The sequence below is a fragment of the Myodes glareolus genome, chromosome 8, assembly GCF_982192425.1.
Source record: "Myodes glareolus chromosome 8, mMyoGla1.1, whole genome shotgun sequence".
NCBI lineage: Eukaryota > Metazoa > Chordata > Mammalia > Rodentia > Cricetidae > Myodes > Myodes glareolus.
This window is the reverse complement of record NC_142033.1, coordinates 64,682,349-64,754,437: the sequence shown is the minus strand read 5'-3', so window position 1 is coordinate 64,754,437 and position 72,089 is coordinate 64,682,349.

Sequence of the window (72,089 nt, the reverse complement as noted above, 5' to 3'; positions counted from 1 at the left end):
GGAGGCAGGGCTGTAGAGCTCAGGGCCCACACTCAAAGTGACTCCCTCCCAAGGGAGTCACTATCTAGCCTGGTCTGAAGCAACAAGGAGCCATGAATGTGGTGAGAGCTGTATCATGAATATGTAGCTATTGCTTGCCCAATGAGGTTAGCTTTTATACCATGACACTTACAGGCTGTCTTTGTATCTGATATGTTTAACCAGAAAAGGCCAAAATCATTACATGGATTTCTACCTGTTCCCTTTTATTACTATTGCTTTGTCATAGTTAAAGATAGTCACGCTACGTAAATAGCACTCTGCTATCCTATGCCAGATCCTAGTTCAGAAGACAATTTCTCTCCCTCATCAGTGAAATCAAATAAAATTCAGGTCATAGTTTAGAAGATAAATTTGGTTAGAGTAAATAGAGGAGAGTATCCTAAAGGCACGAGAGATGAGACCAAAAGGCCACAGTGACCAGAGAGATCACTGTGTCTAGCTACATGCTTTCACAAGCTATATATTATTGATGAAAAACAGAGCTTTTATCCCCAAGGGAATAAGATATAGTTTATGATGGAGCATCCACATAAGTGTTATCATCTTTGTTTGGCACCTTCTGTGTCTGTGGCGTAATCTTTTATCTGTGTGGCTGCTGTACACCTAAAGTTGGTTGACACATATCACTGTGTCTCATGGTTCTCAGATGGTCATAACCCCACACACTCCTAGCCATAGTGGGGGTAAGGGGCTGAGTGTGCCTCCAAACTCCTGGCAAACTAAGATGAGGGAAATAACTGTGAGATTCAGTGTTGCTATAACACTATCATCACACCTCCTACAGACATTTGTCCACAATTTCTATGAAGCTATGAAGCTAAGAAAAGGAGGATGGGAGAGAAGGTGGAAAACATGGGACCCTCTGGGGCCTATGCTAAAGGAAGAAAGAACAAAAAGCATTTTGGGATCCTCTGACTTTAGAAAATGTCTCTCAGTCATCCTAAGAATTAGAGAAAAGTTTTTAAGAGTTTGAAAGCATATCTCTTACCTCCTCACTGTTTTACCAACCATTATAAACAGATATTAGAGATTAACAGATACTTGCCACAATTGCCATGGTTTTGTGTCCCAGAAATAAAAAGGACAAGGACATGTAAACAGTAGCGGAAGCAAAGAGCACTTCTGTAACACAGGCATCTCTGAGAGGGAAGGTGGAAGGTGGACCAGAGCTCGGAGAACTGGTTGGAAGCTCGGTGGCACTGTGGTCGGAGTTGGAGACCTTTAAGTGTCATGTGTGTCTGTCTTTTTCTGAGAATGCTATTACATGTTGGCCTTGAAGGGGAAGAGTTTCCAGTCTGCTTCCTTTTGTGTGGTGATTTTCTTCCCACTGTACTGCGACAGTGTTCCAATATGATAACAGGTTCATAAAGTTTTTATATTTATAAAAGAAAAAGTCATAAATTAAAGCGCTTTTCAAATACAGTAATGGAAGCATTAGGTAGGCAGATTATAGCAAAGCCAGGAACTCTCTGCTATCACATTCAGATGCTATTTGATGGCATTCCAAAAGAATTAGACTAATAGTCATGAGGATATTAGGTGAGACACAGACATGGGCAATGAATGGCCATTAAGGAGGCTGGAGATACCAGAAGATGATTTGGCTCTGGAGCTACAACATTCCAAGTCCCCATAATCATGGGAGTTCTAATCAGTAAACTAGTCTTACACAATTTGTAGGAAGATGTGGCATTTTCCTGAGGACTCTAGTTTATAATTCCATTTCATAAAGTTTCTGAGACACATGCCTTCCCTGGACAGCATTTCCCTGTTTAGATTAACTGTATGGGGAAAGGGCAGTAATGTACCTTTGTTTTTTTCCAAAATGTCATATTTCCATAGGGGGCCAAAGATACAACTAAGATTTCTTTTCCATCCTTAATCTTGAAACAGAGAAACCTAAAAATAATAAGAAAAACAATACTGTTGCTAGATAGATCTGTGGTAACTCAAGGAGGCTCTTACCACAGATGTAGCTAGCTAGAGTATTGTTTTCCTTCTTTAGTTGCCTTGACTGTGTGTCAGTGTGTTCTGTCAGTCACACTGCACTGTGACATCATGATGGTGATGGTCCTGTCAGTTCCAGAGGAAATGCCTTTGCTATATGGTGTTTTATATTAGTACAAAAAAACTGGATCATATGAATCCTCTTACTTCACTAAATAATCTTCCTATACATCTCAACTTTCTGTTTTATGCACTAAGCTTAATAACAGCCATAATACTTTTATCATTTACTTCTGTGTCTGTTACAATTGATTAGATTTCTATAAAAAGAAAATTAGTCTTTTTTTTAACCAACGAAGTCACCCGTCCCTCACCTGTTTATGTCCATTCGATAACTTACATCAATGCTTATTTTTCGATTAAGAATAGTAGAAACCAAGTCACCATAGGGTATCCAACCCCAATTGATATATTTCCACCACAATGTCCACACCTAAGGCTCAGAGAGCAATGAGGAAGGGGGACGAAAAGATTGTAAAAGCTAGAAGACCAGGACCTCTGCTGTGGGATGTGACAGGGCGCTGCACTCATTCACTTGCAACAGTCTGGCTGCCTAAAGCAAAACCTGCATAATGACAGTAGCCACCGAAACGCAAAGGTCAAAGGTGAGATCTTACAAAACCCTAGACTTAGATAGAGAACTACAGGCAACTGATACTGAACAAGAATGGAATCACAGAAAGGCAGTTCATCAGAGTAAAAGTAAGGTATATTGTCACTCAGGCTTACAGCCTCCTGCTAGATAATTTTTATTTAAAAAGTTGAAAATCAAATTGGCCAGGTCCTTTCATTTTATAATTTTTTTTATTTACCTAAATATGAAGACATGGTGAGTCCTACATTGCTAGCAATGTTGTTTCCCTGGTTGCAGGCACTTTCTACCATCTGGTTCTATACCAAGTAAGGAGTCCACATTCAATAGATGTTCACTGAATGAATGACAGTGATGGGCTGAACTCCGCTCTGCACAAAGCAACACATCCTAGTGCTGGCATCCTGGGTTACTAAGAGGGGGAAAGATACAGTTCCAAACATGCAGAGGGAAGAGATAGACTTAAAACAGCCTCCACTACAACATGGGAAGTGCAGCACAGGGGAGGCCTGGGAAACGAAAAGTTACAAAAGAGCCACCTGAGCCAGCCTGGTGTCAGAGGGGGCTTTTCATTTCAGAGAATGTTTACACATCTATAAGTAGTGTTTTTGGAGTCCTATTCAAGAAGTAGCTATTTAGGGATTACAAAATACTGGTCATGTGACATGCGTTCCCGTAAGCACCATAGGATAACGGTTCAAGAAACTTAAGAGAAGCAGGAGGACAATAAAACCCCAGCTTCCATAAATTAGAAATAATGGGAAAACCAGAACTCTTTAAACCTCTACTCCAGAGACATCCCAAGGGGTAGACATTTAAAACAAGAAACTATATTTTTTTTTCTAGTCAGGGTATAAAGCTTGATGATTATATACTAGATACAGAGTCAATATCGATTTTATAAGCTGTGCATGGCATTCTCTTACAGGGCACCATGGATGCTCCATTTCAACCACTTTCAGCCCTTTAATTTAGGAATACAGAATAGCTGAGATGAACACCAATTACTCTGCAGTCCACAGTAGCATTATTTGACCATTTTTTCTATTTAGAACCCATTCAAACTTATGGAGCATATTACTTTTAATTAATTGAGTGTTTATGCGCCAAGGAGTTATTTGCTTGTGACTATAGTGAAATTTCCAGGATTTATGGCAGGAACATTTGAGAACAGCAACACATATTTCCCTCTGATTTGTATAGCTTCATTCATTATGATTTTTCCTGATGTTTTTGCCTACCATATTATTAACTTCCCCAAAGCAATGAAATACCAGCTTGTCTTCTCACGGCAGAGAAATGAGAGGAATAATTATGAAAGTGGAAATCCCAGTGAAAACATGCTTCTTTTTCTACGGAAAGAGGCTAGTGGTCCAAGATGGGGTTCCCTGGATTTATGGAGACCATTAAAAACACACACACACAGACACAGGAAAACAGATACATGCTTTTATCCAGCATTTTAGATAGCCCATATTCGGGGAAAAATAAATTCCATATAAGCATGTATTTATATCTGTCTTTATATATTTTAATGTCACCCTGGGAAGTAATTTATATTTTGCTACATGCTATAGAGACCAAATAAATCATCAAGGTTGCAAGTATGTGCCATGCATAAATATTTAATCACTGCAAAGTGTGCTTCTCAAAACATGAGAGTTTGTAAGCACACTGTTTGATTTGTAACTGACTCCTGGGCCAATACCAGGGTGTGCTCTTCACGGCTCTCTGCTGCTGAGGACCTTGGCACCTTGGAAGGAAGGACAGCATAGGGCACACTTCCCTGCCTGCCAACGCAAAGATGTGGCGTAATCTGGGAAGTCCATTGTAATCCATGGCTGTAGGTCAGCAGTCCGTTTACAAAGAGCAGGGGGCTAACAGGACCACCAGAGTCATATGTGTTTATGGTTCAACTAGGTGTTTAGGGACCATCCAGGCTCAAACCCAGACCATGTGGAGACACCAGCAGAGAGAGAGATGGGAAGGAAAGGGAAAGTGATGAAACAGGCTGGGTGTGACCATTGGCTGAAACAGACAACCTCCCTCCCCTGACTGTTTGCATTATGACATCCTGCAATCTGCATTGTTGCTTCTCACAACATCAGGGCTGGGGTGGCATTCTGACCATCCGGGTGGCCTCTCATAAAAGGGGAGAAAGAAATCCCTTGATTTACAGCCCTCCTTCAGAACTGCTCCTGCCTCTTTGCTTCTTGTTGCCATGTTTCCTTTGCCTACCCTGATGTTTCGCTTTCGTTTACACAAAATCTCTACTAGCCACTGGTTCCAAGCTTGTATTCACTAAGAGGAAAGTTAGATTGGAAAATAATTCCAAGTCCTAATTCCTCCTCCCAGATCTGACTCAAAGTTACGCACTGTGTGAGGCTATTTCTAGCTCGGGAAATGCAGAAGTGGTGGGGAGTGTGAGAGAAAGGTAACTAGTCTGGGCGTGTTGCTTATACAGGGAGGTAGTATAGTGAAAATAAATTTCCTTAATAACTCACTTACCCTAAAGAGAAATGGTTTATTTAGTGTATGTCGGGGGGACCCTCTAAATATCTACTTAGGATGCAGAATTTGCACAGCAAGGCATTTGTGAAACCCTAAAACATCTCAGACAGAGGGAAACTGAGGCAGGAAATGAAGAACACTTCTAAACAGCAAGAACAGGAAGGATAGGCCTGTGGCTGCAACAGGAGGGTCTTACAGAAATACAGAGAGAAAGTTCTATTCATGGTGTAAAAAGAAAGGAAGGAGGGAAGGAAGGAAGGAAGGAAGGAAGGAAGGAAGGAAGGAAGGAAGGAAGGAAGGAAGGAAGGACAAGCTTAGGAGAAAAAATGTTGCATAAAACACCATTCATCTCATTTTCTCGGAGTCTCTTTCTCATCCCTTTCCTTTTTTCTTAGACAGAGACCCAAAATATTCGTTGTGCCTGCACTTCTAGATTCTCACAGCATTTCTCACTGAAGTCATGTGATCTGGTCTGCAACTCATGCAATGCAGAAGAAAGGGAGGACTCATTCAGTTTGAGGGAGGGATGAGCCTTGAGAGAGGCAAACATATAAGTCCTCAGTCAGAGGCCTTTTAGGGAGTCGGACAGAACAGTGGAGTGAGCGAAAGGCAGCCATCACTCGGAGACAGTGCAGAGCTCTTCATGACCCTTAAGATAGGAAAACGGGAGCCAGAGGTGTTTGTACAAGAAAACGGGTCAAAGATCAGCTGACCTCATTGAGTTAGACTTGAAGATTTTGTGTTTTCATATATTTCTGGCTGAAGCAGATATTTAAAAGTTTCCTTGAACACTCTTGAGTAAGAGGTGTCTGGAAGAACTATGGGTATCATGATAGTGAACCCAAGATAAGACTGTTCCATCTACAGTCCTTCTCTAGTTAGGAATTTTGTTAACTGGACAAGATAGGTCCCTGGGAGGATGCAGGTAGAATGCAGGGAGGAGATGGAGAACTTGGCTCTTTGAATGCTGTGAAGAGAGATAGATGACCAGAGTGTGTCTGGGACGGTGAGATTCTTCACAGCAGCTAGAGACTCTTGGATCTAACAGGACTCAGCTGTCTTTTCGCATGAAATAATGGTCAGCAAGAAACTTTAGTTTAGGACATAGGAATATATTGCAGAATAAATGATCCTCAGAGGTCTTTCTGGATTTAGACCACCATTTGTATAGTCCATCAAGAAGCTGCATAACCCTAAGAGAGGTGTTCATTAGTTTAAACAGTCCTTACCCAAGTGGCTACTAGTGTTCATGTTTTATTAACAATCTAGCAGCTTAAATCCTTTAGTTCAACATGTTAGAGCTATATGTGAAAACAGTCTCTGAAACAAGCATAATCATTTTCATATCACTGTTTGCTGTTCTTGCAAGTGACATCAATTACTTGAGCATAGGAATATTTTATAGACAATAGGAAATGATTGTGTCAGTATTCCAGGTTTCCAAAGAAAATGCTGGGACCTGGGACCCACAATTTCCAGAAAAACAATTTCCTTCTTCAAGCCCTTCCTTTATGTTACATTGTCTGGACTGTAGCAGTCATGTGCCACATACTGATACTTTGGTCAACAACAAAGGACATAAGGGCTAGAACCTCACAAAAGTGTAATGGAACTGCGGATTTTAGCACAAATATTAAAAACCCAGAGACAGATATCGGGGTTCAACCTGAAGATCAGAAAAGCAAAGTAGCCAAGCCACTAAAGAGCTCTTACCTCTAAGAAATCCTCAGACTGAAAGAGAATGAATTCCTGTCTCGTTCCAACAGGAATTTATATTCCCCTCTAGTGCTGGGATTAAAGGTGTGCACCACCTGGATATGGCTCTGCACTGATCTTGTATAGATAGCCCAGGGTGGTCTTGAACTCACAGAGATCCATCTGCCTCTCTCTCCAAAATCCTGGAATTAAGGGTATGTGACACCACTGCCTGGTCTCTAGTGGCTTAATTTTGCCTTCTGGTCTTCAGGCAAGCTTTATCTATAAAGCATAAATAAAATATCACCTGGCAAGATAGGATCGATGCTAACATTTTAGCATTATCCGTTTTTACACAATTTGCTGTAAACCCACTGTGAGATCCATCTCATAGACAGTTGGTGTGCATTGCTACATGAGGCGCATGAAACTTGATGGTAATGATGCCTCATTGCTGGATTTTGTATGTAATTATAATTTCCTTTCATTGATGTAGTTTATAATCTTGCTTAATTTTTTAAAGCCAAGTGCTGGACCAGCAAAATGTCTTAATGTATGTAGGCGCTTGCTGTGCAAGCCTGGTGACCTGAGTTCAATTCCAGAAACTGACATATAGGTGAAAGGTGAGAACTGACTCCAGGAAGTCATTCTGTAACCTCTACAAACATGCCTTCATATCATGAACATACATACACACACACACACACACACACACACAGAGAGAGAGAGAGAGAGAGAGAGAGAGAGAGAGAGAGAGAGAGCACAGAGACAGAACCTCTAAAAGCATGCTATATACTACACATGCCCTCATATCATGAACATTCACACAAACACACCCACAGAGAGAGAGAGAGAGAGAGAGAGAGACAGAGACACAGAGAGAGAGAGAGACAGAGAGGGGGGAGAGGGAGATGGAGGGAGAGAGCAGAGAAAAAGTTTTTAAGTTAACTGTAAAATAGCACTGGGGCGTTTCCTGGGGACTGTTCCAGAGGGGAAGATGTCATAGAAGATGATGGTTCCATGCCTGCTATGTCTCTGTAAACTCCCCAGTGGAATAAGACAGTGTGGTCAATGATTCGTACTTTGTATAGCTGAGGTTCACATGCATGCATCTGTCTAATATTTTCACACAAATTAAAAGTAAAAAAGAGGGAAAGTGTGTAGATTAGAGGTGGAAAGAAAATGACACTGTCACAGCTTGTGAGAATAGTAAACTGTAATTCCAACAGAGTAACTTTACAACTAAAAGTTTATATATTACCAAATCTAATTGTGGTTAATTTACAATTTTGAAAAACAGGAACCTAGTGTCACCTACGTGTACAGTGCTTTGCAGGCACACAACAGTGCACAGTGATGTCCTGAGTTTCCCTTCCACTCATCAGGTATTTACTGACTCACCCAGACCAGCTTCCTATCCTGAAAGCTCAATTCATGCTAGCTTCCTATAATGAATCTTCCTCTGCCCCAACAGTCTTCTCTCAAATAATGACAAAGAGACTTATTATTAATTCTGAAAATTCATCCTCAGCTTTGGTTTGTCCCAACCCAAACTAGTTTTTATAACTTAAATCAATCTGCTTCTATCTATTAACCTATGTTCTACCACGCGACTTTTGTACCTCTTCTCCATTGCTATAGAACAACTTATTCGGTATCTCCTAGTGTCTCCCTGGCCAAATCTATGCACCTAGATCCCTCCTCCTCTTCCTCTCTCTCCCTGGAAATCCTACCTATCTCTTCTGCTTAGCTATTGGCCATCCAGCTCTTTATTAAACATCTTAACACAGTGTAAACAACTATTCAGCAGCAGCTCGCTATAGAGGTATATTACTTTTTAACTTTCCTATCATAATTTTGCTCTACCTTTTCTAGGACTGGGTAAGCTTAGATACACAAGTATCTATGCCATGCAATAACCGACTATGATTCAGTGAAGCAATATACTGCATACTCCTGTAGCCTAAAGTCACAGGCCATTTCACACAGCCCAAGTGTATGTATGATGTGCATTTAAGCACATATGATTCTTTTTTCCATACACTTTAGTACTATGTGTAACATATATGTATCATGTATGCTGCTTTCTCATTTTTAATTAATTTTCATCCTCTTTCCTCAATTGTCAACTATATAAACATGCTTATTGCATATTTTTTTGCCTCACAGACTAGTGCAGATATTAGTCACATCAATGCTGGCTCTGGAGTACATCTCCATGAAATTGAGAGGTGGAGTTTCTCATATGCATCCTATATATTCATATACCCCTATTTTATGTGTGACATACTATACAGTGCTCAGGTTCACAGTACACACTAAGGGGATGTTTTTATAGTAACTGGTTTACATGATACAAAGTGGTTTCCTACCTATTATTTCACTTATCCTTCACAGATTACACAGGTACATTGTTTAGTAGTAACTTCTCCATTTCTAGAAACAAAGACCTACCAAGGCAACAAATTTCCCCTAGAATTCACTTACTAAGTAGACACTGAGTGGCACCTCAGAACTAAGGATTATTTTAATCCAATTTGTTCTCCCCAAGCAGTACTAGTCACTGAACAAGCTAGAGTATATATGAAGATCCAGTTCAATAGACAATCTTTTAACATGATTATTGAAAGGGGATTTACCCAAAAAAAGTCATAAAAAACACACAGTAATGGAATATACAAAGATTGCCTAAAGATAATCGTTAAGACCTTGATCCCATACAACATCACATAAAATCAATTAAAATATAATAATGATGTGTGGTTTGAAATGAGTCAGAGCAAAAGCATGTATTGGCTTGCTTATTGACATACATTCTTTACATAAAGTGACAGGGTTTATAACATTTTTGTTACGCAGTCATGCTTGTTTATTTGTACCCCCCTCTATACACCTCTTTTGTCCCCCTTCCCAAATGCTCCTGTCTTACTTCTAGATATTATTGCTTCTACTCAAAGACACATATGTATAAAATATATTAAGTACATATATTTATATTGAGTACATATATGTATATAATCTAGGATCTACATGATCTCTGTCTATCCAAGACTGGATTATTTTTGCTTAATATGATGACTTCCAGCCCATTCTGAAACAATTTACTAAGAAGAAACATTACTTTACTCTTTACTTCCTAATTTCCATATTTTGTCCAAAACTGAGACTGAGAATAAAAATGGGGAGTTCAGTGCTGGGGAGGCCGGTGACCATAACTTCCTGGCTGTAAAACATTTAAGCGGGTCAAGCAACCTGTGACCTGCTCAGACCTCCAGAAACCAGCTTTGTAAACTCGTCTCAAGCTGCCTGAGCCTGCTCTTCTCCAGACTGTGTCTCTTTGCCAAAACTCTTCACGGCGATTCCTCCCACCACTGCAACCTGCTGTTTTTCTTGTGATCTAACAGCTAGATACCATGGAGGGAAGCACGAAGACAAGCTCATTTGTGCTAATCTGGGAAGAACTGACAAGAAGCAATAGCGGGCACTTTCCATGACCCATCCCTGCCCTGTACTTAAGATACACTGTGAGACAAACCTTGGCCACTATTCCATTGTCTGAGAGCTTAGCCCAAGCACAGCAGATGGAAAACATAGGGATAATAGCCCCCAGGGTTAGCTTACGCCAATGGCACTTAATGGTTGGAAGATACAGAGCCTAGTTGTTCTAGCTGATGGGAAACATTTGACATTTCCTCCCAGGGTCCTGCAAAGTGATTGAGCTCTGGTGTTCAAGACAGTTAACTGCACAGGCATTCCTGGTTTCTGCATCACCCCACGTCCTCCCCATTCCTATACAAGCTCTCTCCATGTCACCCTCTAAAATACACTACATAACCTCAAATCCTTTCTCCAGGGTCTCATATAGGACCTAGTCTATTAAAGAGCATTTGCATATTTAAAGCAGATAACCAGACCAACAACGCAAGAGACAAACCAGAAATGGGAAATATGCAAACATAATATATCCAGTGGAGAAAGAAATCTCAACAAGAAGACTTTTGTCATTTTTTTCTTTTCTTTTTTCTTTCTTTTCTTTCTTTTTTTTTTTGGAGTGAGTCTACTTGACAGAATGGTCGACTAGAGACTGCTCGGGACAAGATGCTAGAAGCCACGATGCTAATTCTGGCAACCCCACCAATGCGCTGTTTAACACTTACATTTTTTTTTTTCTGGAAGGGTAACAGTATTGCATTATTTAATCTTTTGGCACAATCCCCGTGAGCCCATGCAACATGAAATCTCTTTAAAGGTGTGCTCCACAAGCAATTAATACAAACAAGCAAGGTTTACATAGCACTGGCCCTCTGAAGAAGGGCTGTTTAATTAGGCACATGACATGTTCCAACCAGTCTAGACAGGGTTCTATTTTTCCCTGGGATGCCTTTAGCCACATTTGCTCTGACACTCTGACAAGGTGGCCTTTGGCTGCGGATAGCAATTTTGTTGGGCAATTCTGGTGCTGTAGAGTCAGCCATGGAACTTTCTTTAGTTTTAGTGCTATTTGTCTTTCCAAAAAGAACCAAGATTTACCCAGGAAATAGCTAGAGAGGCAGTTGGTAAAATGATCACCAAAAACAGATTCTGGGGTTAGCCATCACTGATTGGATGTCCACCATTATTAGTGGGGATTTAAGTTGATACTCCTATTTTCCACCCCTTGCCTTGGGAAAAAGAGACTTCACACTGAAAGCACACTTAAAAGTCAATTAAATGAACATCTCAGCCACCAAGCCAACACAGTATTCCTTCCCTGGAACTCTGACCGCTGGTCTCTTAGCAGAGAAAGTTATTTTTTTTTATACCAGATTCCTCAATCAACTTCAGTCTGGGACCACCTTTGACAAGACAGTAAAATCCTTCCCTGTCCTCATGTGTTGGGCTTGTGGATCTGCAGACAGCGGAAGAAATCACAATAAGCGATTGGAGAGCATTTTCACACCACAGAGAATCAGATTATCACAATGCACAGAAAATGACGCAAAGAGCAGAATTGTCCTTTGTGTTCTTTTTCAAAATGGTTCAGCCAGGAAAAACCAGAAACAAAATCATCCGGAAATGTAACTTTACATTTTGTTTTGCCATCAGACAACAGCAAATAAAGTTTAATTCAGTTACTACCAATCCCGACTGATAACGGATTACACACCCGGTCAGTCCTCCAGTAGGGTAACACTTATCCTCCCATCCCCAATATCCACCTAGGAGCAGTGGGCAGCTGCTCTTGGAAATGTGTCAGTTTCATCCGCTTCTCACTTAGTAGTCGGTCTATGTCTAATAATGTCAAAGAGAGAATGCTTCCAAAGAGAAGGGAAGGCAACATGGCAGGTCCACATGGGTTAGTATCTTCATGCTCTCTGGGCCTGGGCAAATGATAGTTATTTTTTCCCATGGGTACTAGAAAGTTTCTTTGGAAACTTCCTCCTGAGACCTTCTAATTTGGGCTCCTCTGAAAGGATATCTTCCCCTTGCTAAATTCCACAAGAGTGACTTCCACATGCATTGTGTCATTTGAGTACCAGAGGACACTCAGGAAATACTCCATAGAAAGATTTGGAATGGCCAGAGGCTGACCATGTCACCATTTGACCTATAAAATTCTCTGTGTGACTATTGGTCACTTCCCACACACTGTCCTTAATTACATTTGATTTGTCATGAGTTGCCATGGCTTTTCTAAGATAAGACTGTCTCACTTTTTGGTATCTATCTACGAGGAGTATAGTTGAGCCTTGTGAATGATCTTGTGATAAATTTGGCAAGCATGTTTTAAATTATTAAAAAGATGTGATGCTGCAAACCTTTCTCCTGACAATGGAAAGAATTGTGGTTGAAATGTGAGAAAACTCTCTCCAAAGAAAAATGCTCATGCCTTTTTCTTAAAAAACATATCACAAAGGAAGCTCCAGAACCACATAGCACCACTAGTTTACTCTGCCAAATAAGAAATGGAGTCATCTTTATCAACAAGGGTCCTATTCCAAGCTCCTCAGTGGATGCCTGAAACCACAATATATCAAACTCTACATATATCAGGGTTGTTTCCTTTAAGCACACTCTAGCAATAAAGTTTAATTTGCAAATTTAACAGTAAGAAATTATCAACAGTGATGATAAGATAGAACAAATACTTAAGAATCCTATAGTAAAAGTCATATTGGTGGGTTGGGGAGAAGGCTCATTGGTAGAGTGTTTGCCACATAAGCATGAGGCTTGAGCATGGATTCCTTGCATTCACATAAAATGTCAAGTGTGCCAGTCTGCTCCTGTAATCTGAGCACTGAAGAAGCTGAGACAGGGGAGCCCTGGGGCTTGCTGGAAAGCTGGTCTTGCCAAATCAGTGGCGCCAACTTCCATGAAAGGTCTTGTCTCAAAAAGTAAAAAAAGAAAAAAAAAAGACAGTAATGACAGTAATTGAAGATCCAGACACTGAACCCCAGCCTCTACATGCATGCACACAGACATGTGCGCACACACATTCCACACATGCAGAAACAGTCATATGATTTGCTCTCCTCCTCCCTCACTCTCGCTCATCTCTATCTTTCTATTTCCCAAAATATCTTCCTGAACTTTCACTCTTTCTCTTAAAGGAAGAGTTTTACATTTCCCTTGCACATACCCCACTTGCCAGAATCATTATTCTTGACTTTTGGAACCATTATTGAGTAAAGTAGGGATAACTTGAGCACACTGATCTGCTTAACAAGTGGCTGCTGATGAACAGGCGGGTAGCTGTAACGTAGCACATTATGTAAAGGGAGGATCTGAGTCCTAGGTGGGATGGAGTGGGGCAGTGTGATGTCTTCTCACACTACTAAGCAAAACAGATGAAGTTCTTATTTCTTAAATTTTTACTTAAATTTTTGTAGAGCATTGATGTTTAAAACTTCAGAAATCTATAGATAAAGAGATACTCTCATTTCAATCTTGAGCAATTATTTTATAGGCCCACCACAGTGAAGACCTCAAGTCACTCATAGGTAACAAAGTAAAACTTACTAATATTGTACATAAATTAATTATTTTAAAGCATTAGCAAATAAAAACTAGTCAGATAATAAAAGATGATGAATTGTGATTGTGTATTGTTGGTGTCACATTCAGAAATCCTGTGGGAAACTTCTTGTCTAAGAATGAGAACAGGGAAAATAATATGCACCCATCTCTAACGTGAAATAATTTTGATTAAATATTTGAGGCAATTCAGTAGGAAAAATGTTTAATAAATTGTGGTAAACTAACAGAATATTCATAATATAGATATCTAAACCCTCATGCTCCATGGAAAAGTATTTCATATAAATTACATACTGAAGACAAAAGACAAACTGTGAAGCCCAAGAGTACATCCTCATGACATGGACATAGCCAAAGCTGTCTGAATATATCAGTAGTAAAATCAAATGTGTGTGTATGTGTGTATGTGGGTGTGTGGGTGTGTAAACTAGACTTCCATAAAATGCATATCAAAAGATATAATTTAAAATGACAAACTGAGGGTTGGAGAGAGAGCAATGTGGTTAAAAGCACGTATTGCTTTTCAAGAGGACCCATGTTCTATTCCCAGCACCCACACCAGGCAGCTCACAGCCACTTGGAGCTTCAGTTCTAGATTAACTGGTGCTCTCTTCTAGTCCCCTGAGTCCACGTGCATGTAACACAGAGAGACATGAAATAAAAATAATTTTGAGAAGAGAGAGAATACTTTCAAAAATAAAGGTGAAAAATCAAACCATGAAATCATAGAAAGCGAATTTCAGTGTAAGTATCTCAGAAGACCATCAGCAAAACAAACTTAACAGCTGTGGTTCAAAAGCATAAGTTAAAAAATAAACATGTAAAAATAGTTGAGGAAAAGAAAAGAGCAGAATTCATGGGCATCTCAAAGAGGAAGATCTGAGAGTGGTCAAAGGCACACATCAGTGTTCATCTCTTGCTCATTGCATGGGGAAGACAGAACTGAGGCTAAGAAGGTTTTATTTTTCATTTCTATCTCGCAAGCCCTAATTTTCTCTTCTGGTTGCCATTTCTCTGTAATAGATTGTGGGATTTCTTCCGAACCTTTTATACTTGAAGCTCAAACCTTCTCAAACAACCTGTGAACTGCCTTCCGCCTAAATAAAGGAAGTTCCATTTGAAGGTGATTTCCTTAAGGACAACGTCCTATTCTAAATCATTTCTTTCAAAATTTTCTTATCCAATTAACTAGAACATTCCTCCAGGAATCAACTCAGCCAAAATTGCCATTGCTGTGCCTGGCCTGGCCAACATACACACTTAATTTCAGAGAGAGGAAACTGTCCAAGGCTCCGTGAACCTAAAGGAGCTGGTACCAGGATGAATCAGACAGTGAGATTTACAACAGACTCAGGGCCTTTCCTGAGCTCAAGCCATTCAGCGCTGAGTGAGGTCGTTTCGCATTAGGGCTCCAGCAGAGAGGCTCACACAAAATTATTCCACTCTGTTCATCCCACCCTGAGAACACATCCACTTCTTAAACTTAAAATAGACTCCAGCTCCCTGGGTTAAACTTCTGGGGTTTGATGTATTCTCCAATCACATTCTCCTAGCTCTGCCAAACTGAGTGAAATATTTCCACTGCCGTCCCTGAGGCCATTACAGCCAATTAGGTGATCAGGGTGACATATGTGCATATAATTCTTTTAAATAAGATTGAATTTGGAAATGAGAAATCACTGCAAATGCAATGAAACGAAAACTGTTCATGGAAGTGCTCTGACTGGGAAAAGGGTTTTATCTCCATTCAGCCTGGTCCCTGAACCTCATTCACTTACTAGATTAGTATTTTCTATACCACTCTGCAAGTGCTGTATTTAGTGCACGAAAGATAATGTCCTTCCTCCAAATAGCACAAGGGTGTTAAAAACCAAGTGATTCAATGAACATATAATGTGACATCAGCAGCAGCAGCCCATAGCTCACTGAGTCTGTAAGAGCTCATGGTTAAGAGGAACACACTGTGCTTGAGCATGCAGTGCCAGCACTGCTGATCTCCGGGTGATAAGGAAACGACTTGGAAATGAAACATGCATTGACTGGACTGACCACCATACAGGACTGCTTCAAGGTTGGCCTGCCAGTCAGAAAAGGAAGGGAGTTTTCATACGAGAGAAGAGCATGTATGCACAGAGGCTTGGAGTCAGAAGACACGAAATGGAATTTGTGGAACCATGAGAAAATACCAGGCTCAGGCAGAACTGAAAATAGCAAACCCTTGGCCAGAGTGGACAGTTATTATGCTAAATGTCTTGGAAAGAAGGCAGTTTAGAAGGACACGGAAGAAAAAATCTAACGTCCTAAAAGACAACCCCATGGAGCTGAAGCATGACTATATGCAAAATAGTCACACGTCTTCCCTGGAGTCTCCTGAAGGGGGGCCACGTAGTTCTGTCATAACCAGTGTCCTATTACCAGGGGAGACACGTAGTTCTGTCATAACCAGTGTCCTATTACCAGAGCACTTTCTGAATGAGAGTGTGATATGAGCTGAGATTGTTCTAGTGACAAAACATACCATTAATTAACATATTTGAAAATCTTTCTTTAAATTGATATAACATTCTAATTTAAATACATAAAGAGCTTAAAAACAGTAAAGCTAGGTAGAAATAAACATTGCATAGCAGTCAAAGGAATAAAAGAGAATAGGGGAGGGATTGCTGATGGTGATGATGGCAGAATGAACAGTTAACAGTAGTGACAGCTATGGCAACATCATTATTAGTAGCAAAGCTGAGTGCGCCAAGCAGAACATAATTGTCATTTGTTAACTCTGGCTGATACAGTCCAGATTCAGACCTTTAGCTGAAAACAACCATTTCTCCTCATTGTCATGTAACTGAATGCTTTGGGGTGGGGGTTAACCAAATCAGAGATGTCCAAAGGTAAAGAAACATTGACACTCAGTATTTGATGTTTAGCTTTTGAACTATGTCTATCAGTTGAGGTCTCAGCTTCCCAAGTCCTCCCCACTACAGAGTATCCACCATGCCCTGCCAGGCTCACAAAGCATTTCTCAGTTCTGTATTAGGTATGTTCATCGAGATTTATGCTTTCTCTGACTGTTGCCTCTTTAAGACTTTGATTCATGTCTGACCTGTGAGGATATCTCCAGAACTCAACCGACTGTTTAAATCATAGAGAAAATTCAGTGCCCAACTGTTGCACAGTCTTCTGAACTTTCAGTCCCTCTCTAGAATTAAAATAAAGACAAAGTCTGCTGCTGTGTACCTTCAAATGATTTGTCTCTGGTCAAAGACTTTTTATTATCCTGGAGGAATAATGAAGAGATGAGCATCTAAGAAAATGTGGAAATCATTGTACTGTAGTGTTTAATCACATAATTTTTGTCACATAGATACATGGGAGACATGATACAGTTTGGAAATTTTCCCAGTGTTTTGAAAAATGCACAAGAAATTATTTTGAAAGAGATACACTCAAATTAAGTGAGGAAGACCCTAAGGGGGTTTGAGGGTATTCAGTCCTTTGTATTTACTCATCAAAAGACTCCTAGAGAAGTAAGAAGGACTTCAGAGATCAAATTTTTGCCAACAGGTATGACAAAGGAGGTGATTTCAATAGGAAAGAAGATACTGAGTAATCTCCAGGCCAGGAGGGGATGATATCAATCTTCCAGGCCTCTAGATTTATAAATGAGGCAGCAGGCATTCAAAAGAAGCTGTGATGTGGGTTGGGGAGATTTGTGCATCCACCCACACAATAAAACGACCACTCTTACATCATAGATGGGCAAGCAAGGCATGGGAGAGTCAACTCCTGGAGGGGCAAGAGGTGGGAGATACAAGCAAGTGGCAAAGAGAACACTGAGAGGAGAACAGCCATTGCCTTCTCATGAGCTGCTACAGTGGCGACACAGAAACTGATCAACGCAGGGCAGGCATTAACTCAAGGGGGAGATACATCAAATAAATGTACACTCACAGTTTCACATGAGAAATCAATTCCCTGGTCAAAGAAAATAACTAAAATGTGTTGAGTAGTTCCTATATGCCAATAACCATCTAAATAGCTGTGTGTATGAATCTGTTGTAGACTACTAAACCCTCTATCAGTGAGCAGAGGAGAAAACACTCTAGACAGTTCAATGGGAAGAAATGAACACACAAAGCTTGTGACAATGGTATTTAGAAATCTGAATAACCAGAGGGAGAGTTAAGGTCACTCAAAGTCCAACACAAATATAAGGACACCAAGGAGAGGTATTTTGGTGAGGACATAAGAACCAGCTGGGGTAATCAGGAACAAGAGATGGTCCAACCAGCAGAGCCAGATACACAGAGTATAGCACAGTAGGAGCTGGAATGGTAAGGAAGGGGTGGAAATTGCTTAATTTTTCCTGTCTCAAAGCTTTGAGTCTGCACCCAGCATCACACATACACAAAGCATATGGTACAGGAACTGTGATCCCTGATGTTTAGTAAAAAGAAACCGAGTCTCCTATAATTGGAACACTTTCCCAAAGTCAGTCAATATTCAGCAGAAAGAATATTTAAACCAGATTGTCTAATGCAGATTTTTTTCTACCCCTGTTCTTAATTGGCAAAAAATTTAAGCTGGACAAACACTGCAGAAAGGAACAGGAACGATGCTAGAGAAGCCATTTGTAGTGAGCTAGAGATGAAAGAGGAAAGGGAAACGGTTGTGTGCTGGCAGACACAGAGTGATTTTAAAACATGAAGTTACTGAGATGCCAACAAAAATCCTTTTCAAATTCTCCCTTTGCAATAGCAATTCCACTTGTACTTTGATCTTTGACCTGGACCCATACAATTAATTCCACATCATATTGCTGCATACTGCTCTCCAAGGAGAATCAAGTTTACACTTCCTCCCGATTCAAATCATAACAGTACTTAATTAGGTGATAATTTATGTAGTACTTAGCATGAACTTTTGGCACATGCTGGAGAAGGCTGTACAAGTGTTCGTGTGTTATCACCTGACTACATCAAGAAACAGGGCCTAGGCATTGGCTAGGTGTCTTGGGCTTTACAAGGTTTCAAATGACTTTTATAACCCTGTAGTACCTGGCTTTCTAGTAGGCAAGAGTGTCTCCAGTGTGTATTAATATACTGAATATTATGCCCATATGAACTTAAAACATTGATTCTGGGTATTCCAAACAACAAGGAGCCTGAAAAATCAGAGAAACAGATGTTGGATGAATAAAAGGCCTTCTTAGGGTCCATCACTCAACTTCAGAGAAATAGGTAACATGGAAGAGGATCATTCAAACTTACATGGTGAGAAATAAACAAAGTGTGGACAAAGGCTTGGAACCACCTCCACTCTCCAGCCTCACAGATACTAATCCAGGAAATGGTTCTTTTCCAGGTGCCACATGAGATCTGAAAAAAATCATGGTTCATATTCTCAAGGTACAAGATATTCTTATGTAAATAACATTCAAAGTCAAGAGGAGAGAGCAAATTACCCTGGGCTGCAAGGGGGTGACATGCAAGAGTTCCAGCCCTGGAGAAAGGACTGTAAGTGCTGTCTTGTCCTGCCTTATTCTAACATTCTTAATCAACAGAAGCAGAGAACATAGAACAAAAGCCCCTCCCTCTCTGAGCATCACCAATTCATTCTAGACTCACAGCACAAAACTGGCAAAACAAAGCGGTTCCTGGCTTAGAACTTAGAAGGAAAGAAAACCACTGAGGTGATCCCTACTGTATCTGTCTGATTGCCCATAATGCACAGCTCTCCTCAGCCAGTACAGCGTCCTTAGTCTGTTCACTTTCTGAATTAGGCTCCCTGGGTATCACCCTCGGACTGATCTAATTAGGATTTGTTCTGCCTTCATCATTAGGACACTTGATTTGTTTCGCGAGACTCCGACACCACGCAGGCCCTCAAGAACTACAGTTTGAGGGATGTTCCTGGCTGTCTCCATTCTTGGCAGTGTAAATAACCACATCTTCCAAAGGTAGCTCCGCTGCTCACCAGATGTGGCCTGAGACAGAGCCTCCAGAGATGGACAAACAAAATATTGTGTGGCAATATCCCTGAAGAAATGTGACCAAATCGCATGCCTAGTCACCCAAACACAGAGAACTGACCATTGTCTAGTACAGAAAGTACCAAAATCCTGGGCATACCAATGAGTTTTCCTGGGTGAGGGGTTTCTTACAGGAATAATGACTCAAAGACCTACTAAATCATCAAATCCCACTACAGCATGATTGACAGCACACCAGAGCTGGAAACCTGGAGCACACTGCACAGCCTGCAGGAAGCTCAGCTTGGGGCATGTGCTTCCCTGGTAGCTCAGTTTTCTGAGCTTCTAGGCAGACCAACTTGTCTGAGAATCTTCTAGGTGGAACTCCAGAGAACATTTGAGAAAAATTCCCTTGATTCTGGAAAAGAAATATTCAGGCTAGATGAACCCCCTTACACCCCTGATATAAGGTATCTCAGTAGTACTAATCCCAACACAAAGCTTAACCATTCTGTCTGGCTCCACCCTTGCTTCCTCCATAGTGGAAGCAAAACACTGTTGCCAGGAAGTTGATGCTAAAACCAAGTCAGGTTATCTACAACTCCTCAGAGGAGTCACTAATCACTTCCAGCACAGACAAAAAGCCAAAACCCTTCAGTGGCTGGACTGTACTGTTCAGTCCCTCTCCCTTCTCATCCCTGACATCTATCATGCCTATCTTCCAATACTCTGTTCGGCCAACCTACAGGTCTTGCTTTTCTTCACACATATCAAGCAAGCTCTATCCTTGGACCTTTCACATCTGTCCTTCTGTCTGGTTCTCTCACTAGACATCCCATGGATCTCCCCTATAACAGGTCAAGGCACTTGAGTGACACTTGCTGACAGTGGGCTGTCACCATCAACTGAGTAAAGACGTCTTCCTGCCAAGCCCACTTTGAGTTTCTTTACGATCTCCTCTGTCAGATCAATTTCATATGTCCTTTATGGTTCTTTAGTGTCTTGCCTAAAGTATAGAATGTTGAATTGAGCTCTTTAGTATCTCTCTCCCATGTCCTCTGGCACCTAACACTGTATGTATATTCAATGCCTGTTTATTTGATGAATGAATGGGCTTCTAGTCAGACTTACAGGTAAATCCATACTGATTGGCTTTGTTTTGCATTTATCAGGGAAAGGAAGATTCTACAACTGTATTCTAAAGAAAATTGAGGATGAAATGGGAATTTTACATAACTTTGAGGCATAGTATAGCTCCTATACAAATTTCCTCCTTCCTTTTATTTTTCTTGTATTTCCTTTCTTTTTTAGTAAAATCACCACAGTTACTGCATAACAAATAGACAGAAGTCTGACTTGAACATATTTCATCACTTGTATAGCTGATGTTATTTCCTCTGTCCTGACAGGATAGATAAGAGAAAGGGACTCAGGTCATCCTTAGGGTGTTTGGCAGCCAGATAAGCATTTTAAGTTACAGACAGTCAATGTTGAAGCCAATGATCGATCTTTGTTGTAAGTAGTATTTGATGTATTTTCTCCCTTTAAATAAATTAAATTGTCAAGAGCAGACTAATCAGCCCCTTTATCGGAAGCTAACAGACGCTTCTCTTATGTTAGGCTACCATGAGTAAGTAGCTATGAGCCAGAGTCAGGCAGTTTTTTTTTTTTTTTTTGGCAATGAGAAGGACTGCCCTCTGGCACTTTTTAATGCTTTATGATCACTATGAGGAAACTCCACTCAAGTGGCAACAAAACAGTGTAACTGTGGCAGCCACTGAAGTCATAACTTGTGTTTTAGGCAAGTTTGCTCCAGTCATGCATGCTACGGGCAAGTGGCCTCAACTTTGGAAGACTCTACTCCAGACAGTTCCAGCGAGATCCAATGAACTCTGTGTGTCCTTCCTCACCCTTGAGCTAGACTCTCAGAAAAAAAAAAGGGGGGCTGCATCCTCCCAGTCCTTCAGTAAAAAAGCCTGTGGTTGGTGTAATCTAGGTTTGTGATTGGCTCAGAAGTGAGGCTTCTAAGTGGCAAATATCACTAGTAAAACTGGAAGCTGTGTGCATGCAAGGCAATGACTGGTAAAATTACAATCAGACCAGACATTCCTATGCCACCAGGAGTTACAAAAGAAAGCTGTTTCACAGACATGTTGGCTCAGCCTTGAAAGTTGTGCCCTCTTTTCTCCCCCCATGCTATAACATTAAACAAAATAAAGACTTCTCTTGAATGGCCTTTTACCTATTTGTGGTCTTTATCATGGGTACAGCAGCCTGGGCTAGCTGCAGAACAGACAAGACCCATGTGCTTAGAGTGGCTATAGCAATAAGAAAATGGCTAAGAGTTCCAGAGAGCCACAGCAAGCTAAGTGCCCAGGTAACACTAGCAGGCAGTTATATAATACCAGAGAATGGCCAACAGGAGACTCTATAAGAACTTCAGACAGGGAAAACATAAAAGATGATGGAGAAGTTAGCACCACAGAGACAGGAGGCCATAGGGGGTCCATGTTGAGTCTATGAAGACTGCAAGCCCGGATCACCAGAAGAGTCCCAGAGAACAGTCCCAAGAATTAAAGGGCTGAGGTACAAAAGTTGTGACCTAACTGATAACCGTTGAGTCTGTTTGACATGCTGCTCATTGCTGTGACAAAACTCTAAACAAGAGCAAGTTAAAAGAGGAAGATTTATTTTGGGTCGCAGGTTAAAGTCCACCATGGTGAGGAACACGGGGAAGCAGGCAACATGACATCTTCATTCAGGAGTCAGAGGTGAATGATGGTACTCAGCTCACTTTCTTTTTTGTTCAGCCCAGCACCCCAGCTTCTTATATGTTTCCACTCATGTCCATAGTAGATGTCCCCTCTCCAGGGAAACCTCTCGGGAAAGGTCCTCACAGACAAGTCCAGAAGTTTGGCTATTAGGTGATTCTAAAAGTGTCAAGTTGAGAATGAAAATAAATCATTGTGCTCCAAGATCAGTGCCATAAGCACTAAACACCCAGAGCTCTACATCTGGAGCCACGAGATGCACAGGGACTCGCTTTTTATCACTGTTATGAGTTTCTTTTTTCCATAATCTCTGTTCTGCACAGCAAAGCAACCCCTGGCTGACCTTGTTTAACACTGCTGTTTTAAACATAAAGCAAAGAAAACCAGCCCACAAATCACAATCCCAGAGAACCTAAACAACAATGAGGACTCTAAAAGAGACATACATGGATCGAATCTACATGGGAAGTAGAAAAAGACAAGATCTCCTGAGTAAATTGGGAGCATGGGGACCTTAGGAGAGGGATGAAGGGGAGAGGAGAGGCAGGGAGGGGAGCGGAGAAAAATGTAGAGCTCAATAAAAATCAATTTTAAAAAGCCAAAAAAAGGATGTTTCTAATAATTTCCCTTCAAAAAGGAAAACAGACTTTCTCTCTCCGCCCACCCCCCGCTCTCATTCTGACTTTCACTCTCATCCTCCTTCTCATTCTCATGCACACACCTCACACACTTCATGCATATCACACAGTGTAAGTGCTACCCTTTCACTAACTCACGTAACTGCACTCTGATTTGGCCATTTGTGTCCATCTCTGATCAGAGGACATCAGGAAGGATCCACAGCTGATGTTTAGCTTCAGAACATCCATCAGCCGCCTCAAAATGGTAGAGTGATCCCCTCAAACAAGGAGATGATACTGACGTGATGAAATCTATTTTGTAAAAATGGTCCTTTTGCAGAGAATTAAACATATATGGGTTTCAATCTTCCTTAACTTGTTGACTTTATAAAGACAGAATGGCACCCTTCATCTAAGAACCAAGTTTTCTGATACACAAGAGGAAGTTAATATTGATTACTTACAATCCTCTGTGGTCCATGCTACTGATAAATGTGGAGTGGCCCTTTTTCCCTGTATTTACCTAGTCAGAGGCAGAAGAGGTGGGTATAAAACAGAGTGAGAACAGTTCTGACGGAGGGATTTAGAGGAGGCTGTGAACTAAGGAGACAGGAAGCTTCTAGGCCATGTTAAGACAAGAGACTGAGACAGATAATCATAGAACAACTTATACAGAGCTCTTTCTAGCTATAAAATGAAATTATGAAAAAAAGGGGAAGGGGAGGGAAGAAAATGACAGAGGAAAGAAGATAAATGAAGGAAGGAAGGGAATGGGAGGGAGGGAAAAGTCAAAGCATTTCCTCAGAGTCCAAATTGACTTCTTTTGGTAACCCATGCAAACAGCTCTCCCTTTACCACCTCGCTCATCTTGGCATTAAAGATCACCTTCAACTCCCACTTCAGATACAGATGTCCCTTATAACCTTTTACATTCCCTCAAATGCCACCTTAGCACCCCACCTTTGTTCAGTAACCTCATTAACTGATTAGCCTTATTTATTCATTAACTCATTAGTCATTAATCAGGCAGCACCTTGGAGGAAGCTAGGCAAGACCTCGGGCAAACTTGTCCTAGGTTTTCACTGAATTTTCATTTGTATACCAATTAAGCCATAGACCTAGAACTTCAAAAGAAACAATGGTGACTTATTTCCTATGCTTCCTAAGTTATTGTCAGTATAAGTTGTCAAATTGTCTACCTAAAAGATTTCAAGAAGCTGAAGATGCCCCCATAAGAGCCATTAACTGATTTGGAGTAAGGGTTGTAAGCAAGGGACCTGTAAGCAAAGGACACATCCAGAATTCGAGTTCCAGAACCATCACTCTCGAACTAGATGATGAAGTCATATGACGCAACCTCCCTTGGCTCAGATGTCACCAAATGAATAACACCTGATAGGTGACTGAAATGGTGTAGCCTTGCATAATGCCTGCGATTTATACATTTCTTGGTTTTGTATATGTGTGTGTGTATGTGTGGTATGAATATGAATATATCCATGTATGTGTGCCTGAATACAGGGGTCATAAGTTGACATCATCTTCCTTAATCATTTATTTACTAAGACAGGATCCCTTACTTGAACCCAGAGCTCGCCAATTTGTCTAGTCTACCTAGTAAGTTTGCCTCCAGGGATCCCTGTCTCCCCTTTATCTTCCTCCTAAACACTGAAATTACAGACACAAGTAGGCCATTATGCTGGCCTTGTTTTGAAATATCTTTATGGCTTTTCATCAACCATCTCACCTTCACAATAGAAATGATAACAAGTAGGTGTCTTTCCCAGCAATTCTCGGAAGTTGTGGCGGTTCTAATGAGACTATCTCCCTTAGGGTCACTGTGAGTCTTTGGTCACCAGCGAGTGGCACTATTTGAAAGGTTATTAGAGGGTGTGGCCATGGAGAAGGAAGTGCGTCACTGAAAGTGGGCTTTGAGATTTCAAAAGCCTGTGCCAACCCCAGAGTCTCTCTCTTTCCACTGTCCAGGGATCTGGAAATAGAACTCTCAGCTACTTCTCTCTTCCTGCTACCTTTGGATCCAAATGTAGAATTCTTAGCTATCATTTCATTCTTAGCATATCACTAGTACATTCCTATATGCCACCATGGTCCCTGACATGAGGATAATAGACTAATCTTCTGAAACTATATGCCAGGCCCAATTAAATGTCTTCTGTTTTAAGAGTTGATGTGGTCATTGTATCTCTTCACAGCAGTACAACACTAAGACACAAAGGGAAGTTGAGACCTAGTGGCCTCTTCAAGTTTTCACTGTGCTTGGCTTCTTGACTGAGTACTGTAGTAGAAAACAGCCACTGCTTATTGTGCTTCTTATTGTCCTTGCCTGTTTCACCCTCTGTGGAGGTGGAAACAGCCATAAAGCTATGTGTGAGCAGTAACGCATGAGTTTAAGTTATGTGGGTCATCAGGGTGAACAGTGTGAATCCTAAACTCTTTTATTCTCTGGGATATGGCTGAGGATTGTTCTGTCTAGACATGCAGAAGGTCCTTCTGCCTTGATTCCTAAGTGACTCTAGGAAAAGCACCTCCTATTACTACTAATGCCCAATTAACAAAGGTGAAAAATAGCCAGCTATAACATGTCACAGAAATTTAGGGGTTTTTGTTACCCAGAATACTTTATTGTCTCCTGACAAACATACATCTGAAAACTTTATACCGGACTCTTTGTGGGTACAAGAAGACAGTGATAAATAATGGTCCCATTTTGTGTTGGATTTTTCGTCAATAATAGATTAATAAAGATAATTGCATGCAACAGTGGATAAGCCACATGAAATTATTCTGTTGCAGGGAGGTGAAAGGAATCACTGACAAGATGTTTGATCTGTATTGAAGAATAGGTAGATATGATCAACAGGCAAAGGGGAGACATCTACTATCCTGGAAAGGAAATTACATTATTTGTGTGTGTGTGTGTGTGTATGTGTGTGTGTGTGTGTGTGTGTGTGTGTGTGCAGCATAGCTGCAGGTGTAAGCAGACAAATTAAACCATTACTGAAGAAACTCAAGAAACATTCCAAGAGTTTCTATGCTTGGGTCTAAGGTACCAAAAGGCAGTCCAAGTAGGGAATCGTTAAAATAGAAGACGTTCCCACAAAGTTGAATCAATGTCAAACTCTAAGAGAACACCCAGGATTCATGTATCAACTCAAGCGCGCAAGGGATCAAACTGAATTTGAATATGTTGAATTGTTCTGTACATAGATAGCCCTTAAGAATAAGAGAAGAGAAGACAAGTCAGAGGGCCTGCACGAGGACAGAAAATCCACAGAGAACGAGCTCACAACTGAGACAAAGCCTAGGTTATATTCTGCCCATGATCAACCCAACCAGCATTTAACCTGAGAAGAGCGCTGCTCTATAAACACAAGTTAGCATTATTGAATTGCTCCATTACCACCAGGGCGGTTTTCATTTTTACACATGTGTGTGGTCGCTTGCACATTGAGGGACCATTTACAGCCAGGGAAACACCCTAAGATCATTTCCCAGGGCAACTGTGCCCTGTGGGGCTGCCATGATGTTTTAATTGAGCTGGAGTGTTTCAACGGCAGGGGTAGATGTAGCATATTTTCAAGAACTAACAATTCTATAGTTTAGTATAAGTAGAGTAGCTTTTTGGCATAAATGGCCTGGAGGCATCTCTGCAGCAGGCGGTCTCATTTGGAGCAAGACCAGGACTGCCAAATGTGCTTGCCCTTTCTTTTTCTGATTTTTTTATTCAATGTTTCATTTTCTTTGTTTTTAATTAATTTTTTATACAATATATTTTGATCATGTTTTCCTCTTCATGCATTTCTTTCCAGATCCTCTTAACCTCTTTACCAACCAATTTTATTCTCCTCTCTCTCTCTCTTCTCCCTCTCCTCCTACCTCTTTTTCTGTTTCCCTCTTTATCTCTCCCTCCTTTCTGATTCTTTTAGAGGCCCCTAGAGGAAGTATGCCTACAAAGAATCAATCCTGGTGTGAAGGGCTCTAAATGTCTGTCCCCTCTTGAAGTCACGTAGAAATCCTTTGCCTTTCCTGAGGGATCTGCCATATGGGCTCTTCAAAAAAGGACAAGTAAGGCACCTTTCTGTTTTCCTCTTGGCTCTTCTTCACTTCCAGATTCAAAGGCCAAGTGATCCTTTAATCCCTTTCAATTTATTCCCTTCCCTCACTTCCTAATTTTGAGATGTCTAGAACATTCCCTCTTCATCTATAATTCTGCACTTTTCAGGCCCTAAAGCAAGTCATGAGTAGCTGAAGATCTAGAATCCTGGACCAGAGAAAGCTTGGTGTCCCCTACAGGGCACTGTAGTGCTGGGGGGGGGGGGCATTGATCCCCTTTGCTCTATTGTAAAAATGAGTCAGAAGAAAAGCAGCCATTGTGCTGAACTGTTTGGAGCAGATATTTGTAGTCAAGAAATCAGTGAGCCTCTATTGCTTTAGGCTAACAGCCAGGACTCTAAAATAGTTTTACTATACTAACATTTTTATAACTATATTTGCTATAATAAGACTTGACCTTAATTTGTTCTTTTGCCACAATTCAAATCAATAAGTTATAGGAATAGAAGGAGCCAATGAAAAAGAACTAGAGAAATGGAGAAAGCTTATTGTAGAAGAATATTTATAGGTGAAGTTGATGAATGCTACACATATACATTGAGTTACACATATGGAAAATCTAATAAACAAATGCTCTATTTGTTCACCCTTACGATTCATCATGGATGTTAACATATGAAAGACCTTGAAAATCCCAAAAAGAGACCTTAGTCACTCAGCATTAGGAGACTCATTAGTGAATCAGGTTGTTAATAGAACATAATGTATCTTGTTTGACAAAACACACTTAGAGTGGCAGAAATCTAAAGACAGCATGAGGTGTACAATAGTCTGTCTTTGGTGATGTCATGAAATGCACCAGATTCTAACTCTTCCATATAGGCATATGGTTTATAGAGAGCTTAATACATTTCTCCAAACTCTGATTTCCCTTAATAAAATTTCCAAGTTCTATGTGAAATTATCTTTTAATTTTTTAGGATGTACAAATATATGAAAAAGGAACAAAGTCACTATTACATAGTAGGAATTGAAGTGCCTGTGTCATGGCTATCCTAAGACCTAAATGGGGGGAGTTTTGAAGCACCTCTCAAGTTGCTACATTTTTATTTTAATATTTGCTACATTTATTTGTTTGTGTGTAAGAGAGTGTGAACATGTGACAAGGCTCATGTTTGGAGGAGAAAAGATAATATACTGAAGTTGGTTCTTTCCTTCCACCTTCCGGCTCCTGGAAATGGAACTCCAGAATCATGAAGCTGGAGAGCAAGTACCTTTACGTATGAACCATGTTTTCTGCCCAGGCTGTTAGTCCTGAGCAATTCAAAAACATGCTTCCATTTTTAAAGGCTGCCGTAAGCCTTTGAAGAGCAAAGATGTGCTAATACTGATGTTGTGGCTCTTGAGTTCTCCAAAGATACAGTAACTTCCAGACCTTTCTACCAAAACATGGAAATAACCATACCATCCCTCAATGAAAAAAAAATGCTAGGATACATATGTTGCATTTTGATGATCTAAGGAAAGGGTTTGGGGAAGAACTATCTTGATTCAAAGAATAAACTCTAACAGGAAAAGTCTAAGTGTAGGTGAGAGGAACTCAATGTAAAGAAGTGGAAATACAAATATGAATTCAAGAAACAATCAGAAGATAATGACCCTCCCAGACTTGACACTTGCCCTGACCCGAATCCCAATTCTGAATTTTCAACTCCCTCTACCACCCAAAAATAATCACCACTGGAGATTGCCAATCCCCCAGTTCTGACACCCCAAAGCAAGCATGGCACACATCCTTTGAAACAAGTTCTTTGATTGCATCAGTGAAACTAAGTAGAATGCAACCCTCTGTGCCAGATAACCCCGAACATCACTGAACAGAGGTAATAAGCAGTTTCTCTCTTTAGAAGTCAGAATGTGTGTCGTCTTTTGACCTTTGAAAAAGGGAGCTAACCCATGGCTCAGCAATTCTACTCCTGAATATTTACCCAAGAGACCTTAGAAACGTATGTCTACACAAAAATTTAAAAAGTAAGCATTCACAACAGTGTTACTCACAGCAGTCTAAAGCTTAGAGATGATCCAACTCCACAGAAACCGAAAACTGAGAGAAGAAAATGGGCTACATCCCTGCATCTGCAGTAGCAAAGACAGAGTTGCTGACACACAACGCAACATACCTGGGATTTGAAGACATTATGCTGAGACCACGGAACTTGATGCAAAAGATCACATACAATCTGAGTCTGTTCATATGGGATTCCCAAAACCCCTAGAAATAAATCCGTAAGCAAACACCTAGAAGTGGAAAATAGAGCAGTGCTTGCCAGAAGTTTGGGAACTCAGGGGGGAGGATGAGTAGTAACTGCTAAGAGGTACTAGGTTTCTTGGGGCGGGGGTTGGTGAACACATTTAGAAATTAGATGGCAGTGATGGTTGAATAACTCTGAAAATACTAAAAACCACTGAACGGTGCACATTAACCAGGAAAATTTTAGGGTATGTGGTTACGTCTAAATAAAGGCTTCATGTTTTAAAGTCTGTAGTATATAACAGTGCTTCCACAAAACCCATCATTCTCTTAAAGCTTTTATCAACTCTACATAAAACTACATGAAAGAAAATGCTTAATTTCCACTTGTCTTAAAAACAGAGCATTTAAATTAATCGTTAGTGGGCTTCACCACTGGAAGTCACATGTTTAGGGCAAAAAGCAAAAGATGTAGAATTTGTACTTAAAGTTAAATAATGGCATATGAATTTTGAGAAAAGAAAAAAAGTCAGTTTTAACCTGGGCCAATTTGTCAAGGAGGACAATTCTCAAGACTTTTCTAAAAATAGCCACTGACCTATTAGTGATGCTGAAGCATTGAAGATTAGTGTTAAAACGCTTGTGTGCAAAATTGCTGTAGACTTCAAATTAATTCCACAGTGTTAATATCCAAGTGCCCTGAACCACACTGGCTCTAAGAGACAGACTTGTTGGCAGTTGAACCATCTGGACTCAATTACTGGTTTCATTTTTTTTTAAGTCACCAATATTTTTTTAAAGTGTGTGTGTGTGTGTGTGTGTGTGTGTGTGTGTGTGTGTGTGTGTGTTAGGGAGGGTGGCATTTGTAATCTGCTGTCTTGAGACACATTTGCTTCACCTAAGGTGCTTGGTGATATCTACTTTTAGGTGCAAGAGGGCTCCATTCTCTCTGGCAGGATTTTTCCCAGCATTGAAGGAGGCAGGAAAAAGTGAACCATAGCCCAACAAGCTCCAACAATCAGAATAATGAGGAAAATTCTGGGGAATTATGATGGAGTAAGTCCACAAGTTCCCTCTATTCCAAGCTTACTGACAATCTAGAAACGGAAAATAAGAATTAAAATATACATCACAAAAGAAAAAATAGGATGGCTTCACTTTGCTAAATAATAGGAACAACACTAAAGTAATGCAGTCAGTAAACCATGTGGTGTTTTTTGTGTATGCAATTATAGTAATTATTGTAATAAGATGAAGCTATATAGTAACAGAGACCGACATTTGCTGACAGCAGGCTATGCAGTGGGCCCTGTTCCAAGATCTTTTCGAGTATTAGTTCATTTAGCCTGCAAAGCAGGTATTTTTCCCAAAGCCTGCAGATAGAGGAATCAAGATCTAGCCATGTCACTGGCCAAGGTCATGAAATTAGGAAGTATTTTCCTAATATTTGCAGCAGTCGCCAGACCTCATTTCCTTACACCGAGCGTGAGTTGATAGTTAATGGCCGTGGGTTTGAAGGGGAAGTTCAAACAAGCAGCCAACAATTTACACTTCAGAAGAATCTCTTGGTAGTGTCATTTAATCAGAAATCTCTGAGATCCTAGGAGCTGTCAATAGTTAAAAAGACTGTCAGGAGATCAATGAGTCAGATATTTATTAGGTGGCCTGAGGAGGCAACACACCCACACTCCCTTCTCACATTTATCCATTATCAAGATTCATGATGGACAGAAATACCATCACTTAAAGCACAGTGCAATGGGGGGACAGGACACATACTTTCTACAAGATGACCCCAAAACTGTATAAAAATTAAATTTTCTCAAAAAAAAATAATTAAAATAAATTTCCTCTTACGCATGTTATATATGGAAAGCGTTTTAAATAAAACACTTTTAACTGAGGCAGAAAATCTATGTATGCCTTCCATATTTGCGTAATAAATCCAAAATACATTGAAATTTTTTAGAGTGAAGAGTACATGTCAAGTATTGAGGTATCAGATTGCCGGGGCTTGCTCTAAGTACATACATTGCACATTATTATTAATTATGTTCTTCCATAGGGCCTATAGCTTCCCAAACCATGGGGTTTTAATCAGGTCTACACCATCAAACACAAATCCTCTCTCATAGAGTGGGACTCAGATCCAATAAGGAAGTGATTGGAGGCCCTTGGAATATCCATATCACTATTTCACGCGTCAGAATGACTTAGGTGACAGCTAGGCATTGTATCACGTAAGGTCTGAAGCTTGGTTAGTTAGTTGATGGCTTTTCTTCTCCAATAGCCTGTATAATAATTCTGTCACTATGAGTCCCGGTCATCAGCAGGAAGTTTCTGTCTTGGTTTCTTCTGGATTCTTCTCTGTCTTTGATTCAAAGAACTATTATCTTCAGCGTTGGGGTCTTATCTGCCTCTGATAAGCAGCCAAGAGCATTAGAAATAGCCTGAATTGTTTTGAGAGCCTCTGGCCAACAGTGCATAAAGTTCTCTTACTACTGGCACTAGAATTCTTGTTTAAAATCCCATGGTTTCTGAAAGCAGAATTATTGCCACACAGGTAGCTTCATTCAAGTTATTAATTTTTAATACATATATATGTACTGGTTAATTTATAAGTAGTATGTTCCTATGTGATTTCACAGCCTATAGTTTTGATTGACGCTTGCTCCCCAATTGTCTCACATCTCACTTCATTCTAATATACTTATTCCTCAGAGCAGCCCAGTGTACTTGGTTCCTTCATCTTGTACATTGTACAAAAGAATACAAGGTGCAGAACAATAAGCATGTCCAAGGTCACACAGCTGGTTACAGTACATTGTTACCATTGTTGTTAAGCATTAATAATGAAGTTTATTGTCACATGATTTGTCTCTTCACACACAACGAGAAGAAAAGCACCCCCAAACTTGTCTTAAAATGGTCAGGAATGACTTTTAAAAGGAGCTGAGATTTTGAAAGAAAATCAATATTTCAGGCCCCCTGAAAAGGCAACTGAGAACAGGGAGATGGGTGGAGGAACTAGTCAGGCTATGGAATTCACAAGTTCTGAGTTTATAGCCAACAGGGTTTCTTTTCTTGTTTCACCTTTAATTAGAGAGATATTTAGGAAGAACTGTGATCTGTCAAGTCCTATGGCATTTTTATCAACCGTGTCACATTTCAAATGAAACATTTTATTACATTTGTTGTTAGTCAAACACTTAACATATATGTTTCAGGCTTACAATTCACAACATGTTCTAACTATATTAAGTAAATATTTAAGAAACATTTGGACTGTTTTTCCATTTTTTAAGTATTTAATCTGTAATAAACATATAGATGTTAAAAATACATTTCATGTATAGTATGTGTTAAGTGTTCAGAATATATTTTTGAATTGCCTTATTTGAGCTTGTCAGACTTTCCATTACAACCCCCTAATTTAAGGGGTTTTAAACCAGCCATAAAAATCTCTTCATGTTGATATTTCAAGTAAAATATCTCTCCTTCTGGAAGTCTATTTTTTTAAGTTGTAGGTGGTTTGTATTTTAGTATTAATGCATTTTAAGAAAATTAACTCTTGGAAGCAAGGCTTGAAACAAACATTTTTCTCACAGAATTTAAGTGTATTTTCTCTACAGTGTCTTGATAATTCATGTTTTAAAGGCATATCATTAAAAACCATACACCTTACACCACAGTTTAAGAGGGGGAAAAATTAAGTAAGTCTGGAGATTTCCAGATGGTGTTGCAGTATTGCAACGAGCTTAGTTTAGCATATTACAGAAAAGAGACTTCACATCTCTGTCTTTGTTTAGTATATTGGAAGTTAAGATTTTCCCCATTGTTAACCCTGTGTTACAAAGATCCATGCATTTTGCTTTGGAGTTGGAATGTTCCTTAAAGGCATGTGTTCTAAAGGCCTGACTTCTAGCCCACAGTGCCAGTGAGAGGCAGTGAAGTCTTCAGTAGACATGACCCAGTGGGAGGAAGTTAGGTCAGTGGAGGTGAACATTTACAGAGGATATGAATCCCCAGCCCCTTCTTGTCTTCTTTACTGCTCCCTAACAACCATGATACAAGCATCTTGCTCATATCAGAATGTACATCACAATACACTTCCTATAAGCTCAAAGAACCAGATGTCTATGGGTTGAAAACAATAGCCAAAGTCAACCTTTCCTCCCTGTAAGTTGTTTATACCGGATATTTTGTCAAAGAGATAGAAAACTGAAGAAAATGAGGAACAGAGCTTACGAAGAAGGCTGGTCATTTAAATCCATTCTGGCACAACCAGTTCCTAATAACACTGGGATTTGAACTCATGTCCATTCTATTCCACTTGACTAAAGTCCACACCTCTAGACTGATTCTAAATACTGCTTGGTATTTTCATCTAGTTATTTTTAAATCTGGTAAAAATAAAAAAACTTAAGAAAAAAAGAAAAGATCTTAAGTAAATAACGTTCAACTTACTGGTAAAACTATACGACAAATTTTCTCTGTTACTTTCAATTTTCAGAATCAGGATTATATTAAAAACAAAATTCTACAAATTCCACCAATCCCCTCAAGTTATCTTTCAGTGGCCTAATGTTAAGCATCACTTTCATTACATATGGAAGAATCTTTTCAAACCACATCTACAGGTGATCTTAAAAATGTGTGCCCATTTGATATGCTCAGATTACAGATTATTTAAAAGCAAGGACACATCATGTCTTTGCACCCTCCCCTCCCCTTTGCTTGCTTGTCCAGTGCCTAGAATAATGAATGACATTTTATAAAGAAGTTCATTAAATATGTCATTGATGAGAACATCAATAAAAAGAGCTTCATAAAAGAAATGGTTTTCTTTTCATTGTTGTTTGTTTTATTTCATTTTTAAACTGTGTTCGAGACAGAGTTGGCCTCAGTTGTCCAGGCAACCATTGGCAGAGGGGCTTCTTTATATTACCACATTACCGCATCAAACATGAGAATAATTGCACAAACATGTTTAGGACGTGCCATTATAATTTGGGTGTAAATCTTCCCCAAAGCCTCATGATTGAAAACTTGGAGTTAAGATGTTTAGCAGGCAGAGTTTCGTGGGAATAAGGAGATCACTGAAGGCTTGCCCTTTGTGGGGAAATTGGGACAGTGACCACTTCTTCTCTTGTGTTTGCTTCTAACTAGCATAAAGTGAGTGGCATTGTTGCACTAAATCCTCCTTCTTGGCGTGTTGTTTCCTCACAGACTCAGAACTCTGAACTGAGGTCTCTGGACACAGGAGCCAAAATAAATTTTCTTCTTTGAAGCCATTTGCCTCAACTGTCTTGTCACAGCACCTTAGAACTGACAGGCACAGCTGCCATTCCAGCAGAGAAATGTCGCAGACACCTCCTGGGCAGCTTGCTTGCCTCCCCTACTTTCCCTCTGCAGACAGCCAAAGGCTCTGCTGTTGTTGGGGATTCCCAGTCTCCTGGCCAAAGCAAAAGTAGCTCTTTCCACCGCCATGGTCAGCGTGGGGCATCAGCCTCATCCTGGGCACAGGCCCCTCTGGCCTTCACACTAAACTACCTCCCCAGTGTCTAGCAGTAATTAAAGTGACATTTTGGTTCACATTATATCATAACCCCTACTTTTTATTACTCCAACTCTCAGAACCCAATTGGGCATGAGAAATGCTATTTACTTTTGGTATCCCTCCCCTTACACTTTAACAGAGAAAAATACCTAAAGTCTTTACAGGCGGCTGCTTTTCTTTCAAGCTCATCTTCCTCCCAAGTGTACCAAAAATACTCTCAGGCCTTCTGAGTAATTATATTTATGATCATTCATTTTTTCATTAGTCTAGAGCAAATACTGTGGGAACTTGAGAAAGATGATGTTCCAAAGTCAACTTGGAGTTTGGAGTTGCAAGAAAAAACCACAGATTAAAATGGAACTGGAATCAATTGGACCCTGGGTTCTCTCACTAATGAGAGCTCCTCCACACAAGAACCACATGTTATGGTGTCTTAATACAAACCTTAAAACGTTAAGTGGGTGGGACCTAAAATCATACCTAGAAGACTCAGCCACAAAATCAGGGGAAACTTTAGGACTCAAAGTGGAGAAAACAAAATTCAATAGCCTCATTGACAACTGCATGGAATGTTTGAATGTCAATTTTCAATTCACATAATGACACATAATGTCAAATAGTGAAAATATACTAACTTCATTTATTGGTGTAGCAAATATTTATTGAGTTCCTGTTATATTCCAAGTACTTCTGAAGACATCGCTGGTGTCACTGTGAGCTAAAGACGAGGCTTTCTGATCTCATGGGGTTATCAGTCTATTAGCATGGCAAAGGAAATGAAATAAGTAAATCATTAGTAAATGTTAGAAAATTTACATGTGATGGGAAAAATATTTATGGTAGAGATTAAAGGTATTATATAGTGAAGAATTCAACTTTAATGATTAACTAAAGAAAGCCTAATTGAATGTGACATTTGACTACATGCTTAAATGGAGTTAAGCAAATACAACCATTTTCACTAAAGGAACAACAAATCACACATGTTGTGGCAAGCATATATTTGCAAACTGGTTAATAGAAGATTAATGGATGTCTTATCCAACTTGGGCCTCCATAACACAAATGTCATATTCTTAGACTAGAGAGATGGCTCAACAATAAAAAGCACTTGTTGCTCTTCCAGAGGACCCAGCTTTGGTCCCCAGCATCCACATAATGACTCACAAATATCTGTAACTTCAGTTCCAGAAGAGCCAAATCCCTCTTCTAACCTCTGCAGGCACCGGGCAGATATATGATGTATAGACACACATGCAGGCACAGCACTCACACACTTATAAATAAATATCAATAAAAAAACATAAAGTCATATCCCAAGTAGCTAAAACAACATTGATTTTCCAAAAAATTTTGGAGAATGGGAAGTCCAAGTTTAAGGCACTAGCAGACCCAATTTTTAATAAGAGTTGATCTCCTAGCTTCTTTCTTGAGGAACACAGCCCTCCAGGCATGCCTTGGTCATTGCTATCTTGAAATCTGAGAGGCTGTTCTTATACACAGGTTTTCACAAAATTGAATTTACTAACACTTCCTCATGGATACAGGGATGGTCTGTATAGAACATAAGGCAGCTTACAACCAGTTCATGAGATATTGAACGAAGTCTCACAAAGTAGCTCATGAGAAGTCATGGAAGAAGGCTCATGAGTCAATGTGTAAGGAAGTCGCGCTTCAGGGTATAGCCACTCCATAAATTACCTGTACTATTGTAGATAACTCATGTAAGTAATCTCAGTTGAAATCAGTGATTCATCAAACTAAAGTTGAATGGCACCATTCCTTTGGTCTCTCATTGGTACCACATTCTGGGTAAAGAGATTTTTTTCATGTCTTCTCAGAAAAGTTAATGCATGGCTGTATGTTTGTGCATGCCATTTTCTCAATGTAGAGGAGCAAATGTCTCTGGCGTTGCTCCTGGGACAGGAGCTGATTCCATCATGAGGGTTTTACCACCATAACGTCGTTTGATTTAAATTACCTCTTAATCCCTATCTTCCACATGTGAATTGGGCAGGGATGGACAATTTAGTTCATGGCAAGGAACTACAACAATCAGAACTGAAGAGACTATCAACCACCCACTCCAAGGTGACTCAGAAGAACCTCTCACCATCCTCACTAATTTTCCTTACTTCTGGCCAAACTTCAGGACAAGTTACAAACAGTTCACTTCTTTCTCGGGATGGAGGAATCCAGAGGATCGTGTTCACCTGACTCCCTTCCACTTAGCTCCTTCTCCTTTGATTTTCAGTTAGTTGGATGTGCATTTGTACACTGGAGCATGCTCAGCTTATCAGATGCTACATTTTTAGAGAATACTGATCCTTTCTTTCCTAAAAGTTAAGAATTGCCAGTCACTCCTCAGCTAGGGGTGGAACTTTATGCCCAACCCCTCTCTCCGTGCTGGTATTTGGTCTGGTGTGGGCTTTCACAGGTTTTGTGCAAGTGTCACAACAACCATGAGTTTATATTTTCAGATGCCCTGTTGTGTTCAAATGTTTCCTTGCAGTGATCCATCTTCTCTGGCTCTAACACTCCTCCTCACTCCTGCACAAAGATCCCTGAGACTTGGGGAGCAGGGTGTAACATATAAATTCACTTTGGGGCTGACTATTCTACAGTCTTTCATTCTCTAAACCTTGCTGAGTTGAGAGTCTCTGTGCTGATCTTCATGTACTATAAATAGAGATTTATTTAGCCGAGTGATAAGGAATGAGCGTTCTATGGGTACAATGAAAAGTCATTAGCAGTCAGTTTAATCCTATGTACATTTAGCAGCATAATAAAGGTAAGTTCTCCCCGAGAGCCTATGATCCATCTAGCTAGACATAGGCTCAACAGTGGTGCTAGTTTGGGTTTCATCTTGTGTCCTAAGACTTAAATCCAACCAGAAAATGATCGGCTACAGACACGATATTTGTGCCACTGCTGAATCAGCGGGTTGTCAGTCATTGTTGGAGAGTTCACAGATGGTTATGACTGATGGTTATCTTTTTCCTCCGGTGGCTTGCACAGCACCTTCTAGCACTGTGAAAGTTAGCCAGTTAGGAGAAGATCTAGGTCCATACCAGGTTGATTTCATCATGTTCTATTATTCAAGTATGTGGTGTCTTCAGGGTCTTACCATCGAGTTCTAGAGGGTAGCCAAGAGCAATGGCAATAACCTGTAATGTCTGGGGATCTCTGAGACCTCATTGTCCCGCAGCTCTAAAAATGTAACTTCTTCCTGGTAGTGGTATTCTTATTTGTTGACCTCTGGTGCATATGTAGTAGAGGCATTGTTTGTAAAGAGGAGGTTATGGCACTTTATATCTCAACTCAAGATACTCAATCAATATTTACAGCAGAAATATCTCAGCAGAAAAAGTTTATATACTCATTAGATGCTTATATAGGCTACAAGATTATTTAGAGCAAATAATTGTAACTGCAGATGAAATGAGAGGTGAGCATAAATGAAGAAAAATCTTGTCTTGAAAGAGTTGAAAGTGTGTCAATCTTAACACAGTTCTATTTTTAGACTTGGTTTTCTTCATTAATTTTGAGCCCTCAGGTGATCTTGCACTCAGAGTGCAAGATGTATGTACAGAACATAGGAATATCTTCAGTGCTGAGTAAAGGGTAAGCCTGCGCACTTGACAATAGAGTGTGAGCACAGCAGACTGAGGATTCTAGAAGATTCAAACTTCTGTCTTATTCACAAAGTATTTTACTCCCTCTGAATAGAACATGCAATTCTAATTTTTACAAATGATGTTCTCTAACTAGAGGCTGTTGGATCAAGTAAATTGAGAAGTATTTCTTTGCCGAAAAATTAAAACATGAGAATTCATCAGATCTCATCATAGGTATTCAGAGCCTGAATATCTGTAACCAAACCCCTTCAAGTTGTCTTCAACAATAACGCAGTTCTCCCTCACCTAGATGGTCGTAATGGCCTCTAAATCCGCCTGCACAGTCTCTTCTCAATGTTAAAGTTACAGAAGGGCCCTTCTGCTCAGAACCCTGCAGGAATCCCATCCCTCACATGTACCAAAGTGCTAACATTGAGCATCTATAGGGGCCCCAGTCACTTGACTGTGTTACTTCTTTCATATTTTCTAACTCTGCCTTTGCTCGTGCCTCCTAGCAACACTTGTGTTCTAGCATCCCCAGAGCTCCAGCTAAACTGCCACTGCAGGCCTTTGGACCTGCTGCTCATTTTTATTCATGCACTCATTGCACAGGTGAGCACATGACATGTTATTCACTTTGTTTTCAGTCTAACAGTAACTCCTGTGCACCACTGATCTTCACCATAAAAATACACAGCAATCACCACCCCTTTCCCTAGGATTCTGCTTCTCTTCTCTGATTTACTTTCTCTGTCATGTTCCTCATCTTCTAACACTTTTCAGAATCAATCCATTTGCCTTACTGTCCTTAACTCTTTCTGTCTCATGTCCTTCTGTTGCCCCTATGTCAGACAGGGACCTTCTGTGTCAGTACCCACACCTACAGCTTAGTGTTTTAGTGAGATAACCATTGGTTGGATTTTCTTTTATTTTTCAGAGTCTTCAAGACTGACCTTGAACTCACAACCATCCTGGCCTAGCCTCCTCAGTGCTGTGGATTACAGGCATATCATCTACATCCAGTTTTCACCGAGACTTTGACACAAAACTCTAGAGAAACCTGTGTTTCCCTCAAAGTAGAAAAGTATATATGCATAAGCACAATGCCTTCCTTATCCAATCCACATTTTCTTGAACTTAGCATATATTAGTCATTCCACTTTAGGTTTTATTATTTCTGTTTCACTTTCTCTTGTGGTTTCCTGTGACTCTCTAAGTAGAGACAGAAATGCTTTGTTATCTGCTACATTTGACAGGCAGCCATTCCTCCATTTTAAAATATGCATAGGAATTTTATTTGTGAGTCTTGGAAAGAAAAAATAAATGAGCTTTTGGATACACTAATGATTGTCATGATAACACAGTGGATTTTCAGATTTTGCTGTGTATCAGATGTTCCTGAAGGGCCAGTGAAAACACATTTCTGGAAACAACCCCAGAGTTTCTAATTCAGTAGTTCTGGCCTACGTTTCAAGACTTTTAATCCATCACACATTCCCAGGTGATGGTAGTCTAGGGAGATACTTTGAGTGCCATTGAAATAATCAACTGGTTTTTTTATTATTATAGTAATGTCTAGAATTCTCTACAGATCAAAAGACTGGACAAAGAACTCTGTAATTCATTTTTAAAATTCATAAAATTCTGTGAGAATGATGTCAGGCATAGTATAATCAAAATGAACATTTTGGATACAGCTAATGTCATGGGGAGAAGCCTACCCCAAGCCATTCCTCGAGACACCAGTTTGATTTGGGTTTTCATGTGAACCATCTATAAGTTCTAGAGCAAGGTACATTTTTTATAGCTCTGATGTCTGCTGAAATTATGCTATTACATTCAACATATAAGCTTGCATTTTTCTTTGTAGTTTTTTTGGTGTGTGTGTGTGTGTCCATGTGCAATGCATGTACCCGTGCAGATCCATTTGTGTGTATGAATGTGGGTCCTCATGTAGAAGTCAGAGGACAACCTCACATGTCAGTCCTTTCCTTTTCCCTTGTTCGATAAAAGATCTCTGTTGCTTTTCTGCAGAGGACCTGGCCCACCAGCTTTCAGAGACCCAATCATCTCTTCTTCCTGTCTCCCTGAAGAAGCACTGAGATTTTAAGTGCTTATATGTCATTTATGGGTTCTGGAGATATAAATTCAGGTCCTCAACTCTGTGCCTTCGAAACCACCTCCAATTCCTTCATGTACATTTTAAGACTGCTCTCTCTTTCATAAAATGCAAGGGATTTATAACCACATATGTGCTATAGAGGGTAGCCATATACTAAACATTCAGTGCACATCACACAACTTACCTGGGTCATTAAAGTGAGTATTCAGTATATTTTTAGTAAATTTTCTTCTTTCACAATTTTATAACTGTGCATTATGCATTCTGATCTCTTCTACTCCTCCCTCCAATATCTCCTTCCTCCGCTATAAATCACTTATCCTTACTAACTAGTTTTGGTTTGATTAAGTTTCTTGCAGAGTTTCATCACAGCAAACTCTGTACTCCTGAGTTTGGAACTAACCATCAGAATCTGGTGGACTCACCAATGGGTACCAAACTGAATACACTTTCTAGAATTCCCAAAGGAATTTTAAGCAAGTTGTTTCTTTTCTTCAGCTTCTCAATGGTGTGACCAGCTTGTTAACCACCACGAATAAGGATGCAATGCATTAAACACTTTGTGTAGTTTTTAAAGCCCAAAGCAGCAACCTCTTGCTCACTAGCTGCCTCCCGTATCAGTGTGGTTTTTCTGTACTGTTTGGAATAAATGTCAATATCCCCTCTACACTACAGCTAAGAGCAAGCATAGTTCAGATACTTAGCCTAGTCTTTTATACATAAAGGGTGGTTTGGGGAATTTAAAGTAAAGAAAACAAATCTCTGCCCATGAAAAGTAGACTGTCAAGACTGTTATCTCTCCATGTACTTAAAATAAAAATCTAGTGTGAAACTCAAAATTGAGCAATGAATTCTTTGTTCTGGTTAGTAGCCACAATCTCTCACAGCAATGAATGGCATTGATTCATTGAGCAGGGTGAGCTGCTAAGCAATATATTTTATGGGAAAGGAAAAATACCTTATTTTAATTTTTTTTTGAAAATATTATCCATAGTGCAAACAGGAAAGCATATCTGGGGAGTACATTAAATCCCAGAAGGGCAACAGCAGAGTGTTGACTATTGGTTAACGGCAGAAAGGAGGCCACAGAACATAAAGAAAATATAAAATGGGGACAGAATCCATGACAACGGAATCTTTCTCTCTCTCTCTCTCTCTCTCTCTCTCTCTCTCTCTCTCTCTCTCTCTCTTCATGTGTGCAGTAGCAAAGTGGATGTGGGAGGCATCTCATCATGACAATAACTAGTCTGTACACTTAAAGCTGGTTCTACCTTGTCTTGGGTGATGTTTAACCTTTAAATGTTTTTTTCCAGTGTTTTAGCAGCATACAACGCCTTCTTGAATATATTCCCCACAGGTAATATCACTAATGAGATAGCACTTATATATTTGAAATCAAAAAATTCTTCTGACCCATCATTAGATTCCTAGTACCGATGTCTCTGCACATCAAACAGCAAATCCTACACAAATGTTTAGTGAAGAAATCACATCACTTCAAACTGTTCAAGGAACAGACCTCAACATGCTAAAGAAATAAAGTGATAGAATTGAAGATCTTAAAGAAATTTAAAGGTTCATTTGGAAAAAATTCAACTGCTTCTATTTAGAAACCAGAAAACTAACATATAGGAAACTAGGAGACTTGGCCAAAAGTCCCCCATGAAATTAGGAATAGAATTGGGACTATAACCCATGTTGGTCCTTGTTCTAATTTTCATAATTTTCCCCTTTGCCATCTTAAAATATAGGCTTTACCATTTTCAGAGATGGCAAGGACAACAAACAAGAACAAGTATGCCACTGGAAAGAGTTTGGTATGTTTATACTTCCCAAGAGGAAAGGGCACCCCAAAGCATGAAAGGCCACATAGAAAAATAGAAAGTCAGGCTTTTGGAAAGAGGGCGTGGTAGAAATATCAGCAAAAGATAATCCCGTGATTTCTGTAGAAAAAAAAAAAAACTTGATGAGCGTGAGCTAAGCAGGTTTAGGGATTGCTTATCTGAAAAGTCTCAGTGTGATCTAGTGAATGAGGGACACTCCTTGCTGTCTGGCACCTGGCACCAGGGTGATTGAGACAAGTAGATAGTGACCTGGAGGAAGAACCCCAGAAGGTTGTAGTTGGGGTGGGGCACTAGGTAGCTGGGTTTGCACAGGAGCGTGTTGTCTTGAACAAATGCACTACACCAAGACATCAGCCAGGTTTCCAAGGTCAAAGCACCAACGTGTGAAAAGTGAAAGAAATTCTTTGTATATTTACCACACTGGATCTTTAAGATCTTCTTTGCGGTGAAACTTGAGTCCAGATCTTGGTGGTTTATCCGTCATCTCTACAGTCCTATACACTCAAATCTCCTGAAAAGGGTACCCCCGTCTGAAGCTCTTAGGCATTCTAGGTCTTCAGAGCTATGAAAAATGCCTCTTGGATCACTATCTAGACAATCTTTCTGATTATTTATCCAAAACTAAACCAGGAAATGACTCATTTGATTTCTGCCAATCCTGGAGTGTTGCCACTCTGGGCTCGGGAAGAACTGGCTTCCCTTGGCAGGCCTCGCTTGCAGCATGATGAATGCAGGTCTATGTTTGGTGCTAGCTAAAATTTTATAGGGTCTAAAAGGCAATTTATACATGCTTCAGGGGATGGTGACATTTTTTTTCTTTTTAGATAGCTCTTAGTCACAGCAGGGTGCTCAATCCATATACATATGGATATGCATATATCACATTGAGACTTTGCTCTGTGTGTCATATGTATTTTCAGGGATTCTGTAAGCCTGATGCAAGTTCCTAATCCAGAAAATAGATATAGGCTCAATTCTAAATAGTACCACTTATTCTCAAACCTCAGGAGCTAGTGACCCTTAATGGGACACTATGAGAAATAAATAGCCTAACAAAACATATTCTTGGTTCCAGGAGTCAGTATTGACATTCCAAAGCAGACAGAGAAGGCCAGTCCTCATCTTCTGTAAACCTCATGAATGGATTGGATGGCCTTGCAGTTAGCCAGTTGACTGAGTTTTTAAGGGTCAAAGCTAGTTTAAAGAACAGTGGCCATGAGCCAAACCAACCACTTAGTGTAAGTGATGAGCTCTCTAAACACTTGCAACCCACCAAGCCACATCCATATTACATTTCTGCTATGAGTTTTCTTTTTTTCCCTTTGAAATATCTGAGCTGTACTCTGTCATTTTTTTTATCAAACTTATAAATAATGTCTTCATTATCGTCCTGGTTTTTATCATGATAGATATTTTTTTATTCTTCTCTCCTATGCTGGTATAGATGCAAACTCTTACAAGACACTAAAACAGAAGACAGTAGGTAAAGGGTTAAGGACCAGCTCTACAGGGTGCCTGAGGATCCTCAGGCATGTTCCTGCAACTCTATGTAACATGAAAACATGACATTGACTTGCCATTTAAAGATATTATAGAATAATACAGAGAAAGTCTAGTAACAATTTTAATTTAAAAATCATGAACTGAAGTGATGTCTATAGAATTAGTTTAATGTTTAGAATGTGTGTTGAAAGTTTACAAACTTGTACCTTCTTGCTCTTGGTCATTATATAATTTCTTGGTGTTAACTATGACCATAGTTTTAACATAGGGCTTATCATACTAACTCTGAACCAAGGTAATATAGAATAGAAAGAACACTGTGGCCACCTCCAAGTCTACCTATAAAATATTTGACTTAAGATCCTCCAGTTAACAACCTAGGACACATGAGCTAAAGATAGTAGTAACACAAGATGAAAAAAGTCTAGGTCTCTAAGTCACTGTCTGGAGACAGGGAACATCCAGTCAGAAACTTCACACGAAGGAAAATTAAAACTCATCATGTCAAGATGCTGACTCAGGGGTTCCTCTAGTGCAGTGCACAGCAACATGATGACCAACAATAACTTTCTAAAAATACACACTTGGAAATATAAGATGTTTGTGTATTGGGGTGGTGAGATTACACATGTAGTTTTAAATTCTTAACTTGCTTTTCATTAAGAATGTTCAAACCTGTAACAAACACAAGTAAATGTTTTAACTTAAAATCTTATTTAAGGCAGAAAAAAGAAATATCAGAATGCTAAATGCCCTTTGACCGAAGATTGGATAAGGAAAATGTGGTACATTTACACAATGGAGTACTACACAGCAGAAAAAAAATAGCGACATCTTGAATTTTGCAGGCAAATAGATGGAGGTAGAAAACATCATTTTGAGTGAGGTAACCCAGACACAGAAAGATAGTTATCATATGTACTCACTCATAAGTTGTTTTTAAACATAAAGCAAAGAAAATCAGACCATAAGTCACAATCCCAGAGAACCTAGACAACAATGAGGACACTAAGAGACATACATAGATCTAATCTACATGGGAAGTAGAAAAAGACAAGATCTCCTGAGTAAATTGCGATCATGGGGACCTTGGGAGAGGGTTGAAGGGGAGGGGAGAGGTAAAGAGGGGAGCAGAGAAAAATGTAGAGCTCAATAAAAATAAAAAAAAATCAGAATGCTATAAAGATAAAGAAAAATAGCCCTCATAACCTGCTATTGTCTGAATAGGTATAATTTCATCTCACATTCAATCAGTCTATAAGTTATGTTTTCATTGCTGTGCTAAAGTTCATGAACAAAAGCAACTTACAAAGGGACGAATTTATTTTGGTTTATGTTTCCGGGCTGGATGTGGTAGGGAACCATGGTGAGGAAGGCCAGGCAGAGGACACCCAGGTTAGGAAGCCAGTTAATGACATTCCATCACACAGTAAGGAGAGGGAGAAGTGCAAGTGGAATGAGGCTGAAAACTCTCCCCTCACTGCCAGAGTATTTCTTTCCCCTGGAGTGTCTCAGATCACTGACCCACAGAAAACCTTGACAATGGTTGCTTCACCACACAAGCATACATGATTTAGCAACTCGGGTGAGCAAGCAATGGCCTAGTAGCTGAGATGTCTTCCTATTGCATGTCTAATGTGAGACATGGTTTTTTTTTCTCAGATCCAAGTGATGTTGGAACTAGGTCACCATAGGCAGGTGCACAAAGGGGACAGGCCATGAGGATAAGAATGTAAGCAAAGGACTCTGGGTGCCAGTGACCTGTCTCCTGTCCCACGCTTATCTGTGAAACCTCACTCTCTTGGTACAGGGCATGCTTCCCATACCGAGCCACGAATCTGGATCAATATCCTAGGAGTTGAAAACAGACACACGACACACAGAGAGATCGGATCATTTGCCCAAAGGGTAAATGTCATCTTTATTCAGCACACATAGGCTTTTATTTTATTTTTTTTCAAAGTTTATTAAATTATGAAAGTTTCCATTTCTGCCCCTCCTCCCAACACCCTCCCACTTCCCCCCTCCTCCTCCCTCTCCATCCCTAAGAGCAGTCAGGGCTTCCAGCCCTGTGGGAAGTTCAAGTTCCTCCCCTCTCCCTCCAGGTCCAGGAAGGTGAGTATCCAAACAGACTGGATCCCAAAAATCCAGTATATGCAGAGGAAACAAGTCCCAGTGTCATTGTCAATGGCTTTTCAGAAAGGCTCCGGGCCAGCCACATTCAGAGAATCCGGCCACATTCAAGGGAGGAGGGAGGAAGGATGGATATGGGATCAGGGAAGAATATATCTCAACTAAGGGAGTCATTTTAGGGTTTACAAGAGACTTGATTATAAATGGGATCCCAGGTCCAAGGAGAGATCCCCAGATTGTTCTCTGGACAGAGGAGAGGGTGCCTGAACCGGCCTTGGCCTATAACCATACTGATGAAGATTTTGCTTATCACCATAGATCCTTCAACCGACGATGGATGGCAATACAGACGGAGACCCACATTGCAGCACCAACTGAGCCCCCCATGGTCCAAATGAGGAGCAGAAGGAGGAAGAACATGGAAAAAAAAGCACATAGGCTTTTATACTTGGAGGCAAGAGGACAGAGAGCCCCCTCCCACCTGGGAGTGCGAAGAGGGGTGTTGACTGTGTGGCACCAGGGGCCTGAGCCTCCATACAGGGGGTATGGAGCTGGGAACCCTGACAGACAGATGGGAGGAGATTTAGAGCGCCTGTAAGGACCTTCCTTAGCAGATGAAATTATCATAGCAATGACAGAAACAAGGTTTTGAACTAATTCCCTCCGGCTGGCAGAATGAGCAGGGGAAGTTAAGCTGGTTAGCGTAAACAATTCTTGCATCCTGTGCTTTGGCCTCGAGGAACAGGGAAGACAGGGCCCTACAGTCTCCCAAGAGCCTAGAGTCAGCAGCAGGAGGGCAGGACTGCTTGCTAGCCCAGACAAAAAAGCAAGATACATGTGGAGTCCTAAGCAGCTACCCTAAGGCTCCTGTATTTTGACTACCAGCACTTGACTTTCCCAAGAACTATAATCAGGGCTGACTTGATTTGAGGCTCCCTCAGTATGAAAAGGGGTGTGGGTGAGGCCAGAAACCCAGTTAGTGATGCATTTTATCTCATGGCTCCTAATGCAAGTACTAGCACCTCAATTTGTGTCCTCTGCCACTCCTACAACTGACTATTTTGCAGTCAGAAGGACTCGCTCCACTTCACAGCATAGTAATACCTTCTGGCTGGGAAAATATTAAGATGCATGGAGCTACAAAGACAACCTGCAAGAAACAAATCTAGTGTGTGCTAGGGCCCGGGATCAATTTCCTCCTGAGAGAGAAAAGCACACTGACCCAAAGAAAGCACAGCCTAGCAAACATTAGGGGAAGGGGGAGTCACAGTTATATAAACCTCCATATTTACAAAGTCTTCCAGATGGTTCCCACACCCATACTAAAGTTCATCTTTAATTCAAGTGCTGTTCTATTTATTTTATATATGAATTAGATGAAAAAAATGAATCTGGAAGAATTAATTGCATTCATTTAATCATACAGCTTCATTTGTATAATTTGCTGCTACTTGAACTATGGTGCCTCCAAAACAATATAATTGGCATCCTAATCCCAAGTAACTATCCTCAAAATGTTGCTTTATTTGAAAATAAATAAGTACAGATGTAACTAGTTAAAATGAAATACATCTAACTGAACAACTCTATATATCTTGTCTTCTTACAAATTAATGACCACATGAAGAGACAGAGATATACATGAAGAAGACAGAGGCAGAGGTCACAGAGAAGCAAGAATGCCTGGGACCACCAGCAACCAAATGAGGCAAATGTCTGCGGCCAAGGCTCTGGGGGAACATGACCTTGCCTAGTCTTCATTTTAGACTCTGGCCTCCAGACCTGGGAGAGAATTAATGTGTGTTATTTTAAGCCTCTAGTCTGCGGTACTTTGCCACAACAGCCACAGGAACTAAATACATGATATGAGTTTTATTGTTTGTATACTTTATAAACTTTGAAATATGGAAGAATTTTTATATGCTTATTTTCTGGACTGGAAAATGTAACTAACCTTAGAAATGTCGTGTTACTTGCTGGGAAAGTGGCTGCCCTTGTGTTTAGGCTGCTATAACAATATAATTTAACCTGGACAACTCACAAGTAGCTGATATGTGCTGTCCACAGGTAGACTGTGAAATCCAAGGTAATGCAGATTTGGTGGAAGGTATGCTCTTCATGGACACAGTCTTGCTGTTGTGTGTCCTCATTGTTACCAAAGAGGTAGACAAGCTTCCTTGGTTGGACTTCTTTGCAAAGGGCACTAATCTCAATGATGAGGGTGATACCCTTATGACCTAATCATCTCTTAAAACCACACCCCTTAGTATTACTATACTGGATATTAGGTTTTAATAAATAATCGAGGGTGGAGAGCATTTAGGCAATAATAGTGTCTTGGCAAGGACCCAAAGATGAGATGTCTACAGTGCACAGGTAAAATTTAAAAGTGGTAAAACTTTAATATAACACCCATAAGTCATATTTTATTTAGAATCACCACACGTAAATATCTATCCCTTAATATACGCAAGGGATTGGTTTTAGAAACCTCAGGGATATCAAGATGCATAGTCTCATACATAAAATGATAATATGTTTTGTACATACTCTATGTATGCTGTCCAGTGCACTGTAAATTATCCCTAGATTAATTATAATAGATAGTATGAGGTATAGCCTATGCAGTAGAGAATCCCATGTATATACACATATGGAAGGGAAGCTTTAAAATTACAATTTATCTGGCACATGCATATTTGAATATGTGACATATGCATATATATGTATATGTGTATGAGGGAGGAAAGAGAGAGCACCCAGGCATGCTTTCTGTGTCCCCTGCTTTTAAATAATCTTATCTCCTCCATGTATCTTTTGATATCAAGTAAGAACAGTCATACCAGGATATCATTTATGTCCCAGTAAAACAAGGATAGTTGGTGACAACGATGCTCACCTGTAACATGAGGGGCCTGCTTGTTTGTGTTTTTCTGTCCTGCCCGGCCCCCCAGCTGTTTAGTCCCAGAGAAAAATCACACAAGAGATCTCTATAAGTTATAATGCTTATTGGCCCTTTACGTCAGGCTTCTTACCGGCTAACTCTCACATCTTGATTAACCCATTTTTCTGATCTATTTTAGCCATGTGGCTCAGTACCTTTTACAGTGGGGAAGCTCACATCCTGTTGCTTCGGTGATCTGGGCAGGAGTGGGAGGAATCAACTTCCTCCTCCCCAGAATTCTCCTGCTCTCCTTGCATCATTTTCACTTCCTGTCAGGTTTTCCCACCTACACCTCCTGCCTGGCCAATCAGCGTTTATTTAAAACATGAATGACAGAATACAGACAATTCTCCCGCACCACTTACCCAACCCTCTGTCTCGGCACAGGAAGACTCACTGGCTCCTCGACAAGAAAGTTCCAGAAGAGTTGGAACAGAGCTGGGTAAGGGGCTGAAACAGTGCCATCTTTCTTTTCTTCCCTGTCCATGAAGTCTTATGGGACAATGGAAAACACCACACTAGGGACAAACAGGCAGTCAGACTTCCTCTTCAGAGTCCCTGGGACAGCTTGTAAGTCTCCCCTTGTCTCCCTAGGACAGAGTCTCAATTTTCTGCTTAGGTCTGTCAGTCCCTTTCACTCTCTGCTCAAAGCAGGAATCTAGCGGTGTTGCTAAAGGAAAGACTGTGCCATCGCCCCCTTGTTTCCTGGGCTCTAAGATGGTAGTGACTACGTACTGTGTGCCTGGATACAGCTTGCTGAGTGGGTCATAGCAACAGTGTTCACTCATCAGGCAGGAAGCCCTAGGTTTGGCTCTTGGGCAATGTCATGGAAGTCTCCCATCCATCCTCGGCCCTGGGACTGAACTCATTCTACAGCGTTAGCTGTCCCTTGGAGGGCAGATGTGCATTGGAGATTGAGGCAGTTGCCATGGGAGAAGATACTGGCTTCTCAAGTTAGCATTTTCCTTTTGTGCTGGACCTCGTCAAGTGAGTCACTAGTTCTTAGCAGAAGAATTAGTCTCAGGCCGAAGAAGGATGCCTTATTGCCACCAGAGAATACCTCGAGAGTTGATGAATAGCTGTTCTCACAATGAGAAATACCCACTACCAGCAACTTTCTTACCTCTGGGGCACAAAACCAGGACAAAGGCTGATACAGGAGAGGTGAAGCAAGCCAGGTCTCCGATCTGAACAGACAAATGAAAGCGCTGTTTTAGGGAAAGGGAAAAGCTAAGGTAGCATTTTACCACACTGTGTATGAACAGGTTCTCATTCTCTTTCACATCCCCAACTCTGCCAGTTTTTAAGCAACCAATTACCCCCTCACTCTGAACACTGGCGAGGCCATTTTAACGTAAAGAAACCCAGCAGACACAGGTCTCTGCTCACCTGTGTATCATGTGTTCAATAAACTCCCAGGTGCTGTTGCTGACAGATTGACAGATTCTGGATTTCCATAAGCAGTGATCTTTCTCTTCCATCATACTTTGTGCTGTACCAAAGCCCCTGAAGGCACAGCATGGGATGCTCCCCGCTCCCGACTCTGCCCTAAACATGGAGATGAATGCTCACCCAGTTCTTCAATAGCCCTTCTTCAGTCAAAGCCTGCTGAGCCCCTGGCCCGGCTTTGCTAAACCAGCTCTTCTATGAGGTCACCAAGATGCCTTCTGTCTTCACTCTTTGAATTATTAGTCCCTCTGCAGCCATTTGCAGGAGTGGAGGACATTCATGGACACAAGGGGATTCTCACTTCAAATAAAGCATGTCTTCTTGCAATTAGGAGTGCAAAGGAAAAGAAGAGAAGTGTACATGTGTAGGAGCCTGACAGCTCAGGGCCAAGTCTCAAAGGGACACTAGCTCAGGGGATGAGTCATGCTTGCTGAGCTCAAGAGCTGAACACACTCCAGCTCTTCACAGTGGGACGCCCCTCCATCTTCATTAGTCTTTGACTCCAGTGGAGTGAGGTGGCTGCTCAGAGGGGACCACCAGAGTGGGTGTGTGCTGAGCAAATGCAATCTAATTGCACAGAACCCAGTGTTTGAAATGTGATCTGAGGCTGCATCTCCCACCTTGGCACTTGTTTGGGCTCCCCTCCTTGGGTCTCCCTGTTCAGACCTAGTCAAAGACTTTCCTAATGCAGACTTGGTGACACCGAAGCTCAGCCTTGAGGCTCTGTTGCCCTGCTTTCCAATGGCATTCGTGGTGTGGAAATGCACTTCCTAAGGGTCTCTTTGATGGCAAGCTATTCTACAGACAAATAGCTACAAGAGTGGCCAGGCCTACTACAGTTCTTTTATATTATTCTATTCTATTCATTCATCCATTCATGTACTCATTTTGGGTATGTGCCTATGACTGCATGCTATGGCACACATGTGGGGGTGAGAGAACAACTTAATAGAGCTGATTGTCTCATTCTACCACATGAATCCCAGAGCTCCAAGGCATGTCATCAGGATTGGCAGGCAAGCTCCTTCGTCCACTGAGTCATCTCACTGGCCCAAGTTTTAGATTCCCTCTACTGAAAGGAGAGGCAGCATAGCCTCATAAATCAGCATTCTTGGAGGTCAAGAAAATCCAGGAAGAAGTCCTTTGTTTTAGTTTAAAATTTTAAACAGAGAAGTTACATGGGCTTCTGAAGTCACACAGCTGGGAACTATGAAAATATAGCTTCCGATTCAGGCCCATCTAACTTTAATAGCGGTGTATTTTCAGTAGGCTAGAATCTCAGAACCTTGCCTCCTTCAAAACATGTTTCTAAAAACAATAGTTTTACACTAAAAGTTTATAAAAATTTGGCTACAAATAGTATGCCTCTCCCATGTATTTTTGTGTGTTGTATGTGTGTGTGTGTATGTGTGTGTGTTTGCATGCGCATTCATGTGTGAAGGGTATACACCTGACAAGGTGCACACATGCGGAGATCGGGGAACAGCCTCAACTGTCAGTTCTCAGCTTCCTTCCAGTTTGAGTCTGAGACCCTTCTTGGTTCATCACTGCTGGCTATGATGCATAAGCCCACAGGCCTCCAGAAATTCTGTCTCTACTGCCTGTACTTTCTTAGACACACTGGAATTACAGACTCACTAACTCTAGCTCAGCTTTTCCATGGGTTCTGGGTCTTCAGCTCAAATCCTCGGGTTTGAGCAGCAACTGTTTTATCGAGCCGCCTCCCCAGCCCTCTTTCATGTTTGTTTGGTTGGTTAATTGAGTTTTCTTTCTTCTTCTCTTTTGGCAGTGCTCATAATTGACCTCAGGATGGCACACGCACTGAACAAGCCCTCTACCACTCAGCTGCATTCTCAGCTTGAAGCGGCTACATAAGCAATCAGGGAGAAAATTAATCAACAGGCTTGTGAACCCTGCAAGCTAAAATAACAGTTGGTCTGGAAAGAGATGTCTACTGATGCAATGATGTTATGAAAGTTACAGGAATAACACCACTTCCTCATCAGATTTAAAGCCTGAATGATATTATTCTCCTAAATGGACATAAACAACCCCCTCAAATTCAACTTTGTGCCCATAGATTAGGGTGTCTCTCAGCCCTCACCAGAGAGCTGCTTTTTTCCCAATAGATGATGACTAATACAGAGACTAACAACTGCTCAGTGTGTGTAGAATAAGAGACTGTGATGTCTCTTTTCTAAATGAGACATCCGTACCATACTTCCTCCCTCAAGGATCAGGGAACATCCCGGAATATGAAGCAAAAGGAACTTAAGGCACAGAGGCAGCAGGGGACTATAGGAAAGCAGGGTTTTGTTGATACATTAGGGTACACACATGGACTCACAGCAGCTGTGTCTATGAGACCAGTAGGAGATCAGGAGAGCCAGCTAAAACACCAGCCTGGAAGAAAAGGAGGGGTTCACGCAGTCCATTCCTCCATAGACACTATTGGCAAGTGAGACTGCTGGAAGAAAGAGAGTAAATTTTCTTCATGGATGCGGCCTCTAAGAGGCTATCCAGGGGACTGTAGGTGGCCTTACATCAACGCAAAACAAGCAACACCAAGTGAAATCAGTGGTTTTAACATGAAATTGGGAAAGAAAGATAGTGAAAGGGATAGGGGAAGAATTAGGAAGGGAGGGAATGGGAATGGGTTTGATCAAAACACATTTTTACACATACATGAAATTATAAACAATTACAAACAATAAAATAATTTCAAAAATAAACAGGCCTTTTAGTGTTAGTACAATAACGTGGAATTTTCCAACAATCCAGCATCATACAAAATAGCCTGTCTATTTAAAACATATAAATTGGGAATGCTTCCTCACTGGGGAAACTATATGCTAGAAAGATGCTACTGCTCGGGTGGAGGAGGGTGACTTGGGGTCTCATAGTCATTGATGAACAAAGTTCCCTGGTCATGATCCTATCCATCCTAGAGTATCATCTTATCCCACCACTGCCTATGCTGGGGAATGACTATATATTCTCAAGGTTCTATGGGGCCTCCCAAGTTTCAGAGTGCCTGTGGTTGAGCTGAGGGCATCCATGAAACCACATTCCAGACCAGCAACTCCTCTATCCTTCATCACAATATATTTTCTGGAGTACCAGACCAAAAATAAATGGAAATGTCAAAACTGTTGTTACTTTTACTACATAGAATTTAAAAAAGAAAAAAAGAGTAAGTTTGGGAGTACATCTCAGTCGTCAGGCACTTGGCTAGCATGATCAAGGCCTAAGGTTCATTCCTCAGCAAGGAGGGAGGAAGAGAAGGGAGAAGGAAGAGAGGGAAAAGGAAAAAAATACAATGTATAATTGTTTGTATCAGTAAAAATTGTAGTCGAGTGGATTGTTTAATACATATATCTCTACCTACATGTTTTCATTACATTGAAGTTTTATTTTTAAATATATCACCGGATATATCCTTCAAGTATTGTGCAAATTGTGTCCTATTTCTTTATCTGTTCGTTTTTTAGTAGAAACAAGCATTATTAACTGAACTGCATCTTGGTAAGCTCAGTAGCCATTTCTGAGAAAAAAATGTTTCAGTGCTGTACTTTCTGCATGACTTTTCATAATATTTACAGTTGCTGCAAACCCTAGATAGTACTGGAGTTGAAATGAGCTATATTTCCATGTAGCAGACCACAATCGCATAAAGCTCCAGCACTTAGGAGCAAGAGCTGCAGCGCAATGCACATTTGCAAGTAATGCTGAGAAGACTAAAGGGTGCCCTGGGTGACACATTGTAGCTCCGAGTGCCACTAAGGCAAATGAAGAGGTGTTGGAGAGCTGGGAAAGACAGAGGAGCAAAGTAGAGTTATTTTGGCTTTTTGTTTTGTTTTAAATTAATTTTTTAAATTTTCTTTTGGGGGGACACTACTAGGATGAGGGGTGGATACGGAGGGATTAGGAAATGAGAGAGATTGGGGTGCATGATGTGAAATTCTCAAAGAATCAATAATGATTATGCTTTTTAATAAGAAAAAGGAGTTGTTTGTGTTGTCTTAGACAGGAAAGCAACTACACATTGGATCATAAGGAGGCAGTTCAAGAGAATCCTACTAACTCATAACCCTGGTACATAACTCCTTAGATGAGACTATCTGATCAACCTTTTAAAAATATTTGTTTATTTATTTTGAAATTCTTCCCTCCTGGTATAAATTAACATAATCATTAAGTTTAGCATATGTGTGTTGTCCAACACGTGGAGAGGGGTATAGACATAATGCCAATAGGCACAAAGAATATCCCATCTCTTCCAGAATGGGCTTCTGAAAGATGACCGTTTTAGTTTAAAGATGCCCCCAGAGAACACAATAATCATCACACTGAGCTCACAGGCATCCCATGGTGTCCCCTCTCCCATGTGGGTGCATGGGTCAGAATCTGCAGATTTTTCATAGGTACATGTAGAATGGCCTGTCTGTTTCTGCATATGTGAGGCATAGCAAATGGAGAAACCAGCGTGATTGCTTGCAGTACCCTGATAAGTTACTTCTTGTCATCTTGCAAACCAATATTTTCCTGCTAGATGATGAAATGCTGGAGAATGTGCTTAGGTAACAAGGTTCTCTATATTGTGAATGCTTAGAACAGATTTTTAAGTTACGAAAGTCTTGATTATTCTGTTGAATTTATTGTTCTGTCAAAAAACTGCTACATCTGACAGCATATATGGTGATTTTTTTTAAAAAAAAAAAAAGCAGCCATACTCTGGGAACAGCAGAAAGAGTTACTATGAGTTTTTGGCAAAATAATACTCTCTTGTCTTCACATCCTTAGCCAAAGAGTAAATAAAGAAATAAAATTTAGTTTTGAACTGAGAACTGCAGGCAGAACATGCATTTGACATCCTATCATCTGAAAATCTGATCAACATACCTACAAATTAGTGGTTTAAACTGTGAAATATCATTAACGAAAAAAAAATCATAAATGACAGGTATAAAATTTTGGACACTAGTAAGCAAATCAACATTTAAACTCAACCTAGAAGATCCCAGAGAACTAGGAACGACCAGTCCCACACCAAGCTACCTCGATGAGGTTGAGGAATTGGCTTCTGTAGAGCCCGATGAGATGTTCATAACTGTGAAGATTAAGTGAATAAGTAACTTCAAATAGTGATGGAATCTCTTCATTCTGTACACCTCTCCAGTACCGCTACCAAGGGCAGGTTTACTTTCCAGGGTAGAGGGTTAAAATCAGAAAGTGCATGAATCAAAAACTGGTACACAAAAGTTAGGTCTAGGGTGCTGAGGAAAAGGAAACTAAAATAAATTTTTGTCATAAATATTGAAATATTCTTGGTTGCTTGAAGCCAGGTGTTTATTCTTCAGATAGGCACTCGAAACTAGACTCTTATCTCTTACCCTACACAAAACTCAACTCCAAATGGATTAAAAATCCCAACATAAAACCTGAAATTCTGAACTGCTGAAAGTGAATGTAGGGAGTCAGCCACAACACAGACATAAATAAAGACTTGTAAATAGAACATTGGTGATTCATAAAATACGCCCAAGATCTAATGAACAGGACTTCATAAAACCAATAATCTTTTATGAAGCAAAAGAAACAGTCAACTGAATTAAAGAGAAGCCCAAAGAATGTGACAAAATCTTCACCAGCTATACATCAGACAGAGGATTAATATATATATAATACATACAAAACTCAGAAAATAAAAAATCAAGAAAACAATCAACTAAGTCAAAAAAGAGGCTACAGATCTAAACAATGAATTCTCAAAAGATGAAATGTGACTAAAAAACAGCTTTGAAAATGTTCAACATCCTTAGTCATCAGAGAACTAATACCTGAAACTGCTTTGACATTCCATCTCATCCCAGTCAGAATGGCTATCATTGAGAAGGCAAGTGGTAATAAATGTTGGCAAGAATGTGAGGAAAGAGAAACATTTAGTTATTTTTGGTGCAACTGAAAGCTGATTCAACCATTCTGAAACTTAGTGTAATAACCCAGCTATTTCTCTTCTGGGCATATACCCAAAGGACTCTATCCTACTGCAGAGATATTTACTCATTCATGTTCATAGCTGTTCTATTCACAAAAGCTGGGAATGCAATCATCCAAGATGTTCATCCATCATCTGATGAATGGGTAAGGAAACCGTGGTGCCTAGGGCTAAAGATATGGCTCAGCAGTAAACAGCTGCTCTTCCATAGGAGCCAAGTTCTAGTTTGCTGTACCATACCATGACTCCCAGCCCTTAGTAACTCCAATTCCAGGGAATCCAACACCCTCTTTTGACCTCTTCAGGTACTTCATTTGTATAGTGAACAGACACACATGCATTCAAACATATAAACTAAAAGATATGTTTCTAAGCTTATGAAAAAGAAAATGTGGTACCTATATACAATGGAATTTTCTTCAGTTATCATGAAAAATGAAATTTATAAGCAAATAGATTGGTGGAAAAATGTACTAACATAAGCCAAGCCTCTCTTTTAAACAAACACCACATGTTCTCTCTCATGCGTGGATCTGAGCTTCAGCTCTCCTAGTGTGTCCAACATGGAGTATCTGTAAAAGCCAAGAAATGAGAAAGAGGCTGTTCGGAGTGGAGTGCCTTAAGGGGTGGAGATAGTGTAATCTGGGTAATATCAAAATAGAGGAGGAGAATGCTGGAAGTAGAAAAGTTTAATCTGAGGAGTAGGGAGACTTAGAGGACATGGGAGACAAGGGGTTAGGAGGATTAATCAAAATGAAGGGTGTATACAAAAAATGTATAGAAACATACTATCTTGTAACCAGATTGCAAAATAATATTTTGGAAAAAAAAGAATTTGAGTGGAAATAAACTGTCTGCCTGGAAAATTGTGCCTAGAAGTCACAGGCTATTAAACAAAAAGCCTAGTGTCATGGATGAGATATCTCCTACTGAGCTGATGGTAAAGATTGAAGCACAATCAATAAAAACTCAGAGAGAGAAATGAGCGTTCAACCTGAAGATCCAAAAAGCAAAACAGCCAGCCACTGGCTCTTACCTCGATCTCAGTCTGAAATGGCGATCCTGCCCCCCGGAATCTCAAAATGAGACTTTCCCTGAGAGCTGTCTTCCCGCATTTTATATTCCTCACTAGGGCTGGGATTAAAGGTGTGCACCACTGGGATTAAAGGCATGCACCCTTCCCTTGATTTTTATGGCGACTAGTGTGGCTCCTGGGATTAAAGGTATGTGTCACTATGACTACTGAGATTAAAGGTGTGTATTACCATAATCTGATCATAAGACTGACCGGTGGGACTGTTATACTCTCAGATCTTCAGTCAGTCTTTGTTTATTAAAATACAATTGAAATATAATTACACAAGACAGTCTCAGAAGTCCCCCAAATAATACAGGCTTTTGACATTCCTCTTGGTTGTCCACCAGAAGTTCATGGTAGGAGAAACCATACACCTTGGCTACATGAAATAGAGAAATCAAGCTATAACTGAGCTGGGAGCATCCAGCTCAGCCTCCTCCCTGTTGGCTAGTTTTCATAGTTTTGAAGGATGTCACACAGGCTGCCAAGGAGAAAAGGCATCAATGATCATACCTAGCTGTGAATCCTAGGAACTTAAAGAGCAACCCAATGAGCAAAATGTGCCTCCTTTAGCAACAGTGGAATGATTGATAACGGAGTAACCAACTCCCCTTTGATTATACTGAGGCTCACTTCAAAAGAGACAATATTTACCTGGCACTGTTAATAGGTTAAAACCTGCCAGCAGATATCCCTGTCCTTAAGTGAGGATTCCATATTATTATTTAGTTAAATTGACATAGCATCAAAGTATCATATATATATATATATATATATATATATATATATATCATATATATATGTGTGTGTGTGTGTGTGTGTGTGTGTATACATATACATATATACATATATTCATACCCATAGACAAATGCTACTATCAACCTTAATGAGACAATTCTGTTTCCAGGTATAGTAGGGAATACAGAGATTTATGGTGATGGAAGTTGTTGAGAATACATGACAGATGAGAGCTCAGATATACCACCCCCTCCCCAAGGCTCAGGAATAATTGCAGAAGAAAAGACAGAGAGAATGTAAGAACTGGAAGTTAGGAAGCAGGACTGAAAAATGTCCTCTTTGGGGCAAGAGACAGCCATTGCAATTATGAACAGACAGCAGCTACTGATGTCAATTGTTGGCTCTACACAAAATCGGGTGTCTTAAGAGGCATGCGTGGAGAAAAGGCTTAGAGTAATCTAATTCTCACTGCTGGACTATTTCCTATAGATCAGTAGTTCTCAATTTGTGGGTTGTGACCCTTGGGGGGTGTCAAAAGATCCTTTCATAGGAAAGGGAAACAGATTTTTTTAGATGGTCAATGGGTTACTTAAAGGAGCATAAATGACTCAAAGACAGCTGCATCACTAAAGTGCAACCCCAACATGGATAAATAGCTTGCAAAAGCTAGAAACTTGAAATGTACTACACAACCTTAAGTAGTTCAACAGGTTGGAGAGTCAGTAGTCCTCAGGCAATTATTATAAAAGAAAGCATTTAATTAAGGTTTACTAATGGTATCAGAGATTCTGTCCATTATCACAGCAGAGAGAACGGACAGCCCATTAGCAGTCACAGTGCTGGAGAAGCATCTGGAGGCAGGAAGACAGAGCCACTGGTACCCCGACTTCTGAAACCCCAAAGGTCACTGCCAGTGACACACTTCTTCCAACAAGGTCATTCCTATTCCAGCAAGGCCACACCTCCTAATCCCTCTCAACTACTGCCACACCCTGATGACTAAGCATTCAAACATATGAGTCTTTGGAGGCATTTTTATTCAAACCACCACAGAGAACATTCTTTTCAGATAACTCAGTTACTCCTGAGCCTCTTCCCTGAAGCATAGCTGCCCTTAGAATGTCTCTAAGCAGTCCTTATAGCTTATATAAACTTGCGGATGGAGGGCTTTGGTGAATCTGGTCAGTTTCAGGGACTTCCTGAAACTATTTTAAGTTAAAACACATTATTTACTTTTTACATCAGGATTCATAACAATAGCAAAATTATAGTTATGAAGTATCAGTGAAATAATTTTGTGTTTGGGAGTCACCATAACATGAGGAACTGTATTGAAGTATTGAATCATTAGGAAGGTTGAGAACCGCTGCAGTAGACAGATTCAAGAGAGACAGAGAGAGTCATTTCCTTTGGTTGTGTAATCACTGGTGACTTCACTCATTTCAATGACAGGTTCCAATCTAGTGCTCACACAGATGTTTCTTATTTAATTAAATGTGTGACAAAATAAAACAATCAGTCAAAACCCTGAAAATAGAACTGGCAAGGATAAATGGACATGGAGGAAGGAGTGAGATTAGAGAGAGTGGGTGGGAGAACAATCAGAATACATCATGAAAAGGTAAAAAAAGAACAAAATTAATTTTAAAAAGGCTTGCTAATGAAGCCACATGAGTTTATGTCTACAAACAGAGCTTTCACCAAGAAATATAAACAGCTTCTAAAAGTTAAAGGAAGTTGCTAATAATTTAGTCAAAATGGATACCTGGCAAGGCTCAAGCAACAATGAAGAATGATAAAGGGTTGATGAAAATATTTCATTAGCATTAAAAAGTTCACTTTGCTTTGTGCCTATTAACATATTTGTATGACATCTGGTTGTGGATCCTTAGTGTCATACAAATACATTGGTGTTGGTGTTTCAGTGCCAGTGATCGTCTCCTTTAAAGGAATTTTAATTAATATGTAAAATTCTCAACCAGGCAGGGAAGCAGGGCTTATTCAAGTCCCCCCCTTACCATAATTCTGAGTTCATATTATAGAACAGTAGCTAGGACCCATCTAATTAACAGAGGGTGGGGGTTATTCTTATTATATGCAAAATACCTAACTAAAAGAAGTGTCCTTTGAGAACAGGACTCTCAAACAAACCATATACAGAAATTTAAACTATTAGCAACATAAAAGTGACTTGGTGGATAAAACAACATGGTCAACTGGTTTGGAGGGGATATTTTCATTAGGAGATGATTTCCATCTTCCCGAGAGTAATTCTTGAGAAGGAACTGGTCGCAGGCTGCAGAAGGCTAAAGGCTACATGGGAGATAAGAAGTTGTATGCAGATTTGTAGGCATTTGTAGGTAAATCTCTAAGGAATGTGATTGTCCCAGGACAAGCAAAATGGACAGTAGCAGAAAAATATGAGTCACAATAGATTTTTACCTTAGTTTTCCAGAAGAATGGTCATTATTGTGCATTTGAAACTGAATAAAACTGTGCAAGAGAAGAGAGTCTCTGGGGGTCTCTGTGGTCAATAATGTTAACAGAGTAATGATCCACAGAAGGGAAGAAGGCAGTTTGCTTCAACACAACTAAGTAGTCAGTGTTGTTTCAACCTTCAGGAGATCAACCCTGAATAGTTTATTTTAGGCACCACATAATTTATTGAAAACTTTCCCAGTGATAAACTCAATCCCATGTGCGATAAAGCACAAAGTGACCTGGATAGAGATTGGACGTGACTACACTGAAACTCTTTCTAAAGTACACATGACATTTTCCATAAAGATGGGTTCTACACTCCTCCACTGCTGGTGAGAGTGCTAACTTGTACAGTCACTTTGAAAACAATATGGCAGTTTCTCAGAAAAATTGGGAATCAATCTCCCTCAAGAACCAGCAATACCACTCTTAGGCATATACCGAAAGGATGCTCAACCATACACCAAGACACTTGATCAGCTACATTCAGAGCAGCATTTTTTTTTATAATAACTGAGACCTGGAAACAGCATAGATGCCCCTCAACCAAAGAATGGATAAAGAAAATGTGGTATATCTATAAAATGGAGTGTTACTCATCGAAAACAAACAAACAAAAAAAAAACGACAACATGAAATTTGCAGGCAAATGGATGGAACTAGAAAAAAAATCATCCTGAGTGAGGTAACCCAGATCCGGAAAGACAAACATGGTATGCACTCACTCATAAGTGGATATTAGATGTAAAGCAAAGGATAACCAGGCTGCAATCTTCAGTCCCAGAAAAGGTAGATAACAAGGTAAACCCTAAGAGGAACACATGGACCTCCCTGGGAAGAGGAACTGGATGAGATATCCTGGGTAAACTGGGAGGGTGGGGCAGTAGAGGGGAGGAGAAAGGGGATGAGAACATGAGGAATCAGGATGGTCAAGTTGGGGGTGGAATGGAGAGAGGAAGAGTAATGAAAGAGATATCTTGATAGAGGGGGGCGTTATAAAGTTTGTGAGAAACCTGGTACCAGGATGCCCCCAGAAATGCACAAGAATGAGCCCAGCTGAGACTCCTAGCAATAGTGGAGAGGGTGAAGGCCTGAGCTGGTGACCACCCTAATTGCCATCACAGAACCTTCATCCAGTACCTGATGGAAGCAAATGCACAGATCCACAGCCAAGCACTGGGCCGTGCTCCAGGAGTCCAGTTAAAGAGAGAGAGGAGGGATAATGCGAGCAAAGAGGGTGAAGATCATGACAGGAAAGCCCACAGAGACAGCTGACGTGAGAGAGTGACATAACACACTCTGGATGGAGAGCTAGAGAGCCAGCATGGGACTGACATAGGGCCTCTTCATTTAGGTGACAGTTGTGCAGCTTAGTCTTTTGTGTGGCCCCTAACAGTGGGACCAGGACCTGTCCCTGGGGCATGAGCTGGCTCTTTTGAACCTATTCCTTATGGTGGAAAACCTTGCCCAGTCTTGATACAAGGGGGAAGAGCTTGGTTCTTCCTTAACCTGATATGCCATGCTTTGTTGATTCCCATGGGAGGCCTTACCCCATTTGAATGAAGATAAAGGAGTAGAGGGGAAGAGTGAGTAGAAAGGAGGTGAGGGGGACAGGAAGAGAAGAGGGAAGGGAAACTGGTTGGTATGTAAAATAAATAAAAATAATAATAATAAAAAAGAAGATGGGTTCTATATATTGGCTGGGAAAAGCAAACTTATGAAAAGATCCTGTGTGGTCTCTGACCAAGGAGCACACAAAGAGCACCAGGAGTACAAAGGAGCACCAGGAGTACAAAGAGCACCAGGCTATTAAGCACATCCAATCTCAGCCTTCTGGGTGCATAACTAGTTACACATCCTTTCCTTTAAAGGACAGCCCTATGCAGTTAACATTCTAGGTTCCCTACTACTTATCTGTGAGCACATGGACCTCTTTCCTAGGACACCAGCATTTCGAACGAGGAGGCTAAAGAGAAAACTAGAGGTAGAAACATGATTCAAACAGTTCCATCCAGGTCTCAAGAATGCCATGATCAACGGATAATGGTGCAGGCATGGTGGTACTTGCCTTTAATCCCAGTATTCAGGAGACAGAGGCAGGCGGATCTCTGTGAGTTCAAGGACAGCCTGGTCTACAAAGTGAACTCCTAGACAGTCAGGGATATGCAGAGAAACCCTGTCCCAGAAAACAAAAACAAAAACAAAAGAAAAAGAAGGTCATGATCACCAGTCCCAGCCTTTGTACATCACTTACCCAGGGAATGAAATAGAAAACATCCACATACTTGTCACTTATCCAACCAAAATGCTTTCATAAAGGGACATTTGGATGAGGACCCATGTATGTGAGGAGTCAGGTGCATTCAAGAGTTGAAAAGCACAGCAAGTAAGCAGGAAATAAAAATGATCTTCTGACCCCACAAACATCCTGCATCTTCAGTAAGAATGCTCACGATTACTTAACAAAAAGCAGCCCCTTGGTATTTGGTACCTTCCTACAACAGAGGGGAAGTCAGCACAGACAAAAACTATTAACACATCCGGCAGACTCATTTACTTCTACGTCTCTGAACTGTTTCCCAGCCCCCGCTGAAGGTGCCCTTGAGACATCTCAACCAACACAATGAAAGGTGAAACTACACAGGACAGATTTGTTAAACCTGGCTTGCACATTCAGAAGGAAATATCACTCCCCAATAGCACTGCCATTAGCAAACAATATAATATTTATTAAGCACTCGACTGCCTGGAGTACCCTCTTGTAACCAGTAAAGATTAGAAGGTAAAGGCCATAGGAAACATGAATTTTCCTTTTGCAAATGCAGACAGGGAGTTCTTTGTAGTTTCACATAGGCTGATGTAATGCTTACACTCAGAGAGGGATCGTTTTCCTTGTCACCTCAACACCGTGTCATTTAAGCCCACAAAGCCCTTGAGAGGCCGTTCAGGATCTCCTTTCCTGCTTGTGTTCCTCTTGTTTGTACACATCTTCCTTTCAGGAAACAATCTGGAGGAATATTGAAGTTCTTCAAGGATGTGTATGTGTATTAAACTGCTGGTACCTATTGAAAGAGTGCTTGGTTCTGCCTGGTGCTAGGTGTCTAATGCTAGAGGTTAAGAAAGAACGGAGGAGCAAATGGAAGGATATGCACCTTTGTGATGGCAAGCGCCATAAATTCAGAGGAAAGACAACAAAATTAGAAACCATAAAACTGGTTTCTAGCCAAGTTAATTTAGCAGAATCAAAGAAATCCTCTTTCTTTGTTGCTATCTAACAATAAAGGAAGGCCAGAAGTCTGTAGTACACTGTACCTCCTATAAATATTCATTAAATAATAACGGTTGGTATAAAATTAACTCAGCTCCCTCATGCCTCAGGTATAATGAATGTGGTGTTCTGCTTGCTTTTTGTCTTTTACCAGTATCTAACTAGACATCTAAATTCTCTCATGTGTTCATTGTCCCATGAGTTCCTCCAACAGGATATCTCAAAAAATTTGCCTCTAACACTATACTCCATCCCACTCCCATCTTATTTGTTGCTTTTGTTGTTTTATTCGTTTTTATAAAGAGTTTTATATGTGCTCTTGTCATACTCAACCTGCTCTCTCACTTCTTCCCAGATCAATCCTCTCTTCCTTGCTCACCCCACATTGTGTCTTTTCATAATTTACTCCTTCAAGATCAGTTTGGACTGTCCAAATGCTATTGGATGTGTGGTCTTTTCCTGGAAAGTGGTCATCTTACCAGAGGCTACCCTGAGAGGAAGCTGACTCTCCTCCCAGCAGCTCAATCCCAATCTCCAGATATAGCATTCACTCACACGTTTAAGTCAGAAAACAAGGATTCAGTTTTGATCTTTTCCTTTCTCACACTTCGGGGCTTACCTGCTCTGTTCTTTAATGCTGCTGGCTTCACCTCCCAAGCTTTCCCTGCATTAGTCATCCTTGCCGAGTACTTCTGCCAACTGGCATCAGCTCACCTCAGCTGCATGACTGCAGCACGATCTTAGGGTTGCTTTTGTTGTTTTGCTTTGTCCTGATCACATGGTTGCTCCTAACTATCACCCTCTAAGTAACGCTTTGTCCTGTATTTCTAAGTGTTTTGGTGGTTCCTGCTCCGCTACAGGGCAAAGTCCTTTCCACCATGCCCAGTATTCAGTTCCCCTTGGACAGTGGCCTTCACACCACGTCATCCATTTAGTGTCATAGTCACTGCTCCGTAAATCTGAGCGCTTTGTAGCTGGTCTTGTTCCTCCTTTGTGCCTCATAGCGTTTTAAGTATCATATTGAAATGGTCTCTTTATTCAACTTTACCATAAAATCTTCAAGGCCAGCAGCACACAATGTGTTTATTCTAATAGCTATGACATCTATCCAAGTTCATCCGCATATTATGAATAGTTAATAAATACATAAGGAAAATCAATTTTCTCTAGTCATACAAGGCAACTTCTATAGTGTCCTTTTAAAGACCTTTGATTTTTTTTTTTTATCAACCATTGGGTAATCTGAGCTATGGCCTAAGATGTTATTTTGTTGGCAATATGAAAGGAAAAAGAGATACCCCCTTATATTCTAGTCTTCCTATCACAATTACGACCCCAAGGAAATTTGTTTAAATATTTGTTCTGTGCATGTGTGTGTTCAACTTGCCATCCTCCAAATGGTTAATATCTTCAATACCCATATACGAACTAGTACCATGGCTGCTATGATCTTCAGAGAAGGTCTTTATGATAAAGAAGGAATTTAAGAAAATGGAGATTCTGTCTCAATGGGTATAGGAAAGGCTTTCAGGACTCCTTGCAACATACTGTACTTCAACATACTGTACATCAACAATAGTACTATAGGTTAACTGAAGACTATGAAGGAAATAGAAAATGGGCATTAGGTAAAGCAAGCAAATGCTTTGACCTACTGCTGGTCGAGTCTAGTCAATATAGTGGTGCTTGCTCTAAAATTCTTTTAACTTTTCTGCACCACAAGGAATATCAAGAAGATCAAAAGTATTCATGAAAAAAAAAACTTGGCTTTTCTCAAGTTGTAAAAGAATAATGAAGAGGAAGATTGGGGACATGCTTAAGTTTTTTTATTTTTTTAATTTTTATTTTTATATCTTTGGTTTGGTTTGATTTTTCTAATGCCTCCACAATGCTAACTGTTGCCTAAATTTCACACCCCTAACCACCATCCCATCCACTAAGAATGACCCTCAGTAGTCTCATTTTGCCCTGCTTGAGGTCCAAATGTTTCATGAAGCAAAACCTTCTATTTCCGATGAAGACAGTAGCCTGGCATTTATTGTCTGTACAAATCAGGGCAGGGAGCCTGTCCCTGTTGAATCTTGTTATTCTTGAAGCAGGAAGTTGAACTTCCCCACCTGCAAGTGAAACTGGAAACTTCATCGCCCCTCCCCCAAAAAAGGACTAAGGAGAAGGGGAGTGTTGGGGCTTTGATTAGGAGGCCTGTTTAGCAAGTAGACAAGATGCCATTCTTCTTCCTCCACTGCTTGGCAAGGCTATGAGTTTCCTCTCAAACTGCTGCAGAGTTTCAGGGCAAGACCTGAGGATTGCTCATTATGAGCAAAATCGCATCAGTTGTGAAAAGTGGTTCTGTGTTGTTTTCCAATCTTCTTGATATTTTTGATTTTAAGAGTTTTCTTCCAAAAATACTTCCCACGTCAATGTAACCATTCTCCAGCATCTCAGCCATGGGGACCTCTCATAACTTTGCAAAGAGAAGGCAGTTGTTTGCCTGGCCCAAGGTATACACTGACTCTTTTATGCAAATAGATCTTTCTACTCCTGTGGCCAAGGGCCTCGCCGTTATCGCCATGTGTTTGTTCAAGTGGTGAGGAAATATTAAATATCACACGTTCTCAGCAGAGACCGGACAGTAATTATCAACAGATGGCAACAGTGGGGGGCTGAGAGAGCAGAAGAGTTCTCCCGCAGGGGGCTGGAGCTAAGCCTCAGGCCAGTCCTTGGTCATCAACCTGGTCAGAGAGGATGATGTTGTCTAGGGACCTCTCTCGCTCCACTTTTCACATGATATTAACCTTCTATGTAATAAGCCCTAAAGGACTGATTGAGTCTCCCACGGAAGTGATGGGAGATTTACGTGTGGAGTAGGATCACTCAGTGGTTCTTGGGAGAAAGGAAGTACCACTAAGTTTTGAAGGGTTGTGGGGTGACTGGGACACAGCTTTCCTGTGGATAAGTTCAGCAAATACATACTGAAGGCTCACTCTGTAGTATGCTCGCTTTCTGCATACTACAGAAAGATCATAGGAACCTAGCGATTTTTAATTAGATATAAACCTAGTTCTTGGGGAATTAGTATCTAATTAGTATTTAAAATTTGTTAACCAAAGTCATGGACACACATACACTGTACACACCATCATAAAATTTCTATCATGATTCATTCATTCTGTCTAAAAGAGAAGATACGGAGATGAAGGACTTAAATACCAAGAAGGTATTACAAAGGAGAAGGAACCCAGAAGCCTCTTGGAAGTCTAGTTGGAAGCTTCTGACAAAGAAAGAGTTATTTTCTTTAATGATATGGTACTGGTAGATCCACCACCCTCCACTGGGTGGCCCCACCGACAGGAGTATATGGACAACAGAAGTGGACTTGATGGGTTATTTTTAAAAATTAAAGGGAAAGGGAGGTAGGCGTATCTGGGAGGAGTTAGGGGGAAGAATGGCGAGAGAATATGATCAAAATACATTGTATGGAGTTAATAAGAAAAAAAGTGTTTTATCTTTGAAGAGGTGACATCTACTGTGGGTTCATAAATAATAATACAATTGTTCTTAAAATTAAACAGGTGATAGGCAATCTGTACTGGAGGAGGCAGACAGGATTCTGCTCTTCTGAAGCTTCTAGTGGACCTGAACAAGAACATGAGAAAGGAATTCTCCCAGGAAGCCAGATCCTGAACAAGGGTATGGAGGCCAGAAAGAGCTGGGCACAGCTGCCTTACTTTTCCTGTGTCATTATTAAGACAATATTGGTACCAGACAGTGACAATGGAAGCAAAAGTTTGGAAAGCCTAGAAGTATCATGTTGTCGTATCAACCACGCTAAGTGACGATGTTGAGAATGGTATTTAGTACACAGGAGCCTCCTTAGATGTCTGAGGAAGCTAAATCCTTAGTCGGAAGTTAGCTGTCTTACACATGAAATGGTAATATTAGCTTAATTATTTTAAGTGAAGCTTAGCAGGCATGTGAATGAGACGGTGTATTATAGATGAAATCTATGGAAATCCCACAGTCCCTTCACATCACTGCCAGGAAAGGGTGTGAACAGACACCTCAAGAACATTCTTGGGGCACTGGACTGAGCCCCCAAGGTCCAAATGAGGAGCAGAAGGAGGGAGAACATGAAAAAGGAAATCAGGACCGCGAGGGGTGCGTTCACCCTCGGATACAAGGGGACTGATCTAATGAGAGCTCACCAAGGCCAGCTGGACTGGGACTGAATGAACATGTGATCAAACCGGATTCTCTGAATGTGGCTGACATGGGGGCTGTCTGAGAAGCCATTGACAATGGCACTGGGTCTTGTTTTGTCTGCATGTACTGGCTTTTTGGGATCCTAGTCTGTTTGGATGCTCACCTTCCTAGACCTGGAGGGAGAGGGGAGGAACTTGAACTTCCCACAGGGCAGGAAACCCTGACTGCTCTTAGGACTGGAGAGGGAAGAGGAGAGGGAGTGGGGGGAGGAGGAGAGGGAGTGGGGGGAATGGGAGGATATGGGGAGGAGGGGAGGAAGTGGAAATTTTTATAAACAAATAAATAAATAAATTTTAAAAAAATTCTTCACACCTGTGAAACATTTAAAGAAACGTAAAGGGAGAATGACTTTGTTTCCACCACCCAAGTGTGCTTCCTTTGGTAGTCCGAAGAAGTAAATTTGACAATCAGAATTGATGTTCCCATTTTATTCCTTTCTGGCCCCATTATTGCTGACCTTGAATCTGTAAGTTGTGCTTCTCCTTTACTGCCTAATGTTAAATTTTTATAACTGTCTTACAAGCCTAAAATTTCTCACTGTCTTCATTCAAACAAATTGAGGAATTTACTATAGTTCAACTCCTCATATATGGTTCAGCCTTTACTTACTTCCTCTCAATTTCTAGATATCATTTAGTGATTTTCCTTTCTGTATTTTTCACCTTTATTCAGCATAGCAAGACAGTCTATTAAAATAATTTCTGTTCTGTGTTCTTGCTTGCAGCCATTCCTCCTGTGTGAATTTACTTTTCTTTTTAGAAGATGACTTATCAGCACTTTCAGTAAGACTTGTAAATGACACATTATATAAAACATCTGTTTTCGATAAGCAAAGATATTTAAGTAGTGAATTTCTTTAATCTTTGCTCTCCGAGGTTTTAAACTTTACCTGTCCCAGTGAGTGGCAAGTAGCACTAGGGTATGAACTTAGACCTCTCCGTAACTTTTTCTTCGAAGACGGCTTCCCCCATCTGTTCTCATAAGGATAAATGTCACGGTCAGCTTAATTGTAAGTTATTTTCTTGTTAATAAATCCTATTGTCTCTGCTTCATGACAGATTTTTAAACTTTGTATTCCTTCATTCTCTTGTGATTGCTTTGCTTTAGGTGTGTTTACCTGATCCAGTTCTCCCATCCTTCAGTGACAATAATGACCGCTCACCTTCCAAAATCTCTTCTCTAAGATTTATGGTTTTGTTTTTATCTTTCCTTCCCTCTTTAAGTTAGCTACTGACATCTTGCAAATGACTATCTCACCCAGTCTGAAATGTACTCTGTTGAGTGCTTTATTTCTGTAATTGTGATTCTTTCAATTTAATTTATGGTCTTTTGAAATATACACGTTATTATTTGTTTGGTAGCTTCTTACTTTGCATCTCTTGCTTCTTACTATTTTGGAGGTGTTCTGCAGCTCTCTTATCGTTTCTATTTCATGCATTACACACCTCCAACCATGGATCTTATTTTCTCCCTTTAAGCGACTAACTGTTCTGTGGGGTTTGTTTGAATCAGAAGAAACGCTATAGTTTGACTGTGGATGGAAATGAGCAAGTCCCTGTGCTTGTTTTCTTCTGGAACCTTGTTTTCTCTGCCTCCCTTTCGTCCCCTGAAGTTCAGCTGTTCTTAAAAAACACTGGGGCACAATCACTGAGTTGGAGACTTTCTTGTCTCGGGTCTGGAAGGTGTGCATATTTTCAACCAAACGGGCGCTGTTTGAGTCCCAGTAGGAGACAAACATCCCAGTGCCACCTAGAAGCTGAAGACAGGGTCAGTCACATTACAATCCTGCTACTCCTCTGTCTCCTCAGAAACCCAGTGAGCTACCGGTTGTGAAGCTCCCTACCTTTGTGTGTCTTTTTATTCTCTGAACCACAGAAATGTTGCTCCTGAATTTTAACTAGTGCGTGTTCCCCTTTCCTTCTTTATTTCTGTGGCTGGGAAGCAGCAGAGCTGCAGGACCAATGATTTGGCAGCCTCTTGCCTCCTCACAATCAGTTAGACACTCAGTCCCAATGTGGCCTGTGCTCATTCTTTATTGGAATGTCTTTCCCAGTTTCTACCCTCCTAGATCCTCAAGATGCAGTTAATGCCTTTTCTTTCTCGAGAACATTCCTGTAAGAGCCTCCACCATCCTCCATTCTGTCTCCTCCTTTCCTTCGACGCAGCATGAGCTTCTCTTGGGTTCACTTCATCTCACATTTCTACTTAGGCTTCCTCTTGCTTGGTCAGCGTTTGGGGAATGACCAATTAATGAAGGCTTTATTTGCTCAGCTTCTAGAAAGCTTAAATTTTTAAAGCTGTTTTTTCGCTCTCCAAAAACCCACTAGTAACGTTTAAAACGAGCGAAGCGAAAACATCTTCTCTCTTAAATTCATCCCGGATCTTAAACCTTTACTCCAATGTCCCCAGAACATGCAGAGACATTGCAGTGTCTCCCAGGTCTACAAAGCTCAACACAGTTTATTCTCCTCTCCGTTTTGAAAGATAAATAGGATTTGTAGAGGAATTATGCAAACGTTCCCTGGAAAATCGAAAGACTTTTTTCAAAACCCACAGGCAAACCTCAGGAAAGCCAAAATCAACTAGTTTCATTTTACATGCAGAACTTTCTGCACCTCACTATAAAATAATGTGGATGATTAAAACTTACCAAAATGTATATATATAAAAGAAATATGCCTCACCAAGGAATACTGGATATGTATATATACATGCAAATGTAGAGTGTGCATTTATGAAAAATAATAGCAACTTTGTGTAAACTAAAGAATGAAAGCAGGAATGGGAGATCAGAGCCATTTTTTTTTTTTTTTTGCAACTAACACTTCTTTTCCAAAGGTAAAGATTACTTAGACTTTATTCCATGCACATATTGGTTCTCAGACAACTTGAGTTTGAATTCACTTTGGAATGCCATCCCCATCATCATGGACAGGATCAGGCCTGGAGTGAACTCATCGTCCCCTGGGAAGTCATGAGCTTCTCCTGATATACCCCGCTGCTTGCCGTTGCCATGCCTCCTCCAGAAAGAGTCATCCAAAATATTTCGGCTAATCTGTTTCCTCCAACAAACTGTGGGCTATACGAGGACCATGCATATTCAAAAGCCAAATGTGTTCAACTTTGAATCCCAGCCCAGTCCTCTGCCCTGTTAAGATAAAAAATAAATTTTGAGAGAATAAATAAAAGAGGGGAGCAACAGCATTCTGAATGTATTTCCTGGTGCTGGATAAGGCAACAAATGGCTTCTACTTCATCCACATGGTCCCCTGGAAACACAACTTGGCCGCTGGGCATGCATCATCAGCTTTCAGTGTGAAGAGCTTGAACCTCCTAAAACTGCAATAGAGAAGCTCCGCCCTTAAAAAAAATCACCCCTGTTATACCAGCAAATAAACACTCACATGACATGTTTTTCTATTAAAAACTCATGGGCCTTAAATTTCTTTTTAATCACAGGCTTTAGTATTATTACACGTGTTCCATTAACAGGCATATCCAATGAATTCCCTTTCATAAACACTAGTAAGTTCAGTGCAAACC